General features: G+C 46.0%; 1 long non-coding RNA gene across 1 annotated transcript; it reads right to left on the bottom strand.

The window, feature by feature from the left end:
* Positions 1–36628: 36628 nt before the first annotated feature.
* Positions 36629–37559, bottom strand: LOC136482720 (uncharacterized). Its single transcript, XR_010765175.1, has 2 exons — positions 37284–37559; positions 36629–37030 (listed from the first exon to the last, which is right to left on the bottom strand). It is a non-coding gene; the product is annotated as an uncharacterized lncRNA (long non-coding RNA).
* Positions 37560–72089: the final 34530 nt, after the last annotated feature.

Below are 72089 nucleotides of genomic sequence, written 5' to 3'. Positions count from 1 at the left end.
GCACCGACATGACCTCCCGTTGAACTTAAACCCCTACCCGCTGGCCTGCCTTATGCTTTCTTGAATGGCAACAAAGAAGCTCTAGTAATCATAAGTGACAAGCTTACTGATGAGGAAATTGCCAAACTCATCGCCATCTAAGAAAAACAAAGGTCAGTTTTCAGGTATTCACTCCAAGATCTTGAGGAGATAAGTCCAATGCTTTGCACCCATCGTATCCCAATTGACCCTGCATGCAGACCATCACACGAACCCCAACGTAGGCTCAATAATACAATGCGGGAAGGCATGAAGAAGGAAGTCCTAAAACTTCTTCATGCCTAGATTACCTATCATGTGCCTCATAGCGACTAGGTCTGCCCTGTCCAAGTGGTGCCCAAGAAAGGGGGTGTGACGGTCATAGGGAACAACAAGAACAAACTAATCCCACAACAAACCGTAACAGGGTGGAGGGTGTGTATAGATTACCAAAAACTCAACGCGACAACAATGAAAGATCACTTCCCACTGCCCTTCATCGATGAGATGTTAGAGCGGTTGGCGAAGCACTCTTTCTTTTGTTTTCTCGATGGGTATTCGGGGTATCACCAAATTATTATCCACCCCGACGATCAAAGCAAGACTACATTCACATGCCCATATGGAACATATGCATATAGATGAAAGTCTTTTGGGTTGTGTAATGCACCGGCCTCTTTCCAAAAGTGCATGATGTCAATTTTTTCAGACATGATAGAAGAAATTGTGTAGGTTTTTATGGATGATTTTTCAGTGTATGGAAAAACCTTTGACCATTGTCTAGAGAATTTAGACAAAGTCTTGTAGTGATGTCAGGAAAAAGATTTAGTACTAAATTGAGGAAAATGCCAATTCATGGTTTGAGAGGGAATCGTTCTTGGACACTTAGTGTTTGAGAGGGGGATTGAGCTTGATAAAGCAAAAATTGAAGTCATAGAACAGCTAACACCCCCTGTGAACGTAAAAGGAATCCGCTGCTTTTTAGGACATGCAGGTTTTTACAAACATTTTATTAAAGACTTTTCACAAATCTCTAGACCATTGACGATCCTACTAGCTAAGGATGTACCATTTGAGTTCACTGATGTGTGCTTAAACGCTTTCCATCCACTCAAGAAAGCACTCATCTCAGCACCAATCATCTAACCACTCAATTGGTTGCTGCCATTTGAAATAATGTGTGATGCTAGTGATTATGCCGTTGGAGCGGTCCTTGGACAAACCAAAGATAAAAAGCATCATGCAATTGCCTATGCTAGCAAAACACTGATAGGAGCACAACTTAATTATGCTACAACTAAAAAAGAGCTTCATGCAGTTGTTTTTGCTATTGATAAATTCAGATCTTAATTAGTGGGAGCAAAAATAATTGTTTACACCGATCATGCTGCACTTAAATACCTGCTCACTAAGAAAGTTGCAAATCCACGCCTCATAAGATGGATTCACTTGCTCCAAGAATTTGACCAAGAAATAAAAGATAAAACTGGAAGAGAGAATACTGTTACAGATCATCTATCACGTATGCCAGTCACTGACATACAAGAACTTCCAATTAATGACTTCCTACGCGACGACATGCTGCTGAGGGTGATGGATTCAAACTCATGGTACGCGAGCATTATGAATTTCATAGTTTCAGGGTACGTACCACTAGGCGAGAACAAGAAGAAGCTACAAGCTGAAAGCAGACATCACCTTTGGGACGACTCGTACCTCTATAGGATATGTTCCGATGGCTTGCTGAGAAGGTGCGTGCCGATAGTGGAGGGGGTACAAATCATCGAAAAGTGCCATGCAGCTCCGTATAGAGGCCACTACGGAGTATTCCGCACTCAAGCCCAAATTTGGCAATGCAGGTTCTTCTGGCCAATGATGTACGAAGACACCAAAGAATTCATCTGAAGGTGTCGGAAATGCCAGCTGCAATGTGCCATAACTTCTCGCAATGCAATGCCCCTCCACTACAACCTTCAAATATAAATATTTGATATGTGGGACATTGACTTCATGGGCCCATTTCAAAAGTCCCAAGATTGTCAGTATATCCTCATCGCCGTTGACTATGTGTCAAAGTGGGTGGAAGCATTGCCATGCAGAGTAGCCGACGCCAAGCACGCCCGAAGGATGTTCTATGAAGTGGTCTTCCCTCACTTTAGAACACCAAGAATGGTTATAAGCGATGGTGGATCTCACTTCATCGATAAAATCTTTAGAGCCTTCCTAAGGGAGCTTGGGGCCAAGCACAACGTCACCATCCAGTATCATCTGCAATCCAGTGGCCAAGCAGAGACTTTGAACAAGTAAATCAAAAATATCCTGCAAAAGACGGTCAACGAAATGGGGAAGGGGTGGAAGAACAAGCTTCCTTATGCACTCTGGGCATACAGGACAGCTTACAAAACCCCCAATGGGATGTCGTCGTTCCAACTCGTCTATGAAAAAAGCTGCCACTTACCGGTTGAGCTTGAGCACCGAGCTCACTGGGCAATAGAGAACTGGAACATGGACGTAAAACTAGCTGGCAAGAACCAAAAAAAATAAATCTCCAAGCTAGAAGAAGGGCATGAGAAAGCTTACCACAGTGCCAGACTTTACAAAGAAAGGACCAAGAAATGGCACGACCCCTGAATCCAATAAAAAGAATTCAAGGAGGGAGACAAGGTCCTACTATTCAACTCCCGAGTCAAGCTTTTCGGTAAAGTTAAGCTACATAGCAATTGGGAAGGACCATTCACTGTTGTCAACTCATGGCGCGATCACCATCTAGACAATGACGATAACACTTTTAAAGTTAATGGTCAAAGATTGAAAATTTTCCTAGAACATTCTCATAATATTAACCAAGAAATGGATGAAATAGACTTAATATCTTTTAACAAATTCATTGCAAGTCTTGAATAACCTCGTATGACCGAGTGCGTCATGATCATCTAGATTTTTGCACTGAAATGTCCTTCCCCCATGCAGTTGCTGAGCCTATATAAAAGCACCATGAGCCTTCCTTGATCCCACACCAAAGCATTCCTCCCCATCTCATAGCATTAGTCCTAAGCCATCCTAGTTGAGCCATGGCCAACCAAGCACTTGCTTTGTACACCGGCTCTAACTCCACCTTCAAATTAGAAGAGATTCCACAGCCCGTCAACCCAACACCCGAAAACACCTATGTGAGAGAAGAAGAAGCATTGTTACAATCGCTCCGCTTGCTGTCATGCCTCCACTCCTCAGCAGGGCGAGTGGAGGCACAAGTGTGCGGTCCACGGCTAGGACCAAGGCGCCACAAGCTGATATCCAGCCTAGGTAGGCGCCCCCCCTTCAAGGTCGGCCTTAGAGGCCAATAACCTCAAGCGCAAAACTCCAGAAAAGTGCTACAAAAAGCGTCCATGTAACGCCTTCAGGTAACACCGTTTATAGCTGTAGCTACACTATAGTGGGGTTTCAAAAAGCCGACGACGGGTGTGGGAAGGGGCTGATCGCAAACCAGGGAGAGGCAAAGGGCCGGCAACCCCCGTCCAAGAGTCTATCTTGAAAGAGATAGCCAGTTCATCATCGAAGCCCCTTAGATTTAAGAGGACCTACAAGCCTCCAATTTTAAAATCATGCGCTATCTTTGAGAAGGATGAAGAGCCTGCACTTCCTGAAGACCCCCAAATCACCTCAGCGAAAGACCAGATCAAAAACCTTCGCGAGGACGTTAGATTCCTCAGGGGCCAGTTAGATGATAGCAAGATTAAGGTCAAAGGCCTAGAGCACCAATTGGACATCTACATCTTTAGCTTTGGGCGTAGACTAGCCAAGGTGGCAAGAGATGCAGGGGTAGAGCATGCTCTTGATTAGGCGCATGTTTTATTTTTTCCTTAAGCGCATGTTCTATTTTTTAGTTCTTTCATTCCAATCATTTTTAATTTTCGATCATGTAATGCTCCTCATATTTGAAGATTGAATAAAAATTTTATTTAGAATTATTTGTCTACACTTGTCTTTTGGACTCTTTTTTGTCAAATGTAAAATAAAGACAGGTACAAGTGTGGGGGAGGCGCCGCAGTCACCTCAAATTCGCACAGATAAACAGCACACGCAAAAAATATGGTCTGTGCAATTCTCTCTCGCTCTATTTTCGTAATAAGAATTCTAACTAAACTCAAACATAATAAATTGATGCTCCATCTCCATATCTTCCTATGATTAAGGGTTTGTATACTTTTTATTCCCTGCTAATATTCCTAAAAACTTGTGAACACTTATAATAGGGAACCCATTTTATCTAAGTAATTAACGAATGAGCTATAGTAGCATGATATAACACTTACTCATTCCAGCAAAGCGCTTGGGAATTATTTAACAAAAATAAAATTCAAAATAGCATGTTTCTTGAATGACATACAAATACCAACCAAGGCCATATATGATCATAGATGATAAAAATCTTCCACATATTCCTCTTACTTTGTATTGAGTTTCGTCAAGTTTTGTGACCCCTGTTGAGAGATGTTTCGTGCTCCCAAGGTCAAAACTCATGTACACGCCACATAAAGCAGCTATTCCTACACCGAGAATACCCTAAAACATGTTTCCATCACCAGTAAATAAATACTCCATGTCCTAAAATATGATCTCCCTAGCATACTTCTAGAAAGAGACAAAAAGGCTATGCAAAAAGAATTGAGAAAAAAAATGGGACACATAAAGGTCCCAAAGTATTGAAAAAAGAGAAAAAAATATAGGGACACACGAAGGTCCCAAAAGCATTAAAAAATGATGAGCACATGAAGGCTCATAGAAAAAAAAAATATATATATGCTAGCCATGTCTACAAATAAAAAGCTAGGAAAGGAGATCATATCAAATAAAGGAGTGTAGTTCCACCAAAAATTCACACACTTGCACTATTTTGATATAAGAGTATGATGCTTCCCTCTAGTGAGATCCAGGATTTGACTTTACAACATATGCAAGGTAAGTGTGCCTCACAATATTCATCCCTACCTAAAGCTCCATATAAGCTATTTAGATGTAGGATGATCAAAAGAGAAGGCAAAATTGCCTTGGTAAGGAACCACTTACAAATGTGAGTGAGTTGAGTCAATCATTCAAGAAACAAAAACTACTTTTATGTTTTCGAAAATCATACAAAAACCCAAGTTTCTAAGCATGAATAGAGTAAGGAGATTTGAATCAAAGCTATTCCGTTTTTCAATTACCCAAGATATTTTGGTAGACACTTGGAAGTTCGCAAGCTATGGTGAAGCTTAGAATAACCTGTATACAGACTCCAAAATCTAGGGGATGAACCTACTTAGTCCTTAAACTTTACTTGAGGACGAGTATAGGGCTAAGTTTGGGTGACCTTGTTAGCGACGCTTAAACTCGTAATCCAACCGCCAACATATAAACAAAATGAACAAATGTAAACACCAAAACATAGAATTAGGGATTTTGACTTACACTTTCCACAATTTTTGGTACAAGCATGTTTTGCAGGTCACAAACCTAAATGCATGGAGAAATTCAATGAAAGGCACTTTCCGACGCTAATGTGCACAAAGGAGCAACAAAGGCGCCCATCAACTCAACTCAACCGGGGCAAAGCACCACTAGGGAGCGATCCAGCTCTAGCCCAAAGCCTGCCACGCGAAGGCGGTGGCCAACGGCTGTAGTCAAGGGGCTGTCGACCCTAGGCAGCGGGCAACCCCTCGTGGGCGCCTCCCTGCCTGTCCTTGCTCTAGCGGTGGCATGCCTCCATGCTGAGGCGGTGCAGCCCTATCCTCACGCCAAGACTAGCTTGAAGCACTGCCATCCTCCCTGTATAAATAGAGGGCTAGAGCTCCCATCTGGGGGACACATGAGCAAAGAAGAGAGGGAGAGCTTCATTTCTACTTAGCTTCAGCTAGAATAAGAGTGGGAGTGAGTGAGGAAAGAGTTGGAGAAGTGTCGGGCTATCGGCAACCACCCTTAGTGTACTCACTACACTTAGCGGAAGCATGTTGGAGCTAGCAACTCCTCCGCTTGTACCTCTGCGAGTGTCTTACTACTTGGAGTAAGAAGTTTGTGTTTAACTTTGGTGTCGATTTCTTAAGAAAGCTACCTTTGTTCATTATAAACTTGTGGGTTCGTCGTCCATCCTTGTGGCGGGTACTCTAGTAGAAGGGCCCTGATAGAGACAGATAACCGTTGCATGCACTCTAGATTAATAGTCGATAGCATAGACGTGGTGTCTAGGCTAGAAGCTATCTTCGTTTGCCTCGTTAACCATGGTTGAGGGGTGGGCGGCAGGTGGTGACAACCCTGTCCGTCCCTCGTATTCCCCCACATCCGGGTTCAATGTAGTGCTATAGGCCAGAGGTACCTGGCAGACCAGGTATAAGCCGGTGCCCAAAACAAGTGTATAGTGTCAAAGTTATCTTTGCTTAGGATATCTACCCTTAGAAAAACCTCACAACCCAAGGTACCTCTCACTTGTTTTCTTTAGGTGAACTAGTTAAGAGACTCACATCTGTTAATTTGGGAAAATACGATACATTGAATACTTCCGGTTGAAGTGCTACAACGGTGTATCCGTGCGCTTGCGGATTCCTCTAGTTTCGCTAAGAAACACCAATAGTCGTGTGGCCTCTGCCTCCAGCCCCCATGCCCGCGCTAGGCAGCCACGATTTGATCTCTGCTTGTCTCTTTTTTCCCCAAAAAACATGGTGAGTTACCGCGGAAAGAAAAAAACCTCTCATGAATGCACGACTTCCACTACTGCCTCTCCACCCCTTCTTCCCTAGCGCTCCTCTCCTGGTGTTTGGCCTGCACCTTAGCTGGGGGCGTAGCTGGCCAGGCCTCCGCCATGGCCGGGCCCATGGTTGGGGCGTAGCCCGATAGGCTACGGTCACAGCTAGCCCTACGTGTATCTTCCACCTCGACAAACGGTGGCCTCTACCCTTGTGGCATAGGGTACGACCCTAACTGGAAACCCTAAACCTAGCCTGCGCCACCGCGGCGGCAGTGGTGGTTTTGGATATGGAGTCCAGCTACAGCGACGAGGCGTCGACGTGCGCATAAGCCTACTTCACCACAAGCTCATCGAGGGTCATGTCCTCTGCTACGGTGGGGGCGAGCATGTGGCGCCTGCATGCCTTGCCAAGAAGTGGTGTGGGCTGAGGTCACCCAGCTTGCAATAAAGGGGTGTCACCTTATATAGGAGGACAGGCTGCTTATCTGGTACACAACCTCAGACCTCACAATCTCATGGTGGCCTTCACTTCTAACAATCTATAGTGTAGATATAAATATAAGTGTTGTTTTCCACTCTGACGGACCAGGATCCTAAGGGTTCCATGTAGAGTCAACTACCTGCCTGGTTTTGGCCCGGCCCATGGTTTTCTTGAGGACATGAGACAAGGTGGCGTGTACTCCAAGACATGATGGACTAACCTAGTCGGATTACATGGAAAGTTAGCTTTTGTAATAGAGTTAGAATTCTTCTGCTACAATCAACTACGACTAGATCTATGTGCCCTCCCTGTGGACTATATAAAGAGAGGCAGGAACACACCCCCTTGTACAACACATCATACAATTAATACAATCCAACATAAGGCATCACGGCAAACTGGACGTCAGGTATTATGCTATCCTTGCGGCCAGAACCACTATAAATCGTTGTCTTTGCGTTTACCATCGAGTTCTACACCCTTCAATCATTGTCCCGGGTAACCCCATGACGTGTTGCCGGTCGTCAAGCACATATACACTGATATTTTTTTTCGAGACCCAGTTACAGACGTAGACGCTCATATACATGAGCGCACACTCACTCCTATGAACGCATGCACGCACGCCCTACCTCTATATACACCTCCGAAGAACTGAGTTGGACCGGCAAACCTCGAGATTGACGAAGTCACCACAGACGCCTCGCTGTCGATGGGCACGTCGCCTACCACTAAATCCTAGAATAAATCTAGGAAAATATGAGTACCCGTGTCATGGTGGGACTTGATCCCGGATCGGCAGGTTCCACCACAAAGAACCCAACCAGCTCAGTTCGCATTTTCCACTCACACTTGGTTCAAGATATTCATCAAACATCATAAGATTGCGTTCAATAAAAAACAAATAATGCACTCAGCCTTTCTCATTGCTTTTCTCTCTTTTTTCCGTTCCCAATTTAGGTACTATTAATTCATTTGGGTCAGTTGTCGTTGAGGCAAAGTACTGACTTTATGGAACTCTTAACTCTTACAAATTATGTCTTCAGACTGCCAGAAAGTTTTGCTCACTTTTGTAGAGATTTACTTACTAGTTACTTTTACATGATATTATCTTGGGGAAATGTGACTCAGACAGCTTCAACATTGGAGATCCTCGTGGGTTTGCTCCAAATATTTCCATGAAAGTGAGAAACTAATTTACTATTTTCTGATATCACACATTTCTTGTGTTCTCAATTGGGGACCTATATATGAATTTCAATATGCCATATCTATTTCCTTGTTTGGATCCACCCCAACTAACATTTAGCTATCTAATTGCTAGAGCTAAAATTTAACCAACTAAAGATTAGCTAGCTAAACTTTAGCTACGTGTGTTTGAATCCTTTAGCTAATTAAAAACCTTGACATACTACCCCTCATTAATTCCATTGTTTAGCTAGCTAAACTTTAGCTGGGGGTGTTTGGATCCTCTAGGTAAACTTTAGCTGGGGTAGTTCGGTCATTGAGGCCTTGTAGCTGGTTTTAGCTGGGACGAAACAACTAAAGGGATTGTGTACATTTTAGCCTCTACCTAAAGTTTAGCTGGGTTTAGCTATGGGCTGTTTGGATCCACCATAGCTAAATTTAGCTAGCTAAAGTTTAGCTGTCGAATCGAAACAGGGCCTATGATGGTTATTTATTGATGTTCAGCATATCTGAAGGCCTAGATCTTGTTATTGGCAATTGATGTTGCTCCTACTAATTTTTGTGCAGGTAAGTAGAAAAGCAATGCATTGCCTATGCATTGACTATGTAAATGTTCAAAAATAATTAATCTTGTCTTCCACTCAATTTATGTTTTTAGACTTTACTACATAACCGTTTACGACATCCTTTTTAAATCTACCGTAGAAAATTCACCCCACCAAATGGCTCTAATATGCACTATGGCATCTAAGCTGTGTATATTATGTAGCATATCACGTTTTCATGCCACCTGTAAAACATAGGATAATTGCATTGTTGACAAGTGTGGAAAACATATTCTTTTGCCACATGTGGTCCTAATTGTGCCAGCGAGACAAAACCACCATGGGGTACATAAACATTTTGGAGGTCAGGGAAGACCTGGTTTTGCAGGCAACCCATCGTGAACAGATATTATACCTGGTTTTGCCGGTCAAGGAATGAAGTAGGCATATACGACCAAATGTGAATGGTTTAGAAGTTCAAATAATCTAAAAAGCAGATGAATTTTAATTTAAAATCTACAAGTGATTTTGAGGTATAAGTCCAATTAAAATGGGTTCTTCATCATTTATTCTATCAACATTAAATTTGGATTGACTTTAGAAATACGATGTAGTCATCTTTTCAGTTTTTAAAAGAGGAGAAAATGAATGAAATTTTGAAGCATGGCAACATTAAAACCGAAGAAGCACATGTCCTATAGCTGCGGGTCAGGCTCACATGCGGGAGAATAGCGAGTGAGTTCCCAGCGGCAACTAAGTCTATATACGGGTTTGTGGGCTAGCCCACTTGCATCCCCATACTGGAGTCTCAATTTGTTAGGCTACAGCTAAAAAAGCGATGCCATATGTGCCGGAGATAATCATATTAGAGCATCTCCTAGAGATCATCTAATTTGTTTTGTAAAGCTAAATATGGCTATTATTAAAAAATAAACGTCTCCAACAGATTGGCTAAACTGCTCTTCAAATTTAGTCGCTCGCCATCCCGAAAATTTCGCTTGCGATATTTGGATAGCCAACATCGCTCGCCATCGCAGTTTCCCCGCGGTCGGCAGCTCCTTCCCGCATGTGGTGTCCTGCGTTCGGCGGCTCCTTCCCGCGTCCTGCACCTGCGGCTCCTTCCCACGTGTCACGCCCTTGCCGGCGGCGAACGCCGATGATAATGGGCGCGTCTACGATCTGGACGCCGCTCTCACAAAAGCAGGAAGGGAAGTCCCTCACGACTCGCTCAGTCAGATTCTCGTGGAACATCTGGCGTGCGGCCGCCTGCATGGATTACAAAAGGGAGTAATGCCGCTCTGCACATCTCACCGCATTCATCCACGAATTCTCGTTCAGTGTGCATTGAACCTTGTTATCTGTAATCTGCAATGTGCCGCCTCAATGGCAGCAACGAGGAGGTGGGTTGAGGAGGCATGTTGATGTGCTTGTGCCTGTGCCTTTGCTCGTGAGGTGGGTCATGAGCACCAAGGAATCTGACTGACCAGGAGGGCGTAGAGGAGGTAGATGCCTTGCGGAGGGAAGTGTAGCGCTTGCTCTGTTCAACGTGGACCTTCAGCACCAACAGGAAGCCAAGCTGGTGCACACTGAATTTAACAAAACTTTCCTTTATCACACATTAGTTCTATATATCATCGGACTTGGTCCACACTGAATGATTAACTCATTGCACACACAAATATGGTTCTTACATATATTTGATTCCTTCCATGTGGTTTCTACGGTTATTTGTCATGATAGGAGGCTTCCAGTGTACAAGATCAATGTATCACTTGCTGTGTCCATGAACTTTGTAAACGTCTTTGTGCTAGGGTTGTAGAACACAAGAAAAACTCGACGTTGATAGCTGACCTTGTTTTCCTCGCTCACCAGCAATAATACTCTGCCATCATCCAAGGCCCCCAATTGCTTAGTCAATCCCCACGTTCTGGGCATCTGTATGGTATACTCCTTGACCCAAACACTTTTGTTCAAATCAATCAAAAGCCATATGTTGGCATAGCTGTGGTCATCATTGCGTAGACAATGAACCACACCCAAGGTTCCTTTGAGCTCGGTAAGGGTAACTTGCCATGTTTCGGCTTTTGAGCTCGGTAAGGTTCCCAACTGCATAATGCTCGTTGAGGCCGAGGCGAGGCATGAAGTAGACGATGCCATTGACCGTTACCCTTTTTTTAGAGTGCCAGGTGGTAAGGAAAAGGGGGGCCGACCTTTGCCTCCATGTCAGTGGCTGTGCGCCGCCCTCCACGATCGTAGCAACCTTGCAGATCTGGGACGGTAAAGCATCTTCGAGGCAGATGACCTTGACGGAGCCAGACATAGCGGTGCGGCCAAAGCTTGGCGCGGCCAAGCGATTGTCCATGCCTTTTAGTCCATGCACGCCCGGCAGGCGGATCGATGTAGGCATTATTGGCACAGATGAGGTCGCTCCGCGTGGTGGCCTGCTGCAGCACTCCCAAGACATTAGTGCCGTCGTCCTTGCCCAGCACTCGCACCTCGAATACCCTGATGACGTTGCCTTCCATGTCCATCACCCGCACCTTCGGCGGCCACCAGGCCCCATAGAAGATGCCGACGAGGTATGGACTGGCGTGGGACCTCTGCACGGCGTCGAAGGCCGGGTCGGAGATGAGGGCGCGCCAGGCCTTGCACACGCACCGGAACCGGCAGAGGGCCTTCGCCGGCACCCAGGCGAGCACATCGAAGACGATGTCCTCCGGCAGAGACACGCCGCCGTCATGTTTCTTTTTCTGGGAATAACCGCCGTCATGTTTCTCGCCCTCACGAACCATCTGCGTGCTCAGGCAACAGTGGGAATTATTTTATTTTCCAAGATATATACTCCTATATATATGATTACAGTCCGGGGTTCAATCATGCAGCAAATGACGGAGAAACTACGGACCCAGCTAACAAAAATAACTGTTGTAATACAGGACGTGTAAAAGTACAGTTCTCGGAAAGTTAATTACCGCACCGTACATAGAAGCTTTTACATATTATATGTGTGTGCCCGTGCATTGCTACGGGATAGCTAACATTTTATACTAAAAGCACACGGATCGCACGATAAGATAGTAATACTACAAAATTAAATACCAACGTTAAAGTGACATTTAATCCAAAAAGCAAAATTTTTGAAATTAACACAATCACGTAGAGCACGGGCATCGCAGGCTCATAAAACCCTATTGTATAGACCTTTCCGTGATGTGGCTAAGATAATGTTTTATATCAGCAGGAACAAATCTCCGATATCAATTTCTTTCATGCACGAATAAGTTCCGCCGCATCTTCATACCATCCTATACACAGGTTAGAGTATATATGTAAATATTAGTCCCACCGCATGGGTAATACTACGTGTCTTAGAAAATCTCTCTCAAAACCTTAAAATAAAGTACGTTGTACTCACCGTATAAATATGTGTGGCTTTATCTAATCCACGCAGACATGTATCATAGAATAAGGTATCCACTTAAGTGTTTGTGTCAAGATTCAGCATCAGCAATATATAGAAATAGTTAAATCATAGATATTATTATTACAAGCGACGATGACTCTAAGTTAGTTGAGTGGCCGTGCGTTGCAACGGGACAAATAATACCACCAAATGTCTAGTAGCCAATCTAAAATCAAGATGTGACAAATCTATTTTGCATGTCCCAAATTTAACAGCCTGTCCCAAATTCATCGGACCTCCAAACAAAACATGTTGGTAATCAAACGAATTCGTTTCGGCAAGATCTACATAACCACAGTCTCTGATTGTCCATACGACTTATGGTTCAAAAAGTTATTTTTTTTTTCTTCTCTTTACTCTACTCAGCTAGCATATTATTTTTTTATAAATTCTAGGGTATTACAGCGCCAAATTAAGGAAAATCTGATTTAGGCATTCAGAAGTAATGCCAAAGATGATACAAGTTTTGTGCCTGATATAGTCCACATTAAACTACCAGATAGTACATAGAATCTCAGTCCAGATCAGGCAATATTTTTTTCTACCATCGGTCTACTTTATTTTCCTGAAGTTCATAGGAAACAAATTATTTCCATAGCCTGCAAATATTATACGTTAGGACTTCAATTTATTTTATCATTCATGTTATTTTCCAAACAAAAAAAAGATGTAGTAGATGCAAGTCATATTATGTAAACATATAGTCACAAACCATTTTCTATTAGAATATCACGGTTATCACCCCAACGCCAACATATCACCCCTACACTCTGATTGCTTTTTTCAATCTATAAATTGTATACTTATATTGAGCAAATTAATTCTATAACAGGATGTGCCATCAAAATGTCAGAATGGGATCTGTGGCAACTGATGCATAGGACAAAAAGAATACCTGGACAATTCCACAAGCAGGACATGAGGCAAACAGTCCTGGTGGAGGCATCTGGGAGGAAGAACAGACCATCTCCCCCCTTCACTGGGCATGAGGCAACTTTCAGAGTTTGAGATTTCAGAGGCCTTTGCATTGCTCCCTCAGTAATCCACCATTACACTTCAAGACCTCCATATGATCAATCCGCCTGTGCGCCGCTGATCAATACACTATAAAGGCAAATACAACAAAATTTCAAGTACAGTAATATACTGTGACAGCTGGTGGAGAGAATTTAAATTAGCTATTTTTAACGCTCTTCTAAAACAGCAACAAAGATGGTCAAATGACCCAAGGACCATCTATTGTATTCGACAACAAAACTTCTTCTGAACCACCCGTGTGCCTTCTGCCTTGAACCCGACCAGGAAGATGAACAGTACGGTTTCAACGGATCACGAACAGTAGGAAGGGAGGGAACACCTGGATTGAAACATAGGCGGTGCACGATCCGTTGATGTTGCCTCTCCACTATAGCGGCGAGGAGGAAGTCAAGCCCAGCAGCGTTGAGGACGAGGAAGCGGGTCAGCGCGGACAAGGCGACGGTGATGGGCGCGACGGCATGTGCGACAGGCAACGTCGAGGACGAGTGGCGAGGAGGTGAGGGCGGCGCGCAAGGGCAAGTGCGGGGGCACTGCGCATGAGGGTGAGGACGTGCGGTGTGCATAGGGAGGACGGTTGCTTAACTGGCAGTGCGAGATGATCGTCGCGTGATGTAATCCTTGCGTGATTCCTGAGCGCGCTGATGGCAAGATTGACCGAATCAATCAGTCAATCAAAATAGTAGTTTCTAGCCACATGTTCTCTTTCGCTAACAGTCGATTCGTGCCCGATGTGGTTCTAGATGTAGCTTGCCCATCCTATGCAATCCGATATTTTGGCCAGTTTCTTTGACCCAGCACCTAAGAGTTCATATGGCTACGTTAGTCCTATTATTCTAAGGTCAGTCAACATATAAACATCGGCAAAGGTAATAGTCATTGGGCCGTGACCAAAGCCGAAAGCATTCAAGGTATTGGACCAGAAGTAAGAAATGGCAATTACGAGTGAATCATTTCTCTCCATTCCAGAAAGTGAAAGGGTCAGCCATTGGCTTAAATCATTAACCTCCCAGTCTTCGTCCTTTTTGTCTAACACTATGAAACCAGTATCTCCATCCCTTAGGCATTTTGGGCCAATTCCTAAAGGAATTTTTGGTGTTCCAAGAAGACAGATCTACCAAGGACTTTCTAAAGGGAATTTGATTGGTTTCTTTATTGATAAAATCTAAAGGGTTAGCCTCTCCCATGGGTCCAAGGTAATAAGCATTTGGAACAACAGACGAATGGATCAGAATTTCATTTTCCATCCCCTGGAAAGCCAGATGAGATAAACTTAAGGAAGAGGAAAAAATACAGAGCAGTGGCTGATAGTTCAAGGGTGGAGATTTGGAGACGTACCTCAGGGATATAGTCATTGATCGCCATTTTAGTTGGAATAGATCTAAATCCAAAAAAGGTTGCAGAAGAATGACTTGACGAGCAGCTCGAGCAGAGGAAAAAACTGCTAGGGTTGGAGCTCTAGTAGCGGCGGCTTTGGTTGTTGAGGCTCGCTCGAAGAAGAAGGGAAAAGTAAATGGGCCGAATGAATCAAAAAAGATATTGTTGGGGTATTATATAAAATTCGGACCGAGAATACACGCATATATCTCATAATAAACGGTTGCGACATGGTGAACAGGTAAATAGAAATTTTAGAATAAAATCATTTTTATCCCAAAATTAGGGGGCATGTGTTTACACCAAAATTTAGGAAGAAGAACACGGGAACTCGAAGCTTCCAAGATTGTGTCATCAAGGAATCGATTACATAACAATCGATATTAGCTGATTTAGATGCGGAACTAAGATTGGCTCTATTCGGATGACATCAGCAGATAACGTCAATGAGCTACAGTTGGCGTCGGGAAGAATATGTCGGACTCTACAAAAAGGAAAAGATTAGGGTCCAAGTTATCTAAAGTTAGGAATGTTTTCTTTTATTCCAAAGATCGTAATGAGTCGTGTTTGAGTAGGATTCATGTTTAGGTTCCGGTATAAATGTTGGACCCCGGCTATTGTACGGGACATCCAATCAATCAATACCAATTACTTTTTTTGGCTTTAAGCCAACTCTTAGGAGTAGGAGTACTGTATATCTCGATGAGTTCTTCAACAAGCAGGGTTGTATCGATCCGGTAAACCTTCGGCTTGTCTATAAGTACCGTCATGGCTTATACTTATGTTTGTAAGGCTGCATCGGTCTGGCTGACCTCTTACGAGCTCTAGTTTAAGCTAGTTATCGATCCTTATCTAGTTCAAGTACGGCTGTATCGGTTAAGTTCGACCTCCACTGCTCGAATTAGATTAAGGTCAAGTTATCGGCTCTACCTAAGGGTGGCATCCTTCAGGTAGATTCATTAAGTTAACGATATTGCTGATGTTCTTGTTGTCATTAGTTTCAGCAATATCAACCTGCCCAATCGAGATCGATCTGAATCGGCCTCACATCCTTTTAGTCCATCGTTTATTTTGCTATATTATGTTAATTTTTACTTCATACGATGGATTATGTTTTACTGGTTGTTCTATTTTGATCTTGATCGTGCATAGTACGCGGTCAAGGCACGTCTGATCTTGAGTAGGTTTACTAGCTAGTTCAATCTGGTCTATAGCTCGCTATTATGGCTGTAACGATCCGGTCGATTCCCACTGTTAGCACTTTCGATCGGGGGATGTTAGCTGGTAGATTTGCTTTCGACCAGGCATGACCATGGCTGTTTGTTATGCCTGCATCAGCTAAATAGCCGATCACGCGTACTTTAACGCTTACGGTATGTCTTCATGATTCTGTTAAATGTGAATAGATATGTTTACTTTAAAGGTTTGATTTGTTGTCCTTATTATGGCTGCCATCGATCCGATCAAACCCCACTGTTAAGGATAACAGGTTAATTCTGATGAGTTTATAGATCTGTCCGTATTGAATAGTCGATTGTTCACATGATGTAATCTCTTTTATACCTGAATCGGCTATTTTAGCCGATTCGACTGCGCTTTCACAGATATGGCATGCTTTCATGAGCCTGTTGAAGTATGGTCGGTTCTATGGATTTTCTGGTTCTGAACTATCATCATCATCATAGCTGCATCGATCCGGTCGAACCTCACTGTTGACGGTAATAGGTTAGATCCAGACAGTTCGTAGATCAGTCTATATCAAACAGTCGATTGTTTGTGTGCCATATCCTTTTTCACCAGATTCATTGGCTCTACACCACGTATTGATCAAATCGAATTTAGCCAGTTATGCATCTTTCACGCATATATGTTAATAACTTAAGGAAAAGGATCATTAGAACTGGATGCATTGTATTCGTTACTATAAAATCAATCATGACCCGCAAGCGTTACGGTTCTTAACAACAGATTTCTTTCGTATCGACTGTTTAGTCGATTTTCCCGTCTGACTGATCCCGAAGCGGCACACTTAGAACTATCTGGACAAAACCAGCACATTCCACCCGAAATTACTGATAAACTTTCTCTCCTTGTCAATTGCAGGTCAAATTGATTGGCACGCCTTCGGGAATTCGCAGGATCTGCTGGTCCTGCGTCGAAGCCAAGTGGATCTACGGGCTTACTCCAAGCAGATCCTTCCAGCTTGCTGCGTGATAACATTTTTGTGTCGACACTTCCATACCGAGGAGTGCAGCAGGGTCAGTTTTGGGCGCAGCGGTGATGGCGGCAAGCTTGGCACATTGGCGCACAAAGAATGACACTAGTTCTGTTGCTTTTGTTATTTTTAAAATTGATTTCAAGATGCGAGCATTCTAAGACACCTGCCTCTAGTAATTCAGCATCACAGGTGGTCTCCATATATGTCTTCGAAAATCACGATTACAGAGACCTTCCGCTATAGAGCCGGGCACCTTACCCACCTCAGTTAATATTATATTCCTGCCTGTAAAAATCTGTTTTCCAGTAATGTGTGCCGTACTGGAAAGCATGCATGGCCCATTTCTACCTACCTGTAAAAAATATTTGGCTTGTAAAAAATGGATACGATGAGGCACGCATTTGGCCGATCATGGCAAGGCTCTCACTCCTACAATAACCAGAAAAAGTACACAAATCTACATAATAGTATGAAAGAGCCTAAATTTCATCCCATATTTTTGTCCACCTATATCTACCTACCCGAATAGTGGAGAGTTTCTTCTATCCTACTTTTTTTACTTGACCTATACTTATGACCCATACTCATGATATGAGTACGACCAACTTGCGTCTAGCAATGGTAGATATAGGGTCCTATTCCAATTTGTGTTGGATCGTGCCCTCCATATTTCATAGGTGATCCGGACTCATGACCTACTCATACAAGTTAGAACTGACATGTTTAGCGATAATATACACTCTGATTCCTGTACATATTGAGTTCAATTGCAACACACATGCACGTTTGTTAGTAAAGCTAATTGATGATCAGCCATTGCAATGAAACTTTTGCAAATATTTAGATTATTTCAACTGAACATTGAGATAGTTACTCCTTTATCACTCGCCTAGTTGTATCATCATTGAATGTGTAATTAACACTGAATGATTATTTCATTGCATTGAAACACAAGTTGTGTCTACATCATCTGCATTAGCCTTTAACTTGATGCATCTATGTACTTTGATGTTTGTCGGCACTTATTTGTCAAGACAAGAGGCTCCCAGTGTAAAAAGACCAATGTATGTCTAAATCCGATTGCGATCTCCACAATGTCTGTAAACGCCTTCGTGCTAGGGTTGTAGAATAGAAGGGCATCTCGAAAATCGTAGCTATTCTTATTTTGTCTTGTTTCTTTCTCCATCATCCTTACTAGCAATAACATTCTTCTATCACCCAAGACATCGCCCAATAGCTTTGTAGTCCATGTGTACTTTTTAGGCATCTGTATCGTACACTCTTTGACCCACACACTCTTGTCTGGATCAACTAAGAGCCATATGCTCACATCCTGGTCACTGTCCACGTGTGCGTCAACCATAGCTAAGGTTCCCTTGATCTCGACTAGAGCAATGCACCATATCTCCTCTGCCTTGTGGTACCTCATCAATGTGGGGCCAATAATCACCTCCGCCTTCCACTCTTCCCTCTCGAGGTCGAAAGTGGCTATGCGGTTCCAGCTCGGAGCTGTATCATCTTCACCATCGACGTCACCACCAATCTCGAGCTTGCAAGAGATGCAGTAGAGAAACCCATTGACTATGGCCTTCTGATCACAGCCTAGGCCGGTAACAAAAGGCGGTGCTGCCCTTCGCCTCCATGTCGGTGGCTCTGTGCTGCCACCGTCAATGATGGTGGCAACCTCGGTGAACATGTGGCCACCGCCGTCGTCATTCCACTGACAAAGGTTCCTGCAGGCGGATGAACTTGAAGGCGCCGGACGGCGCGGCACGTCCAAAGCTCGTGGAGTAGGTGCAGCCCCGGGGAGGTGGTGGATCGCTCCCGCTGAAGTCGACGGTGAACGCTCGTCCCGGCCGCCGGATCGATGACCATGCCACCATTGCCGCGATAAATGGTTTCCGTCAACGCAGATGAGGTCTGGCCGCGTGGGCAGCGGCGTGCTCCTCGTCATCTCTAACGCCCTGACCACGTTGCCGTCCATGTCCATCACCCGCACCTCCGGCGGCCAGGCTTTGTATAACACGCCGACGAGGTGCGGCCCGGCGCGAGATCTCTGCACGGCGACGAAGGCAGGGTTGGCGATGAGGGCGCACCAGCCCTTGCAGACGCACCGGAACCGGCACAGGGTCTTCGCCGGCAGCCTGGCTAGCACCTCGAAGACGACGTCCTCTGGCAGCAACACGCCGCCGTCATGCTTTGTTCGTTTTGCTTCCATTATCGTTCGGGTTTGTTCCTCGCCATAGATGGAATTATTTTCCGAGATATATGAACACAGCCCGGCCGGGTCAGTTGAGTTGGAGTAGAATACGGAGTCCGATCTGTTTCAAATTCCAACGATGCAACAAAGGACGGAAAACGACGGACCCAGCTAACAAAAAATCTGTTGTAATAATAGAGAACGTGCAAATTAGTAGTACAACTCTTGGAAAATTAATTACCAGGCCACGGATATATATCACCAGAATCACCAAGACCCATGCAGCGAATACTAGTCTCTACCTCTAAATAAACCATCAGTTACAATTATTGTAGATCCACCCCGCAATTTGCCTGCTCCGCAGAGATAACCTTTACTCCATCAAGACCAACAAATGCACCCAGAAATGCAACATCACTAATACAGAATGTTCATCACCACCGGGTCCAGACCCCTCATCACCGCCGGTTTTGGCCCTTGGCGGTGAAAGTTGTTGGTCATACCGCCGGTTGTGAACAGGCGATGATGATAATCTGTCACCACCGATTCGGCCGGCAAAGATTAGGATTTCCATGAATTCCAAAATCGGGTCAAAAAATAGGTCCAAAATTTGATTTAATCCCGTGATATCACAAGTCACACGATTTTTCATATGAATAGCGCGCGGTGGTGGATTTCGAACCTGAGACCTCTGTCCTTGCGCGTAGCTGTTCAAACCACTCCACACCTCAGTCACTTGTGTCTATATGGCATATTCATTCTCCTAGTATTCACTACTCATAATTTTGAAATGAATTTTTAAGACCCTAAACGACTTCGGTTGATAAAGTCATCAACTACAAAGTTGTTGTTTTGATCGACATCTACAACTTTGATGTTGGTCGTTTCGCCATACGAGGTCATTTGAACAATCTGAATTTAAAAGTGTGGGAACTTCAGCCATACTTGGGACCTCAAATTATTTCAAATGAAAAAACTCATCAACTATAAAGTTGTAGTTCTCATCGCGATCTACAACTTTGGTTTTGGTCGATTTTCCATCCAAGGTAGTTTGAAAATTTTAAATTTCAAAATTTTAGAATTTCAGATACAAATTTGAGACTATAAATGGTTTCAACTAAAAAAGTCATTAACTACAAAATTGTAGATCACATCGAAATCTACAACTTTGCTTCTGATCTTTTTTTCATCTGAGACAGTATGTACAATTCGAGAAAGTTGAATTTTAAAATACGAGAACTTCAAACGGAATTATGGGACCGTAAATGATTTCAAATGAAAAAGTCATCAACTACAAAATTGTAGATCACATCGACTTACACAAATTGGATATAAAGTTTGTTTTCACCCGACTTTGTTTGAAAAATTTATGAATTTTATTGTGCTGCAAGCATAAGTCTAGCTGTTGGTGAAAGTGATTTTTACCACCGGTTCGGAACACAAAGCGGCGGTCAAAAATGCGTCGCCATCACCACCGGATGCTACCACAAACCAGCAGTAGTGATTGGTTATCATCGCCGGTTCGTGTTACTAGCCCGCGGTGATAATCGCTCCTATCTTCACCAACGTTTTGTAACATGAAGCGATGGTGAAAATAATTTCACTAACGGTTCATAATACGAACCGACAGTGATGATTATCACTGCCGGTTGTTAACAAACCAGCAGTGAAAGTGGTGGTGGTGATTATCAATTATGTCATTTTCTCTCCTTACTCTACCAAATTCAATGGCTAAAATTCAATGTATTTGCACCTCACGTCCCGCAGTCGTTGTTGGCGATGCTTAAACTCGTAATCCTACCACCAACATATAAACAAAATGAACAAATATAAACACCAAAACGTAGAATTAGGGATATTAACTTACACTTTCTAGAAGTTTTGGTACAAGCATTTTTTTGCATATCACAAACCTAAATGCATGGAGAAATTCATAGAAAGGCGCTTTCCGAAGCTGATTTGCGCAAAGGAACAACAAAGGCCCCCATCAACTCATCTGAACCGGGGCAAAGCACCACCAGGGAGTGATCCAGGTCCAGCCCAAAGCCTGACACGTGAAGGCGGTGGCCAACGGCTGCAATCAAGGGGCGGCCGACCCTAGGGGGCGGGGCCCCCTGTGGGCGCCTCCCTGCCTCTCCTTGCTCTGGCAGTGGCATGCCTCCATGCTAAGGCGGTGCAGCCCTGTCCTCGCGCCAAGAATAGCTTGAAGTACCGCCATCCTCCCTGTATAAATAGAGGGGTAGAGCTCCCCTTTAGACGACACATGAAGAGAGCAAAGAAGAGAAGGGAGAGCTTCATTTCTACTTAGCTTCAGCTAGAATAAGAATGGGAGTGAGTGAGGAAAGAGTTGGAGAAGTGCCGGGGCTGTCAGCAACCTCTCTTAGTGTACTCGCTACACTTAGCGGAACTATGTCGGAGCTAGCAACTCCTCCGCTTGTACCTCTGTGAGCGTCTTACTACTTGGAGTAAGAAGTTCATGTTTAACTTTGGTGTCGATTTCTTAAGAAGCTACCTTTGTTCATTATAAACATGTGGGTTCGTTGTCCGTCCTTGTGGCGAGTACTCTAGTAGAAGGGCCCTGATAAAGATGGATAACCCTTGCATGCACGCTAGAGTAATAGTCGATAGCGTAGATGTGGTGTCTAGGCTAGAAGCTATCTTCATTGGACTCGTTCCCCACGGTTGAGGGGTAGGCGGCAGGTGGTGATAGCCATGTTCGTCCCTCGTATTCCCCTACGTCCGGGTTCAACATAGAGCTACAGGCCGGAGGTACTTGACAGACCAGGTATAAGCCGGTGCCCAAAACAAGTCTATAGTATCAAAGTTATCGTCGTTTAGGATATCTAACCTTACAAAAAACTCACTACCTAAGCTACCTCTCACTTATTTTCTTTAGGTGAACTAGTTAAGAGACTCACACATCCGTTCCTTTTGGAAAATACGATACCCTGAATACTTCCGGGTGAAGTGCTACAACGGAGTATCTGTGCGCTTGTGAATTCCTCTACTTTCGCTAAGGAACACCAACAATAATTTCTAGCGCCGTTGCTGGGGAACGGTTGTCGTTTTTGTCTTCAAACCTAGTCCACCTGTGTATCTTTTATTTTGCCTTTCTTTTCCTTTTTATTCTTTTCCAATGGAGCACCAAACAATTCATCAACTTTTTGCCCCCAAGGGCGAGTTCTTAGAGCCACCACAATCCTCGAAGCCAATCACAACTTCTAGCTATGAAATCTGCCCTAGCTTTATAGCCATGGTTTGGGAACAAACCTTCTCGGGGATCGATTATGAAAATCCTTACCATCACCTTAGGGAATTTGAGCAACTCTATGCTTGCCTGACCATTTCAGGCATGTCACAAGACATATTTCGGTGTAAGTTGTTTCCTTTCTCACTTGATGAGAGGGCGAAACAATGGTACACCCATAACGTAGGGAAGGTAGCTGGCGATTGGGAAGAACTAAGGAATAGATTTTGTCTCGTATTCTTCCCTATATCTCTAATTGCTACCCTACGACAAGAGATCCTCAATTTCCAACAAAAGGAGAAGGAAACCATAGGTGCAGCCTGGGACCGATTTTCAATCCTAACACATTCCAGCCCAGACATGTCTATACCCAACCATGTGTTATTACAACATTTTTGGTTAGGGCTTAGCATGGAGTCTGCCCTACAACTTGACATAACTACCGGAGGTTCATTCACGCACAAAACCATTGAGGAAGGAGAAGCCCTCTTAGACCGAATTCTAGAGAACACTCCTCCCTAAGAACCCCTCCGTGGGGAACCTGTGTTAAGTCATGAGGAAGTCTCTTCGTCTAAGGCCGGACATACACCTTCCACCTTTCGAGGATGTCCTTTTCCAAGATTTTGGAAATACTTCAAATTATTCTTGTCAGAAGAGGCCACCAGTCCCTATCACCCCTTTGGACCCAGTAGACAAAGAATTCCTTAAAGAGTCCATTAGGGAGTTGACCGCCATTATGAGCAAAGAATGGGTAGAAGAAGTGGAGTTTTTGTCTAAAGCAATTCAGATTCACACCCCCTCTCTATTCATTCAATGCAACATTCATGACAACATGGTGGGTGTGCGCTATAATCCAACTGTTGGGGCAAACATAATGTCTACATCTTTCGCATCCGCTTACTTCTGTAATGAACCTCTTGTTCCAATAAACAATTCACTTAGGATTGCTCCACATTCTAATTTGAAAGGACTTGGGCTCCTACATAATATAACAATATATCATGGTAAAATCAAAATGGTTCTTGATTTCCATATATTCGACACCAAAGATTTTGACATCATGATAGGTCACCCCCTAGAAAAACTTTATACTGAACCACCCAAAATAGGGGAGTTGGATGTTAAGCTAGGGAGAGACACTTTCGCAATTCCTATCACTCGAGCTAAAAACTCCGTGGCAGACACTCTCCCCTACCATGAACTGCCCAAGGAAGTCATGTCGGTATCACCATTCGAATCTCCTGAGTCGTCCTGAGAAAAAGATGCTAATCTCTTTATAGAAGAAGAGGACGACCTAGGCGAAACCATTGTCCTTCCTCAAGAGGAAGCACCGACATGACCTCCCGTTGAACTTAAACCCCTACCCGCTGGCCTGCCTTATGCTTTCTTGAATGGCAACAAAGAAGCTCCGGTAATCATAAGTGACAAGCTTACTGATGAGGAGATGGCCAAACTCATCGCCATCTAAGAAAAACAAAGGTCAGTTTTCAAGTATTCACTCCAAGATCTTGAGGAGATAAGTCCAATGCTTTGCACCCATCGTATCCCAATTGACCCTACATGCAGACCATCACGCGAACACCAACGTAGGCTCAATAATACAATGCGGGGAGGCATGAAGAAGGAAGTCCTAAAACTTCTTCACGCCCGGATTATCTATCATGTGCCTCATAGCGACTAGGTCAGCCCCATCCAAGTGGTGCCCAAGAAAGGGGGTGTGACGGTCGTAGGGAACAACAAGAACAAACTAATCCCACAACAAACCATCACAGGGTGGAGGGTGTGTATAGATTACCAAAAACTCAACGCGACAACAATGAAAGATCACTTCCCACTGCCCTTCATCGATGAGATGTTAGAGCAGTTGGCGAAGCACTCTTTCTTTTGTTTTCTAGATGGGTATTCGGGGTATCACCAAATTATTATCCACCCCGACAATCAAAGCAAGACTACATTCACATGCCCATATGGAACATATGCATATAGACGAAAGTCTTTTGGGTTGTGTAATGCACCGGCCTCTTTCCAAAGGTGCATGATGTCAATTTTTTCAGACATGATAGAAGAAATTGTGTAGGTTTTTATGGATGATTTTTCAGTGTATGGAAAAACCTTTGACCATTGTCTAGAGAATTTAGACAAAGTCTTGTAGTGATGTCAGGAAAAAGATTTAGTACTAAATTGAGGAAAATGCCAATTCATGGTTTGAGAGGGAATCGTTCTTGGACACTTAGTGTTTGAGAGGGGGATTGAGCTTGATAAAGCAAAAATTGAAGTCATAGAACAGCTAACACCCCCTGTGAACGTAAAAGGAATCCGCAGCTTTTTAGGACATGCAGGTTTTTACAAACATTTTATTAAAGACTTTTCACAAATCTCTAGACCATTGACGAACCTACTAGCTAAGGATGTACCATTTGAGTTCACTGATGAGTGCTTAAACGCTTTCCATCCACTCAAGAAAGCACTCATCTCAGCACCAATCATCTAACCACTCAATTGGTTGCTGCCATTTGAAATAATGTGTGATGCTAGTGATTATGCCGTTGGTGCGGTCCTTGGACAAACCAAAGATAAAAAGCATCATGCAATTGCCTATGCTAGCAAAACACTGATAGGAGCACAACTTAATTATGCTACAACTAAAAAGAGCTTCATGCAGTTGTTTTTGCTATTGATAAATTCAGATCTTAATTAGTGGGAGCAAAAATAATTGTTTACACTGATCATGCTGCACTTAAATACCTGCTCACTAAGAAAGTTGCAAATCCACGCCTCATAAGATGGATTCACTTGCTCCAAGAATTTGACCAAGAAATAAAAGATAAAACTGGAAGAGAGAATACTGTTACAGATCATCTATCGCGTATGCCAGTCACTGACATACAGGAACTTCCAATTAATGACTTCCTACGCGACGACATGCTGCTGAGGGTGACGATATGTTCCGATGGCTTGCTGAGAAGGTGCGTGCCGACAGTGGAGGGGGTACAAATCATCGAAAAGTGCCATGCAGCTCCGTATAGAGGCCACTACGGAGTATTCCGCACTCAAGCCCAAATTTGGCAATGCAGGTTCTTCTAGCCAATGATGTACGAAGACACCAAAGAATTCATCTGAAGGTGTCGGAAATGCCAGCTGCAATGTGCCATAACTTCTCGCAATGCAATGCCCCTCCACTACAACCTTCAAATAGAAATATTTGATATGTGGGACATTGACTTCATGGGCCCATTTCAAAAGTCCCAAGATTGCCAGTATATCCTCATCGCCGTTGACTGTGTCAAAGTGGGTGGAAGCATTGCCATGCAGAGTAGCCGACGCCAAGCACGCCCGAAGGATGTTCTATGAAGTGGTCTTCCCTCACTTTAGAACACCAAAAATGGTTATAAGCGATGGTGAATCTCACTTCATCGATAAAATCTTCAGAGCCTTCCTAAGGGAGCTTGGGGCCAAGCACAACGTCACCACCTAGTATCATCTGCAATCCAGTGGCCAAGCAGAGACTTCGAACAAGTAAATCAAAAATATCCTGCAAAAGACGGTCAACGAAATGGGGAAGGGGTGGAAGAACAAGCTTCCTGATGCACTCTGGGCATACAGGACAGCTTACAAAACCCCCAATGGGATGTCGTAGTTCCAACTCGTCTATGAAAAAGCTGCCACTTACCAGTTGAGCTTGAGCACCGAGCTCACTGGCAATAGAGAACTAGAACATGGACGTAAAACTAGCTGGCAAGAACCGACAAAAATAAATCTCCGAGCTAGAAGAAGGGCATGAGAAAGCTTACCACAGTGCCAGACTTTACAAAGAAAGGACCAAGAAATGGCACGACCCCTGAATCCAATAAAAAGAATTCAAGGAGGGAGACAAGGTCCTGCTATTCAACTCCCGAGTCAAGCTTTTCGGTAAAGTTAAGCTACATAGCAATTGGGAAGGACCATTCACTGTTGTCAACTCATGGCGCGATCACCATCTAGACAATGACGATAACACTTTTAAAGTTAATGGTCAAAGATTGAAAATTTTCCTAGAACATTCTCATAATATTAACCAAGAAATGGATGAAATAGACTTAATATCTTTTAACAAATTCATTGCAAGTCTTGGATAACCTCGTATGACCGAGTGCGTCATGATCATCTAGATTTTTGCACTGAAATATCCTTCCCCCGCGCAGTTGCTGAGCCTATATAAAAGCACCATGAGCTTTCCTTGATCCCACACCAAAGCATTCCTCCCCATCTCATAGCATTAGTCCTAAGCCATCCTAGTTGAGCCATGGCCAACCAAGCACTTGCTTTGTACACCGGCTCTAACTCCACCTTCAAATTAGAAGAGATTCCGCAGCCTGTCAACCCAACACCTGAAAACACCTATGTGAGAGAAGAAGAAGCGTTGTTACGATCGCTCCGCTTGCTGTCATGCCTCCACTCCTCAGCAGGGCGAGTGGAGGCACAAGTGTGCGGTCCACGGCTAGGACCAAGGCGCCACAAGCTGACATCCAGCCTAGGCAGGCGCCCCCTTCAAGGTCGGCCTTAGAGGCCAATAACCTCAAGCGCAAAACTCCAGAAAGTGCTACAAAAAGCGTCCATGTAACGCCTTCAGGTAACACCGTTTATAGCTGTAGCTACACTATAGTGGGGGTTCAAAAAGCCGACAACGGGTGTGGGAAGGGGCTGATCGCAAACCAGGGAGAGGCAAAGGGCCGGCAACCCCCGTCCAAGAGTCTATCTCGAAAGAGATAGCCAGTTCATCATCGAAGCCCCTTAGATTTAATAGGACCTACAAGCCTCCGATTTTAAAATCATGTGCTATCTTTGAGAAGGACAAAGAGCCTGCACTTCCTGAAGACCCCCAAATCACCTCACCGAAAGACCAGATCAAAAACCTTCGCGAGGACGTTAGATTCCTCAGGGGCCAGTTAGATGATAGCAAGATTATGGTCAAAGGCCTAGAGCACCAATTGGACATCTACATCTTTAGCTTTGGGCGTAGACTAGCCAAGGTGGCAAGAGATGCAGGGGTAGAGCACGCTCTTGATTAGGCGCATGTTTTATTTTTTCCTTAAGCGCATGTTCTATTTTTTAGTTCTTTCATTCCAATCATTTTTAATTTTCGATCATGTAATGCTCCTCTTATTTGAAGATTGAATAAAAATTTCATTTAGAATTATTTGTCTACACTTGTCTTTTGGACTCTTTTTTGTCAAATGTAAAATAAAGTCAGGTACAAGTGTGGGGGAGGCGCCGCAGTCACCTCAAATTCGCACAGATAAACAGCACACGCAAAAAATATGGTCTGTGCAATTCTCTCTCGCTCTATTTTAGTAATAAGAATTCTAACTAAACTCAAACATAATAAAGTGATGCTCCATCTCCATATCTTCCTATGATTAAGGGTTTGTATACTTTTTATTCCCTGCTAATATTCCTAAAAACTTGTGAACACTTATAATAGGGAACCCATTTTATCTAAGTAATTGACGAATGAGCTATAGTAGCATGATATAACACTTACTCATTACAGCAAAGCGCTTGGGAATTATTTAACAAAAATAAAATTCAAAATAGCATGTTTCTTGAATGACATACAAATACCAACCAAGGCCATATATGTTCATAGATGATAAAAATCTTCCACATATTCCTCTTACTTTGTATTGAGTTTCGTCAAGTTTTGTGACCCCTGATGAGAGATGTTTCGTGCTCCCAAGGTCAAAACGCATGTACACGCCACATAAAGCAGCTATTCCTACACCGAGAATACGCTAAAACATGTTTCCATCACCAGTAAATAAATACTCCATGCCCTAAAATATGATCTCCCTAGCATACTTCTAGAAAGAGACAAAAAGGCTATGCAAAAAGAATTGAGAAAAAAAATGGGACACATAAAGGTCCCAAAGTATTGAAAAAAAGAGAAAAAAAATATAGGGACACATGAAGGTCCCAAAAGCATTAAAAATGATGAGCACATGAAGGCTCATAGAAATATATATATATGCTAGCCATGTCTACAAATAAAAAGCTAGGAAAGGAGATCATATCAAATAAAGGAGTGTAGTTCCACCAAAAATTCACACACTTGCACTATTTTGATATAAGAGTATGACGCTTCCCTCTAGTGAGATCCAGGATTTGACTTTACAACATATGCAAGGTAAGTGTGCCTCACAATATTCATCCCTACCTAAAGCTCCATATAAGCTATTTAGAAGTAGGATGATCAAAAGAGAAGGCAAAATTGCCTTGGTAAGGAACCACTTACAAATGTGAGTGAGTTGAGCGAATCATTCAAGAAATAAAAACTACTTTTATGTTTTCGAAAATCATACAAAAACCCAAGTTTCTAAGCATGAATAGAGTAAGGAGATTTGAATCCAAGGTATTCCGTTTTTCAATTACCCAAGATATTTTGGTAGACACTTGGAAGTTCGCAAGTTATGGTGAAGCTTCGAATAACCTGTATACAGACTCCAAAATCCAGGGGATGAACCTACTTAGTCCTTAAACTTTACTTGAGGACTCGTAATCCAACCGCCAACATATAAACAAAATGAACAAATGTAAACACCAAAACATAGAATTAGGGATTTTGACTTACACTTTCCATAAGTTTTGGTACAAGCATGTTTTGCAGGTCACAAACCTAAATGCATGGAGAAATTCAATGAAAGGCACTTTCCGACGCTAATTTGCACAAAGGAGCAACAAAGGCGCCCATCAACTCAACTCAACCGGGGCAAAGCACCACTAGGGAGCGATCCAGCTCTAGCCCAAAGCCTGCCACGCGAAGGCGGTGGCCAACGGCTGTAGTCAAGGGGCTGCCGACCCTAGGGAGCGGGCAACCCCTTGTGGGCGCCTCCCTGCCTGTCCTTGCTCTAGCGGTGGCATGCCTCCATGCTGAGGCGGTGCAGCCCTATCCTCACGCCAAGACTAGCTTGAAGCACTGCCATCCTCCCTGTATAAATAGAGGGGTAGAGCTCCCATCTAGAGGACACATGAGCAAAGAAGAGAGGGAGAGCTTCTTTCCTACTTAGCTTCAGCTAGAATAAGAGTGGGAGTGAGTGAGGAAAGAGTTGGAGAAGTGTCGGGCTACCGGCAACCACCCTTAGTGTACTCGCTACACTTAGCGGAAGCATGTCGGAGCTAGCAACTCCTTCGCTTGTACCTCTGCGAGTGTCTTACTACTTGGAGTAAGAAGTTCATGTTTAACTTTGGTGTCGATTTCTTAAGAAAGCTACCTTTGTTCATTATAAACTTGTGGGTTCGTCGTCCATCCTTGTGGCGGGTACTCTAGTAGAAGGGCCCTGATAGAGACGGATAATCGTTGCATGAACTCTAGATTAATAGTCGATAGCGTAGACGTGGTGTCTAGGCTAGAAGCTATCTTCGTTTGCCTCATTAACCATGGTTGAGGGGTGGGCGGCAGGTGGTGACAACCCTGTCCGTCCCTCGTATTCCCCCACATCCGGGTTCAATGTAGTGCTATAGGCCAGAGGTACCTGGTAGACCAGGTATAAGCCGGTGCCCAAAACAAGTGTATAGTGTCAAAGTTATCTTCGCTTAGGATATCTACCCTTAGAAAAACCTCACAACCCAAGGTACCTCTCACTTGTTTTCTTTAGGTGAACTAGTTAAGAGACTCACATCTGTTAATTTGGGAAAATACGATACATTGAATACTTCCGGTTGAAGTGCTACAACGGTGTATCCGTGCGCTTGCAGATTCCTCTGCTTTCGCTAAGAAACACCAACAGTCGTGTGGCCTCTGCCTCCAGCCCCCATGCCCGCGCTAGGCAGCCACGGTTTGATCTCTGCTTGTCTCTTTTTCCCCAAAAAACATGGTGAGTAACCGCGGAAAGAAAAAAAACCTCGCATGAATGCACGACTTCCACTACTGCGTCTCCACCCCTTCTTCCCTAGCGCTCCTCTCCCGGTGTTTGGCCTGCACCTTAGCTGGGGGCGTAGCTGGCTAGGCCTCCGCCATGGCCGGGCCCATGGTTGGGGCGTAGCCCGACAGGCTACGGTCACAGCTAGCCCTACGTGTATCTTCCACCTCGACAAACAGTGGCCTCTACCCTTGTGGCATAGGGTGCGACCCTAACTGGAAACCCTAAACCTAGCCCGCGCCACCGCGACGACAGTGGCGGTTTCGGATATGGAGTCCAGCTAAAGCGACGAGGCCTCGACGTGCGCATAAGTCTACTTCACCACAAGCTCATCGAGGGTCATGTCCTCTGCTTCGGTGGGGGCGAGCATGTGGCGCCTACATGCCTTGCCAAGAAGTGGTGTGGGCTGAGGTCACCCAGCTTGCAGTAAAGGGGTGTCACCTTATACAGGAGGACAGGCTGCTTATCCGGTACACAACCTCAGACCTCACAATCTCATGGTGGCCTTCACTTCTAACAATCTATAGTGTAGATATAAATATAAGTGTTGTTTTCCACTCTGACGGACCAAGATTCTAAGGGTTCCATGTAGAGTCAACTACCTGCCTGGTTTTGGCCCGGCCCATGGTCTGCTTGAGGACATGAGACAAGGTGGCGTGTACTCCAAGACATGATGGACTAACCTAGTCGGATTACATGGAAAGTTAGCTTTTGTAATAGAGTTAGAATTCTTCTGCTATAATCGACTACGACTAGATCTATGTGCCCTCCCTGTGGACTATATAAAGAGAGGCAGGAACACACCCCCTTGTACAACACATCATACAATACAATCCAACATAAGGCATCACGGCAAACTGGACGTTAGGTATTATGCTATCCTTGCGGCCAGAACCACTATAAATCGTTGTCTTTGCGTTTACCATCGAGTTCTACACCCTTCAATCATTGTCTCGGGTAACCCCATGACGTGTTGCCGGTCGTCAAGCACATATACACTGATATTTTTTTTCGAGACCCAGTTACAGACGCAGACGCTCATATACATGAGCGCACACTCACTCCTATGAATGCATGCATGCACGCCCTACCTCTATGAACACCTCTGAAGAACTGAGTTGGACCGGCAAACCTCGAGATTGACGAAGTCACCACAGACGCCTCGCTGTCGATGGGCACGTCGCCTACCACTAAATCCTAGAATAAATCTAGGAAAATATGAGTACCCGTGTCATGGTGGGGACTTGATCCCGGATCGGCAGGTTCCACCACAAAGAACCCAACCAGCTCAGTTCGCATTTTCCACTCACACTTGGTTCTTGATATTCATCAAACATCATAAGATTGTGTTCAATAAAAAACAAATAATGCACTCAGCCGTTCTGATTGCTTCTCTCTCTTTTTTCCGTTCCCAATTTAGGTACTATTAATTCATTTGGGTCAGTTGTCGTTGAGGCAAAGTACTGACTTTATGGAACTCTTAACTCTTACAAATTATGCCTTCAGTCTGCCAGAAAGTTTTGCTCACTTTTGTAGAGATTTACTTACTAGTTACTTTTACATGATATTATCTTGGGGAAATGTGACTCAGACAGCTGCAACATTGGAGATCCTCGTGGGTTTGCTCCAAATATTTCCATGAAAGTGAGAAACTAATTTACTATTTTCTGATATCACACATTTCTTGTGTTCTCAATTGGGGACCTATATATGAATTTCAATATGCCATATCTATTTCCTTGTTTGGATCCACCCCAACTAACATTTAGCTATCTAATTGCTAGAGCTAAAATTTAACCAACTAAAGATTAGCTAGCTAAATTTTAGCTACGTGTGTTTGAATCCTTTAGCTAATTAAAAACCTTGACATACTACCCCTCATTAATTCCATTATTGTTTAGCTAGCTAAACTTTAGCTGGGGGTGTTTGGATCCTCTAGGTAAACTTTAGCTGGGGTAGTTCGGTCATTGAGGCCTTGTAGCTGGTTTTAGCTGGGACGAAACAACTAAAGGGATTGTGTACATTTTAGCCTCTACCTAAAGTTTAGCTGGGTTTAACTATGGGCTGTTTGGATCCACCATAGCTAAATTTAGCTAGCTAAAGTTTAGTTGTCGAATCGAAACAGGGCCTATGATGGTTATTTATTGATGTTCAACATATCTGAAGGCCTAGATCTTGTTATTGGCAATTGATGTTGCTCCTACTCATTTTTGTGTAGGTAAGTAGAAAAGCAATGCATTGCCTATGCATTGACTATGTAAATGTTCAAAAATAATTAATCTTGTCTTCCACTCAATTTATGTTTTTAGACTTTACTACATAACCGTTTATGACATCCTTTTTAAATCTACCGTAGAAAATTCACCCCACCAAATGGCTCTAATATGCACTATGGCATCTAAGCTGTGTATATTATGTAGCATATCACGTTTTCATGCCACCTGTAAAACATAGGATAATTGCATTGTTGACAAGTGTGGAAAACATATTCTTTTGCCACATGTGGTCCTAATTGTGCCAGCGAGACAAAACCACCATGGGGTACATAAACATTTTGGAGGTCAGGGAAGACCTGGTTTTGCAGGCAACCCATCGTGAACAGATAGAATACCTGGTTTTGCCGGTCAGGGAATGAAGTAGGCATATACGACCAAATGTGAATGGTTTAGAAGTTCCAATAATCTAAAAAGCAGATGAATTTTAATTTAAAATCTACAAGTGATTTTGAGGTATAAGTCCAATTAAAATGAGTTCTTCATCATTTATTCTATCAACATTAAATTTGGATTGACTTTAGAAATACGATGTAGTCATCTTTTCAGTTTTTAAAAGAGGAGAAAATGAATGAAATTTTGAAGCATGGCAACATTAAAACCGAAGAAGCACATGTCCTATAGCTGCGGGTCAGGCTCACATGCGGGAGAATAGCGAGTGAGTTCCCAGCGGCAACTAAGTCTATATACGGGTTTGTGGGCTAGCCCACTTGCATCCCCATACTGGAGTCTCAATTTGTTAGGCTACAGCTAAAAAAGCGATGCCATATGTGCCGGAGATAATCATATTAGAGCATCTCCTAGAGATCATCTAATTTGTTTTGTAAAGCTAAATATGGCTATTATTAAAAAAAACGTCTCCAACAGATTGGCTAAACTGCTCTTCAAATTTAGTCGCTCGCCATCCCGAAAATTTCGCTTGCGATATTTGGATAGCCAGCATCGCTCGCCATCGCAGTTTCCCCGCGGTCGGCAGCTCCTTCCCGCGTGTGGTGTCCTGCGTTCGGCGGCTCCTTCCCACGTGTCACGCCCTTGCCGGCGGCGAACGCCGATGATAATGAGCGCGTCTACGATCTGGACGCCGCTCTCACAAAAGCAGGAAGGGAAGTCCCTCACGACTCGCTCGGTCAGATTCTCGTGGAACATCTGGCGTGCGGCCGCCTGCATGGATTACAAAAGGGAGTAATGCCGCTCTACACATCTCACCGCATTCATCCACGAATTCTCGTTCAGTGTGCATTGAACCTTGTTATCTGTAATCTGCAATGTGCCGCCTCAATGGCAGCAACGAGGAGGTGGGTTGAGGAGGCATGTTGATGTGCTTGTGCCTGTGCCTTTGCTCGTGAGGTGGGTCATGAGCACCAAGGAATCTGACTGACCAGGAGGAGAGCGTAGAGGAGGTAGATGCCTTGCGGAGGGAAGTGCAGCGCCTGCTATGTTCAACGTGGACCTTCAGCACCAACAGGAAGCCGAGCTGGTGCACACTGAATTTAACAAAACTTTCCTTTATCACACATTAGTTCTATATATCATCGGACTTGGTCCACACTGAATGATTAACTCATTGCACACACAAATATGGTTCTTACATATATTTGATTCCTTCCATGTGGTTTCTACGGTTATTTGTCATGATAGGAGGCTTCCAGTGTACAAGACCAATGTATCACTTGCTGTGTCCATGTACTTTGTAAACGTCTTTGTGCTAGGGTTGTAGAACACAAGAAAAACTCGACGTTGATAGCTGACCTTGTTTTCCTCGCTCACCAGCAATAATACTCTGCCATCATCCAAGGCCCCCAATTGCTTAGTCAATCCCCACGTTCTGGGCATCTGTATGGTATACTCCTTGACCCAAACACTTTTGTTCAAATCAATCAAAAGCCATATGTTGGCATAGCTGTGGTCATCATTGCGTAGACAATGAACCACACCCAAGGTTCCTTTGAGCTTGGTAAGGGTAACTTGCCATGTTTCGGCTTTGACCCCGAATGTCGGGCCATTGATTATCTTCCACTCTTCGCCCTCGAGGTCGAAGGCTGCTATGCGGTTGGAGCCTGAATTCCCAACTGCATAATGCTCGTTGAGGCCGAGGCGAGGCATGAAGTAGACGATGCCATTGACCTTTGCCCTTTTTTTTAGAGTGCCAGGTGGTAAGGAAAGGGGGGGCCGACCTTTGCCTCCATGTCAGTGGCTGTGCGCCGCCCTCCACGATCGTAGCAACCTTGCAGATCTGGGACGGTAAAGCATCTTCGAGGCGATTGTCCATGCCGATAGTCCACGCACGCCCGGCAGCCGGATCGATGTAGGCATTATTGGCACAGATGAGGTCGATCCGCGTGGTGGCCTGCTGCAGCACTCCCAAGACATTAGTGCCGTCGTGCTTGTCCAGCACTCGCACCTCGAACACCCTGATGACGTTGCCTTCCATGTCCATCACCCGCACCTTCGTCGGCCACCAGGCCCCATAGAAAACGCCGACGACGTATGGACTGGCGTGGGACCTCTGCACGGCGACGAAGGCCGGGTCGGAGATGAGGGCGCGCCAGGCCTTGCACACGCACCGGAACCGGCAGAGGGCCTTCGCCGGCACCAAGGCGACCACATCGAAGACGATGTCCTCCGGCAGAGACACGCCGCCGTCATGTTTCTTTTTCTGGGAATAACCGCCGTCATGTTTCTCGCCCTCACGAACCATCTGCGTGCTCAGGCAGCAGTGGGAATTATTTTATTTTCCAAGATATATACTCCTATATATATGATTACAGTCCGCACCGTACATAGAAGCTTTTAGATATTATATGTTCGTGCCCGTGCGTTGCTACGGGATAGCTAACATTTTATACTAGAAACACACGGATCGCACGATAAGATAATAATACTATAAAATTAAATACCAATGTTAAAGTGACATTTAATCCAAAAAGCAAAATTTGTGAAATTAACACAATCACGTAGAGCACGGCATCGTAGGCTCACAAAACCCTATTGTATAGACATTTATATGATGTGGCTAAGATAATGTTTTTTATATTGGCAGGAACAAATCTCTGATATTCATTTCTTTCATGCATCAATAAATGCACGAATAAGTTCCGCCGTATCTCCATACCATCCTATACACAGGTTAGAGTATATATGTAAATATTAGTCCCACCGTATGGGTAATACTGCGTGTCTTAAAAAATCTCTCTGAAAACCTTAAAATAAAGTATGTTGTGCTCACCGTATAAATATGTGTGACTTTATCTATTCCACGCAGACATATATTGTAGAATAGGTTATCCACTTAAGTGTTTGTGTCAAGATCCAGCATCAGCAATATATAGAAATAGTTAAATCATAGATATTATTATTACAAGCGACGATGACTCTAAGTTAGTTGAGTGACCGTGCGTTGCAATGGGACAAATAATACCACCAAACGTCTAGTAGCCAATCTAAAATCAAGATGTCACAAATCTATTTTGCATGTCCCAAATTTAACAGCTTGTCCCAAATTCATCGGACCTCCAAACAAAACATGTTGGTAATCAAACGGATTCGTTTCGGCAAGATCTACAGAACCACGGTCTCTGATTGTCCATACGACTTATGGTTCAAAAAGTTATTTTTTTCTTCTCTTTACTCTACTCAGCCAGCATATTATTTTTTTATAAATTCTAGGGTATTACAACGCCAAATTAAGAAAAATCTGATTTAGGCATTCAGAAGTAATGCCAAGATGATACAAGTTTTGTGCCTGATATAGTCCACATTAAACTACCGGATAGTACATAGAATCTCAGTCCAGATCAGGCAATATTTTTTTCTACCATCGGTCTACTTCATTTTCCAGGAGTTCATAGGAAACAAATTATTTCCATAGCCTGCAAATATTATACGTTAGGACTTCAATTTATTTCATCGTTCATGTTATTTTCCAAACAAAAAAAGATGTAGTAGATGCAAGTCATATTATGTAAACATATAGTCACAAACCATTTTCTATTAGAATATCACGGTTATCATGCCAACGCCAAAATATCACCCCTACACTCGATTGCTTTTTTTAATCTATAAATTGTATACTTATATTGAGCAAATTAATTCTATAACAGGATGTGCCATCAAAATGTCAGAATGGGATCCGTGGCAACTGATGCATAGGACAAAAAGAATACGTGGACAATTCCACAAGCAGTACATGAGGCAAACAGGCCTGGTGGAGGCATCTAGGAGGAAGAACGGACCATCTCCCCCCTTCACTGGGCATGAGGCACCTTTCAGAGTTTGAGATTTCAGAGGCCTTTGCATTGCTCCCTCAGTAATCCACCATTACACTTCAAGACCTCCATATGATCAATCCGCCTGTGCGCTGCTGATCAATACACTATAAAGGCAAATACAACAAAATTTCAAGTACAGTAATATACTATGACAGCTGGTGGAGAGAATTTAAATTAGCTATTTTTAACGCTCTTCTAAAACAGCAACAAAGATGGTCAAATGACCCAAGGACCATCTATTGTATTCGACAACGAAACTTCTTCTGAACCACCCGTGTGCCTTCTGCCTTGAACCCGACCAGGAAGATGAACAGTATGGTTTCAACAGATCACGAATAGTAGGAAGGGAGGGAAAACCTGGATTGAAACATAGGCGGTGCACGATCTGTTGATGTTGCCTCTCCACTATAGCGGCGAGGAGGAAGTCAAGCCCGGCGGCGTTGAGGACGAGGAAGCGGGTCGGCGCGGACAAGGCGACGGCGTGTGCGACAGGCAACGTCGAGGACGAGTGACGAGGAGGTGAGGGCGGTGCGCAAGGGCAAGTGCGAGGGCACTGCGCATGAGGGTGAGGACATGCGGTGTGCATAGGGAGGACGGTTGCTTAACTGGCAGTGCGAGATGATCGTCGCGTGATGTAATCCTTGCGTGATTCCTGAGGGCGCTGATGGCAGGATTGACCGGATAAATCAATCAATCAAAATAGTAGTTTCCTTCTTGATCTTGCATGCACACCATTGGCTCACAGGCATGCAAGGCAATGAACTTCGGTTCTTTTGCATGAGATCTTGCCCGTGATTGTCGCGTGGCGGAGGGAGACTGGATCGCAAGGAGGCAGACCGACGAGGCAAGGCTGCGGGAACACAGCTGGCAAGACTATGGGCCCACGTTGGAATGTCGCACCAAAAAGTATCCATGCTTTGTTCTTTTTAGTTGTGGGAGATAGAGAATCATGCCCATGCGTTGCAACGGGAGGTAAATTTTTTAACGTCAATACAAAGATCCTGTTTGGAACCGAGGTGGGTGACCGCGCGGTAGGGATGAAAACGGTACGGATATTTTCCGACCGTATTCGAAACCGAATCCGTTTAGAGGGGTTGAGATGTCCGTATCCGAGTCCGGATATCCAACATCCGATACCGTATCCGTATCCGAATACTCAAATCGCATATTTATGATGTCGATATCCAATCGTATCCTATCCGACATAGTTGACACTATCCGTATTCGAATCCAAATCCGGACAGAAATATAAAAACAAATGTAATATCGGTGATATCCGTCCGTATCCGATCCGTTTTCATCCCTACCGCGTGGTGTGGTGGACGAGCCGCGGTGTGAAGAATATCGAGGTTGCAGTTCATACCTGCGGTGGATGAGAGAGTGGCGGCGGTCAGAAGAATCGAGGCGACCGCAGGACGTTTGGCAGGCTTTTGTTCCATGGTTGCGGTAGACGATAGAGAATCTAATTTTAATCAGTTCCAAACAGGGCTAAAGAGAAGCGCTAGTTCAGCATAGCAATCGCCATTGAAGCTTCATATTGCATTCAAGTACAAACATGCACGTTATGGGACTTGGAACATACATTCAAGAACAAACTTCATATTACATCTATCTTAATAGCTGAGCATATAGCTTAAATGCAATAAATAGAAAATGCCATATGCTCACCACTTTTACAAGAATGCAACTAACACTAGTACACAGGACATTACTGGCGGTTCTGAACCTATTTTCACTGGTGTTTTTACAAATTGCCAGTGTAAAAGACCAATAAAAATCACGAACTTCACAGGGGTCTTCTAGATAACTGCCACTTTAAATATTTACACCACTAAAACTCGATTTACACCGGCTATTATCATAAGAGAACTGCCACTTTAAATGATTTTCTAAAATTGCAAATCGGGCTAAAAAATAACAAAAAAACTTTTTATCCAAGGAGGCAACGGCACAGTTCCTAGCATTTTCTACCATTTTCAAATTTTCACGAGAAATCTATGCATATGCGATCCCCAGGATTCAAACTCAGCATCTCAAGCCTCGCGCATTACAACCCTTACCACTGCACCCAAAGTCACTTGTGACTAACCTCAGAAATATTCCCATAGTATTCACTCCGGCAGATTTTGAAATGGAGATTTAAAGCCCGAAACAGATTCAAATGAAAAAAGAGATCTACAACTTTGCTTTTGATCGTTTTCCCATCCAATGTCATGTGAGAAATTAAAAAAAATTATTGATCTTAAAACAAAATTTCTGTGCCCTAAATGATTTTAAATGAAAAAGTTATCAACCACAAAGTTGTAGATCCTTCCTAATCCTACAACTTTTGTTCAAACCATTTGTCCATCCGATATCATTTGAAAAACTCAAAAAATTAATTTCAAATTATTTGTAGTGTCGCTAGGCTATTTGTAGTGACACTAGGTTAAGAAAAGCGTCAGTATAAATGTATTTTACTGGCAGTAGATAGCGTGTTTGGTTTGCGTGGTGGATCCGTGCAGAATCATCCGGACCTGTGTCCGAGCCTGGACATAATGTTTGGTTTGCCGCATGGAGTTAAGTCGTCCGTCACCAGATGATTCCCTGTGCTAGTACAAATGCATGGTCGACCGCTTCCCTCAAAAACCATCGGATGACTATGTCCGTCGTCCATCCGAGAGAGCTGGTTCCCTAATCCAAACAACGTCAAGTCTGTGTCCGATCCTAGCAAGAGAGGATCCATGCCGGACGTACTGATTCTGGAATGGACTGACTCCTGAACCAATGACGCTGTTAATAGACAGTAAAAATAAATTTACACTGGTGGTTCATGGCTCGGACCCACAGTTTTATTTTTAGTGGAGCCTATACATTATGAACCACCAGTAGAAAACTAACAACCATCCGCGAAAATCAATTGTGTACTATAATCAAGTGGCAGTGAAACAAAATCACAAAAAAAAGTGGCAGTGAAGTGTTATTTGGAGAGAACACCATGTAATTTATTTATTTTTCTCCAAGTGAAAACAAAGTATTTAATATAAACCTGTCACTGCAATGGACATTTTGCAAAAAATCAGAGTCTTTAATTTGAACCAAAAATTCCTTTATCACTCGTTAGTTCTCTATATCATCGGACTTGGTCCACACTGAATCATTATTTCATTGCACACACAAATATTGTCTTCTATCTCATCTGCATTAATTAGCACTACTACGGTACTTTGATTTCTTCCGGGTGGTTTTCCACAGTTATTTGTCAACATAGGAGGCTCCCAGTGTGCAAGAGCAATATATCGCCGAACACAAATTCTATGTCCTTGAACTTTGTAAACGAAATTGTGCTAGGGTTGTAGAATACAAGGACATGTGTCGATGACTGCGGGGGTATGACCCCGGATACCCATGGCAGACCACATGGGTTGTGCCCCCAGGGGCGGTCCAACCCACAAGACGAAGCCTTGCGAGGCATGACTCTGCTCGGCGCCTCCCACAAGACACTGGGAAGATATCCTGAAGATACTACGAGATCTATTAGGATACGTATGATCCCAAGATTCCTGTAATGTGTTATTACTTTCCGGTTATCTTTCAGATCTAACCAATTTGTAACCCTGCCCCCGGACTATATAAGGCGGACAGGGAACCCCTCCAAACTCACGCAATATCATACGATAGCTAATACAAACCAACAGACCATAGGAGTAGGGTATTACGTCATACTGACGACCTGAACCTGTCTAACTCATGTGTGTCTCTGTTGCTTTCTTGTTCTTGATCACACGCTTCTCTGCCGATCAATATACCTTCGTGGGATACCCCTCGGAGGACTGCCGACGATATTCTGTCGACAGTTGGCGCACTAGGTAGGGGATTGCGTGTTGTTTCCTTGTCGAACAAGATGGCTTTTTCTGCAGGCACTTCGTCCCTCCCATAGCTCGGCCAGATCTTCACGGTCAGATCGATCTCGTGGATCATCAACGCTGACGGAGTCGGAGAGCTCCTCGAGCCGGTGCAGATCGATTCTGCGCCGATCACCCTTGCACCTGGGACTATAGATCCGATCTCAGAACCACCTCCGAGGTCGCCTTCATCAACAATTCGCCGCCCGCTTCCTCGCTACCAGAGGAGGCAGATCAATAACGACGATCTAATCGCATCGATCGATCAGGTTGGTCAGAAGCTCGCCGATTGCCTCTCCATCGCTGAATCGGCTTTGGACACTCTAGTCCAGCGCCGACCACCCTCCGATCCGAATCTACCAGAGGCTGCTCGGAAAACTCCAGGAGTTGCGGCTCTACCCTTCGGGCTCACCAACATTGCTGCCACCTTCCAAGATGCCCTAAGGGGCAAATTCGCCGACCAGGTGGGAGACGTCCGTCCTCTCGCCGACCAGATTGCCGACCAGCCTCCACCAGCTGTCAACATGCTAGATGTCGGCCGGCGGCCCTAGACCATCCCGGATGAAAATCCAGACAGGTCTCAGGGCTCTACGGAGACCCTCGCTGAAACTTTCACTGAGCAACTTCCTCTCCCTCCTTTCTGGGGTGGCGTGATCTTCAACGTCAGCATCGACAGTCCCCCTCGAAACAGTGAGACCGAGGAGGAACACGCCGCTCTCGAGAACTAGAATGCTGACCGCGCAAAACACCGAGCAAACGAGATTACCCTTGTGATAGCCGCGCAACAGCTTGACTCGCAAGGAAGGCCACTCTAGCGCAACCTTGGCGATGATTTTCTCTGCGTTGATGGCCACGACGTCTACAAGACTCCAAGCGATAACCTGGTCGTGGCTGCCAATGAGCTTGTCCGGCTCCCGCAGACACTAGAGGTCGCCAAGGTTGTCGCAATGCTTAAAGCGGCGCATTACTAGGTCAATGAGATCCTCCAGGATCAGAGACCTTCTTACTCAACCTCGATTCGCCGATCAGTCGCCACAAGATCCGATCGCCGCCCAAGTCGCTTCACCGACCAGCGCCACGATGACAGGCAACCCCTCCTAGGGCGGAGCTAGGGGCAACCGCATTGAACATCACCGCAAACCCGACCAGGAGGTCGACCAGGACGTCCAAGTGCACCTCAACAATCTTTGAGATGCACGACGACGTATCGACGAATGCCGCTTCAGTCACCATGAAGAAGAAGTACACCGCCGCCATGAGTACGAGCAAGAGTACGGTAACCCGAACTCAGCTCTCGAGCCACTCACCGACGGCAATGCTGCAGACGATGGGGCCAACAACCCTGAGGGGCCCCCAGCATTAACAAGGGCGCTCCAAACACTTTAGTGGCCCTGTGGTTTCAAAATCACTAGGGTTGATCCCTACGAAGGAAGGATGAACCCAACACAGTGGCTATAGGCTTATGGCACTGCTGTCCGCACCGTCCGAGGAGACACCAGTGTCATGGCAAACTATCTTCTTGTCATGCTTAGGCCAGCCACCATGAGCTAGTTTACCAGCCTTGCCCCAGACTCCATTGGATCCTAGAAAGAGCTGAAAAAAGTCATCACCGATAATTAAATGGCTACCTATACTCGGCCGGGCACCAAGGATGATCTGAACTGCATCAACCAGAAGCCGTCCGAGCTCCTCCGCAGCTACATCTGACGCTTTTCCAAGATGAGGAACTCTATCCCCAACATCATGGAAGCTGAGGTCATCACCGCCTTCATTCGAGGACTCCACCACCGTGAGCTTCGCTCCAAGTTCAACCGCAAGCCGCCTACCGGGATTGGTGAGATGATTACAACCCCCAACCAGTACGCTGATGCTGAGGAAGCCAAGGTGCGCTTCAATGAGGATGCGAGCACTCATCACCCAACATGCCGCTACGACGACCGCCCCGATGACCGACGCCACAACGACGGCCGCTACGACGGCTGCAGTTACATCATGACAGCGGCCATGATCGACCTGAAGGACCCAAGTCTGGCCAAAATCGCTGCCGTCGGCCTAGATCACATCGTCGCCACCGTCAATGAACCTCAGGCCAAGCGCAACTACGATGAGCAATACAAGAAGATCCTCAACGACCCATGCCCTCTCCATAAGAACGCCAAACATAAGATGAAGAACTACCTCGGCTTGGCTAAGGAGTTCCAGGACAAAAAGTTGGACGACAACACCAATGACGGAGCCGGAGACCGCGACCACATGGGGGCAATAACAATGCCTTCTAGGACCACGATAAGGTGGTCACCACCATCTTCGGGGACATCGCCTCCACCGAGAGCAGGAAGAGAATGGAAGCTCACTGCATGGTGGGTGCTCGCCGTCACTATGGAAGATGCCGCCGCCAACCCACTACGCCAGATTTGCGCATCACTGCTGGCCTCATAACTGCCAGATTTGTGAGAACCGACAGTGATATACCTTCACTATCGGTTATGAGCTTGAAAATGAAAAAATGATTGGTGCTGGGCTAAAACCGGCAGTGAAGGACCACATCACTGCCGGTTTTTGGCTTGAACCGGCAGTGTTTTGGCGGGCACTCATCACTGCCGGTTTAAGCCAAGAACCGACAGTGATTGGGCACTATCACTGTCGATTCTAGCCAGGAACCGACTGGTGATAAGCCTACAACACAAAAGGCTGCAGCCGTCCTCTCCTTCCTCCTCTCTTTCATCCCAAGAACAGAGGCGCGCATTTGGACCCTTCCCTCCATTGTTGTGGCTGCTCTTCACCATGAAGCTAGTGCTTGGATTTTGAAGAATGGCTTGATCTTTTTGCTTTAAGGTTAGTAACAAACATCCACTCTTTTGATTTTGTTGCTTAATTAGCTTCGTTTTGATGGCTACATTGCTTGATTCTCATTCTAGTTCTTTCTCCATTCTAGAGAGCACTTTTCCAATTGGACATTTGTGCAAGGCTCAAATTGTGGTGAATCCATCATCCAAAAGGTTGGTGTCTATGAACACATTTAAATTCCTAGCTAATTATTCCATGGTGGTCAAGATCATCATTGTTAGTATGTGATGCTATAATTAGTTCTTAGAAGTAGAGTAGAATAGTTGTTCTTCAATATTGTGCAATAATTGTTTTTTACTACGATTTTCAATTTATAGGGTCAGGGCTACCAATTTCAATTTTTCAATAATTAGTGTACAATAATGTTTTCCAAAAATGGTACTTTCGAACTACAATTGTTGTTCATGAGGCTTGATTTCTTATTAATTCTTTGTAATTACTGTCTCAGTATTTTTTGTGTAAAGATGGATCGAGAGTGGATGCATCTGTCCCGAACGGATCAGCGGTACATGCATGGTATCAGCCAGTTTATCACCGATGCCAAAGCCCATGCTAGGAATGGGAACCCTGTCTTCTACCCATGCAAAGATTGCAAGAATCATAGGAACTTTCGTCAATTTGAGTCTATACGATCGCACTTGATTAACAGGGGGTTCATGCCAAACTATATGATATGGACTATGCATGGCGAGGTTGGTGTGAATGTTCTGCAGGAAAACGATGATGATGTAGACATGCCTGACGTAGCCATCCACGATGCTGACGAGGAACCCGGTGTCAACACGGAACCTATGGCCACAGTTAATAGTGTGTTTAGGAACACGCTAGCTGACGACACCGAGGATAACAATGGCATTTCTCAGCTGCTACATAATGTAGAGGCCGGATGTCTTAGTGAAAGACAACTGAGAAAGCTAGAGAAAATGAGACAAGATGGCAAAACACCATTATATAGGAATTGTCCAATGAGCAAACTAGAAGCCGATATCATGCTGTTAGAGTTCAAATCGACAAACGGATTGGGCGATAAAGGCTTCGATCAGTTGTTAGGTATAATAAGGAAAATGCTCCCAGAAAAAAATGAGTTGCCAGAAAAGACATACTTGGCCAAGCAAATGATCTGCCCCATCGGCCTCGAGGTTGAAAAAATCCACGCGTGTTCCAATGATTGCATATTGTACCATGGAGAAAAATACAAAGACTTGGACGAGTGCCCCAAGTGTGAAGCTCCACGGTACAAGGAAGGGCCAGTCAGATGAGAGTACCAAGACTAGAGGAGGTCCTGTAAAGGTAGTTTGGTATTTCCCTATAGCTCCCTGGGTGCATAGGCTGTTTGCATGTGCAAAGTCAGCAAAGCTGTTGCGCTGGCATGGCGAAGAGCATAAGAAAGATTCAATGATGAGGCACCCCGCCGATGGGCATAACTGGAGGACTGTCAATACTATGTTCTATAAGGACATCGGTGGAGAGGTAAGGCACCTTTGGTTTGCTTTGAGCACAGATGGGATGAATCCTTTTGACCAGGTTAGAAGCAATCATAGCACCTGGCCAGTGACGCTCTGTATATACAACCTTCCACCTTGGGTCTGTATGAAGCGGTCGTACATCCGAATGCCACTACTAATCCAAGGACCAAGACAACCTAGGAATGACATCGATGTGTTTCTGGAACCAGTGCTCGATGAACTAGTGCAGATGTTTGAAAAGGGTGTGCCGGATGTTTGGGACGATGTGGGGGGTACGACCCTAGATACCCATGACAGACCACATGGGCTGCGCCCCCAGGGGTGGCCCAGCCCACAAGATGAAGCCTTGTGGGGCATGACTCTGCTCGGCGCCTCCCGTAAGACACCAGGAAGATATTCCTGAAGATACTATGAGATCTGTTAGGATATGTATGATCCTAAGATTCCTGTAATCAGTTATTACTTTCTGGTTATCTCTCAGATCTAACCGACTTGTAACCCTGCTCCCCGGACTATATAAGGCGGGCAGGGACCCCCTCCAAATTCATGCAATATCATACGATAGCTAATACAAACTAACAGACCACAGGAGTAGGGTATTACGTCATACTGACGGCCTAAACCTCTCCAACTTGTGTGTCTTTGTTGCCTTCTTGTTCTTGATCTCATGCCCCCCTACCGATCAATCTATCTTCGTGGGATACCCCTCGGAGGACAGCCAACGATATTCTGTCGACAGTTGGTGCGCCAGGTAGGGGTGTGCGCTTGATCCCATGGCGAGCCAGATGGACCTCAAATCAACAACATGTTCTCATCATCAATCTCGTGGAGATCCATGCCGGTCCACGACGATGATTCATCGCTGGCTACACCAGCCCTCACGACAGCAGATCCGATCTTGGAATCACCTCCGAGGTTGTCTTCACCGACAACTCACCGCCCCTCGCCGTCAACGCCAACTAGATAACACCATACGTCACCGACCAGACGCTCCATCCAAAGCTAAGTCACGCTTTAATATTCTTCTAAATATTCTCCGATCTTCGTATATCGCCATAATGTTTCTTCGAACTGTTTTCTCCATGTTTGCTCTCCAAACGATTTTCCGAACCCTCGAATAGTCACGTTGATGCTCGGATGCCTCCAGAGACGGCCCTGTCTCCGGCTCCTCCCTACATGTGCTACGGGCTCCGCGCTCTACATTATGGGTGGTCGGCAGCAGCTCCTTGGTCATGCCTATTCCTCCTACACGTGCACGAGCTCCGCGCTCCTGCGTTATGGTTAACGGGCTAGCTAGGGCTGGAGACTCAACTACACACTAACTGTTCGGGCAGTTTATATTAAACATAAATATATTTTCATGCCAACTGATCGCCGAACTGCATACGCCGTTTCATCACCATTGCTGATGTTTCTCCAGAATTTATTTATTTGTGCGTCATGTACTACCCGTTCTATATATTTGTATTGCAAGATCATCATCCAGGTGATCAGATCACCTGGTGCTAGGACTTCTCCACCGATCAACTGGTCAGACCGCTTGGTTCATGGACTCCATCACCGACCAGTTGATCAGACTGTTCACCGGTCGTTTCTACTCAATGCTCACTTTGCCACCGACCAGTTGACCAGTCTGTTCGCCGCTCGTGCTTCATCGCCAGCTACGCCGGTTACTCCTCAACTGCTCAGATTCTTCGAGCTCGAGGACTAAGTGGGCACACTTCACCGCACGAACCTCACGCCAAGCGTAACTACGATGAACAGTACAAAAGATCCTCGACGGCCTGTGCCCTCTTCCCAAGAACCCCAAACACAAGATGAAGGACTGTATTGGTTTGTCTAAGGAGTTCTAGGACAAGAGGATCGACGACGACGCCAACAATGGAGCTAGAGGTCGCCGACCACCTGGGGGCAACAACAATGCCTTTCAGGACCATGACAAGGTGGTCGCCACCATATTCGGGCCTCACCTCCACTAAGAGCAGAAGAGAGCGGAAGCTCACCGCACGACAGGTGCTCTCCGTCACTACGGAAGACGCCACCGCTAACCCCATCTATCGCCCATGGTCCGAGGTCCCCATTACCTTCAGCAGGGCCGACCAGTGGGCAGATATTCCCTACACAGGGCATTTTCCCCTCGTCCTCAACGCAACCATATAGAAGGTGCTCTTCAGAAAAGTGCTCATTGACGGTGGGAGCGCTCTAAATCTCCTCTTTACCGGAGCCCTAAAAGAGCTAGGCCTCGGTTTGTTAGATCTCACACCTTCTGACTCCACCTTTTGGGGTGTGGTGCCAGGCAGGGCCTCCAAACCGCTTGGAGAGATTACCCTACCAGTTCAGTTCGGCATGGCAAGCAACTACCGCGTCGAACATATCAACTTCTATGTCACCGACTTCGACACCGCCTACCATGCCATACTTGGTTGGCCAGCTTTGGCCAAGTTCATGGTTGTGCCGCACTATGGCTATCTGGTGCTGAAGATGCCTTCGCCTACTGGACCCTTGGCCCTGCGGGCCAACCTCACCATCGCCTATGCATGCGAGACAGAGAGTCTCGCCCTCGCCGTAGCTACCGACCTCTCCATCCAGATGGCTAGCGTGGTCACTGAAGCCAAGACGGCGCCTGCCAAAGACATGGAGATCCTAGAGCTAGAGCCTCCCTGATGAGGACATCACTTCAGAGATACCCGCTGATCCTCCAACCATCATGCAAGGTCCAATGACTCGGGCTCGAAAAGCGACAACTCAATTTAGAGGTGAGCTCATTCTTAAGCGATACTTTTCATACTTTTGAGAATAGACTACTACCTAATGATGTTATCTTGCTTAGGAACATTGGAGAGGGTCATGAAGGACTTAGAGGAAGTGGTGGAGGTGATGATGACCAGCAAGGACGTCCAACACAAGCCGGAGGCCTAGTCCAACAAGAATTTGAGTCTACCTCGGCCTCCAAGACCAGTCTGCCTTAAACTGGTCGTCCAGGACGCATCCGGACTCCATTTGATAATTTGATCCACATATGGATGGAAAGCTAATTTGATAAGAGGAAGCCAATCCAAGTGGTTTCATGTCAAAAGCTATTCGGAATCAACGGGAATCGTCGAAACAAGTCAGCGTCTAGAATCTGCCAGGGTGCTGCGACACCGTCTTTTAGTCCGTTGGAACATGTATCGAGTTTGGGCCCATTAGGGGTGCGTCCAGGGGTCTTGCACGACCCTAGAGTCTTCATAAATAGCCGCCGCCCCTTCATTAGGGTTTGGGTTTTGCTTAGATTAATCTGTCAAGAACAGTTTCACCGTTCATCGGTTTGTGAGACCCCAACTTCGTGAGTTTAATCATTCATCTGCAATGTGGTTGCGTTTTTTCTTGTTCTTGCTTGTGTTCTTCATTGCGTAGGCAGGGATTAGCCTTCTTGGCGAGGTCAACCTGGTCTATGACTCGGTTGATAACCAGAGGAGCTATGGTGCTAAGATTGCAGGGTTCGATCTTTCGATCTGAAGCCGGATCGGTGTGTCATTCTCCGCCACAACGATAGTTACCATCACCTGATGGAAGATCGGGATCCCCATCTCCATTAAGTGGTAATCAGAGCTAAGGTATACCGTTAGGTTCACATTTATTCCCTAGTTTGAGTGTTTCGCATTCGTCCCATAGTCCAGTGCCATACTCGTTTTTCCTGTCCTAGAACCTTCCGCGCCATAGCCTTTGCATATTTCAGTTTCAGAGTCCGTCGTGTCAAGTTTGTGTCCTGGTCGAGGTCTTGTTGCTGGTTAGGTCATGTTAGAGTCTAGTTCGTGTGTTTTCCCCATCGTTTCCATCAAATCTTTGTTGTTGTGACCAGTTTTGGGCACATTGTTCCTGTTTTGTCATCTAATTCGGAGCCAATTCCTAAAACTGGTCTAGTTTTCGCATACGAACTCCGATTTCGATGTTCCATATATCAAAATCGATCAGAAAAATATTTCGGATCCGTCCATCCTTGCTTTGCTGGGGTTCAGAAATTTTATATTGGTCAAAAAGTGGTCACAAGATCCTCTTTTCGTGGTCACAAGGTTTTTGTTGATTTTGAGCAAGTTTTCTAAAAATTCCACAGGCCACGTCTTACACTTGTTTCAGCTCATATTTTCTATGGTTACTTATTTTGTGCTCCTAAGTAAAGGAAAAATATCAAAAAAATAAAATAAAAAAGTCAAAATTTCCCAAAAAAACAACAACAGCCCAAAAAATAGAAAAAAAGAGGGGCAAAAGAGGAACAATTTTTAGAGGAGCACATAGAATAGACCAAAGTGAGTTGTGTTTGCGTATGCTGTCTGGTTCCTTATTTGTGTTGATGTTTCCATCCACCATACTTGTTTTTCATACACCTGTCACCTTGCTATCCACCATACTTTTGTCTCACACCTGGTACTTGGAACACTTTAGACCAGCAACGAGAACAAGTACTTTGGACTATAATTCAGCATTACTTTCTGTTACTGACTTGTGTGCCAGATATACATATTACTCTTTGTGTGCTTTCCAAGCTCCATAAACTCTTCAGATCAGTACAGACAAAGGGCCTTGCAATCTCGGTACCACTGCCTCACAGGTATCACGAACCAACCGCTGGTTGTACCGCCCACTGCTTGTGTTGGTAAGAACTTTGTAAGAGCTTGGTAAGACGCTTCCACTTGTTGTGAAAAGTGACACCACTGCAACCACATAGTCATTTGGTAGGGATAACTTTCACCTGTTTGTTCTTGTTTTTGTGTTTTCAATGGCAGGAGGTGAACAGACTGGAGATAACAATCCTAAAGGTTTCAACGAGTGTGTCAGTCAAGAGCAACTACAAGCTGTTGTAGAGGATGCCCAAAAAAGGATGAATGAGGCCGTCAGGAAGGCCATCACTGACGCACTCATTGAGCTCAACATTGGCAATAGCATGGAAAGATTGGACAAGCGAATTTCCACGCTAACTGACAAGGTTACTGAGTTGGAAACCTTTGTGGCGGGCAACAACGACGTCTCCGGCAGCAACACCGATGGTCAAGACACGGTGTATGATGCCAATGGGAACATAGATCGAGCAACTTTCTGACAAGACAGATTACGACAACGTCTTCGCCGCAACATGACAGGTATGGGTGGTGTCCACCACCACCACCATCAAGGTAATAATCACTGTGTACCCGATGATCCTTATGCTAAAATTAAGTTCACAATACCATCTTTTTCGGGTCATCATGATGCTGAGGGATATCTAGATTGGGAGATGACGCTAGAACAAAAGTTTAGTGCCCACCTTGTACCTGAGCAGCATAGAGTTAGACAAGCTACTAGTGAGTTTAAGGATTTTGCCATTATTTGGTGGAATGGGCTAGCTACACAGAATGCTTTACCTGGTACGTGGGAAGAACTTAAGGTAGCTATGCGTGATCATTTTGTTCCTCCTTCTTATCATAGAGACTTGTGTAAGAAATTGATGCGTTTAGAAGGAGATAAATCTGTACAGGATTACTATGGTGAGCTCCAAAAGGGATTGATGCGCTGTAGTGTTGTGGAGGGAAATGAAGATGCCATTTGTCGTTTTTATTTGGGTTTGAGGCGTGAGATTCAGGACATTGTTGATTATAAAGAATTTAACACTGTCAACCAGTTGTTTCAGTTTGCTATGCTTGCAGAAAAGGAATTGCAGGGGCGTGAACAGCAGGGCAAGAGCAAGGTCAGCACCAGAACATACACGCCACACTCGGCACCATCTTTGGGGCTGACCAAGCCAACCACTTTTCGGGCGCCTCCACCAGCGAGCAAGCGACCAGCAACCTCTGGAGTTTCCGCTACACCTAAGGCACCTCCCGCAAGACCTTCAGATTTAGGTAACAATTCTTCGCAGGTGCCTACCAAGAGTTCCTCATTCGTTGCATCGACGGGATGCACTTCGGGTATTCAGTGCCACCGCTACCATGGCATTGGCCAAGTGCAGAAGGACTGCCCAAGTCAGCGGGCATATATTGCTACAGAAGATGGTTACATCAGCACCTCTAACATTGAGGATGAAGAAGACCAAGAAGCAGATGAGGAGGATGGCGAAGTCCTTGGTGACGAGGCAACGGCGTCCTATAGGAGCATCATTGTACAGCGGGTGCTCAGCTCACAAGTCCAGCAACCTGAGAAGCTACAACGCCATAACTTGTTCCAGATTTTCTTCGTCATCAGCAATCGTCGAGCACGTGTCATTATTGATGGAGGTAGCTGCAACAATTTGGTGAGTTCTGATTTGGTCAAGAAGCTTGGCTTGACCACACGCCCACATCCACGTCCATACCATATTCAGTGGCTAAATGATTCTGGTAAAGCAAAGGTAACACAAACTTGCAGAGTTTCATTTTCCATTGGTTCTTATGCTGATTCTGTTGATAGTGATATGGTACCTATGCAAGCTTGTTCGCTCTTATTGGGCCGTCCTTGGGAACATGATAATGATGCTACACACCATAGTAGAAGTAATAAATACACTTTTCTGCATAAAGGAAAGAAAATTACTTTGGTACCTTTGACCCCTACTCAAATTGTACAAGCTAATAGAGAACGCACTGCTAGTTTGAATGATGTTCAATCTGAAAATCAGCAAGTTGCTAATTCTATTTTCTCACCTAAAAAGGATAAGTCTACATCTATTTCTAAGGTTGAGGGGATTAAATTGAAGGGTGGTGTTATGCTTGCAACAAAATGTGACTTTGCTGAAATTTCTGATGATGATATTTGCTATGCTTTGGTATGCAAACGAGCTATGTTTTTGCTTGATGATATTGTTAGCTCGGTACCTCCTGCTGTCACTAACCTTTTGCAGGAGTATGAGGACATTTTTCTAGCTGAGATACCCCCGGGGCTGCCACCTATGAGAGGGATAGAGCATCAAATCGATTTGATTCTGGGAGCGACCTTGCCCAACCGAGCTGCCTATCGAACCAATCCTGAGGAAACTAAGGAAACTCAGCTGCAAGTCCAAAATCTTTTGGACCGCAGGTATGTACATGAAAGCCTTAGTCCTTGTGCTATTCCTGTACTTTTAGTTCCTAAGAAAGATGGAACTTGGCGTATGTGTGTTGATTGTAGAGTCATCAATAATATTACTATTCAGTATCGTCATCTTATTCCTAGGCTAGATGACATGCTTGATGAGTTGTGTGGTTCTATAATTTTCACTAAGATTTACTTGCGAAGTGGCTACCACAAGATTAGAATGAAACTTGGAGATGAATGGAAAACTGCGTTTAAAACCAAATTCGGGTTGTATGAGTGGTTAGTTATGCCTTTTGGTTTGACAAATGCACCTAGCAGTTTCATGCGCTTAATGAATGAGGTTTTAAGAGTTTTTATTGGTCATTTTGTGGTAGTTTACTTTGATGATATATTGATTTACAGTAAGTCTTTTGATGAACATATGGATCACTTACGTGTTGTTTTTAATGCTTTACGTGATGCACGTTTATTTGGTAACCTTGAGAAGTGCATCTTTTGCACAGATCGAGTTTCTTTTCTTGGCTATGTTGTAACTCCACAGGGAATTGAGGTGGACGAGATGAAAATTAAAGCCATAAAGAGCTGGCCGGTTCCCCAAACCGTCACACAGGTGAGGAGTTTTCTTGGTCTTGCAGGATTCTACCGCCGCTTCGTCAAAGATTTCAGCACCTTTGCTGCCCCGTTGCATGAGTTGACGAAGAAAGGAGTGGTGTTCCATTGGGGAAAGGCACATGAGGAGTCCTTTGACACTTTGAAGGACAAGCTTACACATGCACCATTGCTGCAACTTCCAAACTTTGGTAAGACTTTTGAGCTAGAATGTGATGCTAGTGGAGTTGGCATTGGAGATATTTTGATGCAAGATGGTAAACCGATTGCTTACTTTAGTGAAAAATTGCATGGCCCTATTCTTAATTATTCCACGTATGATAAGGAATTGTATGCACTTGTTCGTTCTTTAGAGATGCGGCGTCATTATTTGTTGCCTAAAGAATTTGTTATTCATTCTAATCATGAATCGCTTAAGTATCTTCGTTCTCAAAATAATCTGAATCGTAGGCATGCTAAATGGGTTGAAATTATTGAATCTTTTCCTTATATTATCAAACATAAGAAAGGGAAGGATAATGTGATTGCTGATGCTTTGTCTAGAAGATATACATTGTTGTCCCAACTTGATTGCCGGATTTTTGGTCTTCAATCCATTAAAGAACAATATGCGCTTGATCCTGATTTTAAGGATGTGTTGCTTAATTGTAGAGAGGGACGCACATGGAATAAGTTTATGATCAGCGATGGGTTTTTGTTTAAAGCTAACCGCCTATGCATTCCAGTTGGTTCCGTTCGTCTTTTATTGTTGCAGGAGGCACATGGAGGCGGATTGATGGGACATTTTGGTGCCAAGAAGACTGTGTTGTCCACACACTTTTTTTGGCAGGCGAGATGTAGAGCGATACGTGGCTCGGTGTGCCACATGTCAAAAAGCTAAGTCGCGGTTGAACCCACATGGTTTGTATATGCCTCTTCCTGTTCCTTCTACTCCTTGGGCAGATATATCTATGGATTTTGTGTTGGGATTGCCAAGGACTAAGAGGGGGAGGGATAGTATTTTTGTGGTGGTTGATCGTTTTTCTAAGATGGCACATTTTATTCCTTGTCATAAGAGCGACGATGTTGTTCATATTGCTGACCTTTTCTTTCAAGAAATTGTTCGCTTGCGTGGTATGCCTTCTACTATTGTTTCAGATCGCGATGCAAAATTCTTGAGTCATTTTTGGCGCACATTGTGGAATAAATTGGGGACCAAGCTGCTGTTTTCTACAACATGTCATCCCCAAACTGATGGGCAAACTGAGGTTGTGAATCGAACATTGTCCACCATGTTGAGAGCCATTTTGAAGCGCAATTTGAAGATGTGGGAAGAGTGTTTGCCACATGTGGAGTTTGCATATAACAGGGCAGAACATTCCACCACCAAGATAAGTCCTTTTCAGGTAGTGTATGGTTTTAACCCCCGTGCTCCTATTGATCTTTTGCCTTTACCTACCACTGAGAGAATACATAGTGATGCTAGAGAGCGTGCTGATTTTATTCTTAAGTTGCATGAAATAACTAAAGCAAATATTGAAAGAATGAATGAAAAGTATAGAATTGCTGGTAGTAAAGGTAGAAGGTAGTAAAGGTAGAAAAGAGATTAAACTTGAACCGGGTGAATATTGAAAGAATGAATGAAAAGTATAGAATTGCTGGTAGTAAAGGTAGAAAAGAGATTAAACTTGAACCGAGTGATTTGGTTTGGTTACATTTGAGAAAAGATAGATTCCTTGAGCTGCGTAAGTCTAAATTAATGCCAAGAGCAGCTGGTCCTTATAAGATCATTGAGAAAATAAATGATAATGCCTACAAACTTGAATTGCCACCCGAGTTCGGGGTTAGTCCCACCTTTAACATTGTAGATTTGAAACCTTATTTGGGAGAAGAAGATGAGCTTGAGTCGAGGACGACTCCAATTCAAGAGGGGGCAGGATGATGAGGACATCACTTCAGAGGTACCCGCTGATCCTCCAACCGTCATGCATGGTCCAATGACCCGGGCTCGAAAGCAACAACTCAATTTAGAGGTGAGCTCGTTCTTAAGCGATACTTTTCATACTTTTGAGAATAGACTACTACCTAATGATGTTATCTTGCTTAGGAACATTGGACAGGGTCATGAAGGACTTAGAGGAAGTGGTGGAGGTGATGATGACCAGCAAGGACGTCCAACACAAGCCAGAGGCCTAGTCCAACAAGAATTCGAGTCTGCCTCGGCCTCCAAGACCAGTCTGCCTTAAACTGGTCGCCCAAGACGCATTCGGACTCCATTTTCGATGATCAACATATGGATGGAAAGCTAATTTGATAAGGAAGCCAATCCAAGTGGTTCCATGTCAAAAACTATTCGAAATCAACAGGAATCGTTGAAACAAGTCAGCGTCCAGAATCTGCCAGGGTGCTGCGACACCGTCTTTTGGTCCGTTGGACCATGTATCGAGTTTGGGCCCATTAGGGGCGTGTCCAGGGGTCTTACATGACCCTAGAGTCTTCATAAACAGCCGCTGCCCCTCCATTAGGTTTCGGGTTTTGCTTAGATTAATCTGTCAAGAACAGTTTTGCCGTTCATCGGTTTGTGAGACCCCAACTTTGTTAGTTTAATCATTCATCTGCAATTTGGTTGCGTTTTTTCTTGTTCTTGCTTGTGTTCTTCATTGCGCAGGCAGGGATTAGCCTTCTTGGTGAGGTCGACCTGGTCCATGACTCGGTTGATAACCAGAGGAGCTGTGGTGCTAAGATTGCAGGGTTCGATCTTTCGATCTGAAGCCGGATCGATGTGTCATTCTCCGCCACAACGATAGTTACCATCACCTGACTGGAAGATCGAGATCCCCGTCTGCATTACTCCCCGCGCCTCCGCCAAGTCAAAGGAAGTCAAGGAGGTCGGCCTCAGCCTTGACGATTCCTCCAAGACCGTGAAGATTGGGGCTCACCTTGACCCCAAATAGGAAAGCGCACTCGTCTCCTTCCTACGTGCCAACACCGACATGCTTGCTTAGAAACCTGCAGACATGCCGGGGGTACCACAGGAGAAGATCGAGCACTCCTTGAATGTCTCGCCGACCACCAAACCGATCAAGTAGAAACTCCGCCGATTCACGGCAGACAAGAAGGAGGCTATTAGGGTAGAAATAAAACGGCTCTTAGCTGCCGGATTCATAAAAGAAGTGTATTATCCTGATTGGTTAGCAAACCCTGTTCTCATTCAAAAAAAGAATAAAGAATGGAGAATGTGTGTTGATTATACTGATCTTAACAAACACTACCCTAAAGACCCCTTCGGCCTGCCTCGGATAGACGAGGTTGTAGACTCCACCACCAGCTCCGAACTGCTCTCCTTCCTTGACTGTTACTCCAGCTATCACCAGATTTCCCTGAAGGAAGAAGATCAGATCAAGACATCGTTCATCACGCCCTTCGGTGCTTACTACTACACAACCATGTCCTTCGGACTCAAGAACGTCGGAGCAACCTATCAAAGGGCCATCTAGACGTGCCTCGACCAATAGATCGGCCGCAACGTTGAAGTCTACATCAATGATGTGGTCGTCAAGACCAAGGCCACTAACAATCTTATCGTCAACCTTAAGGAAACTTTCGCCAACTTGAACAAGTACCGATGGAAGTTGAACCCTTCAAAGTGCATCTTTGGAGTTCCATCCGGTATACTGCTGGGCTACATTGTCAGTGCTCGAGGCATCAAACCTAACCTTGACAAGGTCCCTGCCATCACCAACATGAAACAGCCAACATGTGTCAAGGATATACAGAAGCTTACAGGCTGCATGGCTGCCTTAAGCCGCTTTATATCACGCCTTAGCGAAAAAGGGCTACCTTTCTTCAAGCTCCTCAAGGCCTCCGAGCGCTTCTCCTGGTCGAAGGAGGCGGACATAGCTTTTGAGCAACTCAAGTTGTTCTTAACAAAGCCTCCGATCATGACAGTGCCACGACCAGATGAAACTCTAGTGATCTACATCGCCACCACTTCCCACGTCGTCGGCACAGCTATTGTCGTTGAACGCGAGGAAGCCGGGCACACCTACAAGGTGCAACGTCCAGTGTACTTCATAAGCGAGGTACTTAATAAGCCCAAAACTCGTTATCCTCAAGTACAAAAGTTGTTATATGCAATTCTGATTATGTCGCGCAAGCTCCGACACTACTTCAAATACTACAAGATCGCCGTGGTCACTGAGTTCCCTCTGGGGGATATTCTCTGCAACAAGGAGGCCAACGGCTGCATCATCAAGTGGGCCATTGAGCTTCGTACTTACTCCATCGAATTTAGAAGCAGGCCTACCATCAAGTCACAGGCGCTCGCTAATTTCATCGCTGAGTGGACAGAGATCCAAGAGCCTATTGCTGCCACTTGCCCTGAGCATTGGGTGATGAACTTCGACGGCGCCCTTAAGATCAACGGTGCTAGAGTGGGCATTCTGTTCATTATGCCGACCAAGGTTAAGCTCCGATATGTTCTCCGGATACACTTTCCGGCCTCCAACAACGCCATCGAATATGAAGCATGTCTCCATGGACTCCGTATAGCCATCGAGCTCAGCGTCAAATGCCTCATGGTGTACGGGGATTCTGCACTGGTCATTAACCAGCTTAACAAAGATTGGTCTTGCTCTAGTGAGAAGATGGACGCATATTGCGCCGAAATCAGGAAGCTTGAAGGAAAAATCTGTGGCATCGAGTACCATCATGTGGTACGCGACCAAAATCAGCTTGCCGATCACTTATCCAAGTTGGGCTCTTCTCGCACCGCGATCCCACCAGGGGTCTTCATTCAGGATCTCCTGGTGCCATCCATAAAAGAATATAAGGAAGTTCAAAAAGCCCCCCCCCCCCCCCCGCCGAGCAGCTGGTACTTACAGTACCTTCGCCGGCCGCCGATTGGAGGGAGCAATTCATCAAGTACCTCACCAGTGCCGAGGTACCCGCCGACAAGACTGAAACCGAATGCCTAATTTGTCGAAGCAAGCATTACATGCTGGTGGACGGCAACTTGATGAGGAAAAGTGCCAAGGAAGGGATACTGCAGAAATGAATCACCCAAGAGGAGGGAGTAAAGCCACTTCTCGAAATTCACTCTGGTTCCTGCGGCAACTATGCGGCCTCGAGAACACTGGTCGGCAAGGCTTTCTGAGCTGGCTTCTATTAGCCCACAGCCATCACTGACGTAGAAGACCTCGTCCGACGTTGTGAAGGATGCCAATTCTTTGGTAAGCAAATACACGTGCTGGCGCACGAGCTGCAAACCATCCTAGCTTCCTGGCCCTTCGCATGCTGGGGACTGGACATTATTGGGCCTTTCAAACCAGCACCAAGTGGTTTCTGATACGTATATGTCGCCATCGACAAGTTCTCCAAGTGGATAGAATATAAACCGCTCGTCTCAGCTACTGCAAAGAAAGCAGTCGAGCTCTTCGAAGATATCATCCACAGATTTGGTCTCCCGAACAGCATCATCACTAACCTTGGAACTACATTTATTGGCCATCACTTCTAGGACTTCTATGAAGACCGTTGCATCTCCGTCAAATATGTCTCCGTTGCCCATCCAAGAGCCAACGGCTAGGTCGAACGGGTGAATGGCATGATCCTTGATGCCCTCAAAAAGCAACTATATCAGAAAGAAGAAAAGCACCCGAGCAGATGGCTCAAGGAGCTTCCATCTGTAGTCTAGGGACTGCGTACTCAAGCTAGTCGTGGTACCGGCATGACTCCATACTTCTTGGTCTACGGATCAGAAGCCATACTACCAGCGGACATTGCCTTCCGAGCACCTAGGGTGGAAAACTATGATGAAGAGCAGGCCGCAGCTGTTCGGTCAGAGGACGTCGATAGGGCCGAGGAAGAACGCCTAATCACCTATGTCCGCACAGCTAAATATCTGGAAGGCTTGTGGAGGTACTACAACCGAAACGTCAAAAGTCGTTCATTTGCTGTCGGCGATCTCGTTCTCCGCAGAAAACAAAAAACTGAAGGGATGCACAAGCTCTCTTCCCTTTGGGAAGAGCCTTATGTCATCAAAGAGGTTACCTGACCAAGGTCTTATCGCCTAAGTGACTTAGAAGGAGTCGATGTTCCCAACTCGTGGCACATCGAACACCTTATACATTTCTATCCTTGAAATGTTCCAGATATGTACTTGTCGATGTGGTACCCACGGGATACACCGCAAGGAAGAGAGGAGATCTAGTTTGATTAGGATTCCTCCCATACAATCCTAGTAGTAATACTACCCTGTAATCCTACTAGGACTCTACATTGTAAACCGACTAGGACTCTGGCCTCCTGACTATATAAAGGAGGGCAGGGCTCCTTAGAAGAACACGACACAATGCATCACAACATAGGGACTCCGAACAATCAATCCAACGCAAAGGCTAATGCCGACTGGACGTACGGCTATTATTCGATCACGATCAAGGGTTCGAACCAGGATAAATCAACAGTCTCTTGCGTTTACCGTCGAGTTCTACATACGCTGAAGCCCGAACATACTGCCCCGGGTACCCCCGTGGTAGGCTATCGGTGGTGAAACATCGACAGTACTCTCCACTTTTATATTGAATAAAGTTTTGGTCTCCATAACTTGTCTCCATTTTGTCTCTATTGTGGTTTAACATCCACTCGTGCTCACCGAGCTCTATGCTACTTCATAACGAACTCCAATACATTATCGCCATAACTGCGCCGACCACGTTCCTCCAAATCTCCAAAATCACCGAACACGATTTCTCCAAAATCGCCGAACACGTTTTCTCCAAAATCGCCAAACATGTCTCCTCTAAATCGCCAATGAATTTCGCCACGTTTTTTCTCCAAATCGCCAAACACTTTTCTCCAAATCTCCAAGATATTTCGTCGATCGGCGAGCAACATACTTTCTTTTCTGATCTCTTTGGAGAAGACCCAGTCTCCGATCTCTCCCTACACGTGCTACAGGCTCCGTGCTCTGTGTTATGGGTGGTCGGTTGTGGTTCCTTAGTCACACCTTTTTGTCCTACACGTCTACGGGCTCCGCGCTCGACAATATGGATTATGGGTTAGCCAAGGCCAAGAGTTCAGCATAGAATAAATTGCTCGGACGCCGTTTATATTACCTATATTTCCAAGTTATCTTGATAACCACCATGCAACACATGTCCCATTCTTTTCTCTATGGAGAAGACCCAGTTTTTTATCTCTCCCTACACGTGCTACGGGCTCCGTGTCCTATGTTATGGGTGATCGGCTGCGGTTCCTTGGTCACGCCTGTTCCTCTTACACGTGCACGGGCTCCGCGCTCGACGCCATGGACTACGGGCTAGCCGAGGCCTTATGGGTCAATAGCGAACCAACTGCTCGGACTCTACTTACATTACGTGTTTGAAACTATGAAGATTTTTTCACCGAAATACAATCTAACCGCATACACATGCACCTTATAATATTTATCGTATACATAAGTGTTTTTATGCCTTCACGCGTTCTAACTACACTGTCTAGAAATTACAGATGATATTCGCCAGGTGGATCATTGTGCCCCGCCATCGCCGTCCATTTTGCCGAACAGGTCTATATCGCTTGCCAACTTTTTCGCTTCTTCCTCCACCTCATCCTCGAGCTACTGGGTCTCTGCTTCACTCAGTCCTTCGGTGAACTTGCCCCCTATCGCCTGAAGGTCAGTGGCTGGATAGTGGGTCCGAACCACAGCAAGGGCGTGGGTAGCGGCGGTCATAACGATGTCACGGTTGAAGCCCTTGAAGCTCTCCCATGCCGTCTTGCACCTTTCGATGACGATGTCTGGGCGCGGCAGCCTACCATCGGGCTAAGGAGCCACTTCTGGTTCAACACAGTCGAGCACTGGTCTAATTCCGATATCCACAGTGTCAAACTTGGCCCTTTGGGTTCAGGCGTCCTGCTCTAGCACATCGTATTGTGCCTTGACCCTATGACGATAGTCTGCAAGAATTACAAAGTTCCATCAAGTGAGAAAGTTACTTCAGCGGTAACCCCGACTAGGGAATACTCACCTAGGGAATACTCACCGTTCAGCTCCTCGGCTAGCTTGCTCGCTCGCCCTGTCCCCTTCACCTTCTCCTCTCGGAGTTGCTCGAGGGCCTAGCGCAGCTGGCCGAGCTCTACATCTTATTCTACAAGTACAATAGTCAGCGCCAAAAGTAAGCGTATCCAACTATGCAGAGCACTTTCGTCGATCACACATACCTTTCTTCTGCTCGGAGACTATCTGCAATTGTTCCAAATACTCAGAAGCATCCTTTAGTTGTGTCGAGGCAGTGGCCAGCTACTCGGACTTGCTCCGCAGTTGTTCTTTTGTAGTCGCCAGCTGTTCAGATAGGACTCCCTTCTGGTGTTCCAGGTCCTGCACGTTGGATTCAACGAGGTCTCGCTCGCGCCGGGCCCTCTGAGTGTGTTTCTCCGAGAGGTTTATCGCCTCTTTGAGTTTTTGGTTCTCCTCGGTGAGGGGCTCCATCCTCTTTATTAACTAATGCCACTGCTCGGTAGTCCGATTTATTCCCTGAAATTCACAAGGATAATAATGGTATTCGATCTCAACCGTTAAAAACGAATGCTCCGAATTCAGTACTAACCTTGATTTGTTTTATTACTCCAGCGAGGGTGGATTTCAGCCTCCTTATCTCCTTGGGGGTGTCCTCTTCCTCCACAACTACCACCTCGTCACTACGCCTACGGAGGATTCGGACGGATTGGGTTTGAGGTTCAGCCCGAACGATCTCCTCCACCTCGTCCTCTTCTTCCACAGCAGCGGGAGAAACCATTGGGGGCTCTATGACTCGACAAAGGGTCCGACCACGCCTCATGACGCCTCCGGGGGTACCTTTAGCTCTGAGGGGGCCATCGGTTCGGTTGACCCAAACTCTGGTGCTTCGTTGGCAATTCTAGCTTCAGCTCCTGAAGGCCCGGCAGCAACCACCATCGATTCAGGTATTGTCACCGACTCGTTCCCCATCGACACCGACCTCTCGCCATGTCCAAGTCCACCTGCAGCAGTGGTTGAGTCTTCCGCTGGCTGTCGAGCACCCAAGGACCCCAACATGGGAGCTAACGGTGTTACCTCCACTCCAAGATCAGCCCGAGGTTGCTCGAACGAGTTCGGATCCTCTGTCTGCCTTGCACTGCATCAGATCATTTGGTCAAGTGGCAAAAAAGCTAAGACAAACAGCAAAGTGACTCCAACATGAGGATACTAACTGTTTGGTCCGCCGGTGCAATTTTTTGAATCGGCAATGCCTGCCCAAGCCCCCAGGCACGGCTACGGGGTCGACCCCCTTATCCTAGGGTAAAGGTCTCGCCTCCTCCACAGTCGGCCTTTGCTCTGCCTGCTGCTCGAGGACTCACGTCACCTGCCCAGTAGAAACCCCTGTCGCCTGATGCTCGGGGACTTCTTCGCTTCCCCTTGGTTGCTCCTCCATGTGTGTACTGCTTGGAGGTGCTTGGGTGCTCGGAGGAGGAGCAATTGAATCTTCGTCGTCATCAGACCACTCGAGCACCGCGGTCCTTCACGGTCGAGTGGTCTGGTCGCCACCAAGCGAGATGCCGCCCCGTTTGAGGGGAGCGGCAGCCGCCATTTTTCTCTTCTTCTAGGCTGGCTCATCTGCCGCTGCCCTCTTTCCCCAAACTTTCTCCATCACCTGGGGCAAAGTCTTTGTCCAACCAGCGTCGGTTCCTCCGGATTCTGATGAGGTGCTAGCCGCATCTTCTTCAGACCGAGCTGATCGCTGGGCATCTACTCCCCTGGGCCAATCCCTCCTCGGGATGTCGGAGAAATACACCGCTCTTTCCTACGAGTGGATCTTTGCACAAGTGAATCAGTTCACTGTTCGTCAATACTTCAAGATTAAAAGTATTAGGAATAAAAATCAAGATGATTACTTCTAGGGGCGGATATGTGCAACTGTAGGCCCTCGTTTGCTTTGGCCATGCGAACGAAATATTGGGAGCAAATAGCTCTGCGGCCCGCTCTAGGACATCCTTCTTTGTCAATCGTTCCGTCCTCTCCCAGGTCCCATCTTCATCACCTCTGAAATCATAGCCTGGGTGGGCCCTCTCCTTGCAGGGCTGGACGCGACGCACTATGAAGCTTGTTGCCACCAGTTCGCCTCTAATTTCCACGCCTTTAATCAGGTCGAGGAGCTCTATCACTTGTTCCATTTTAGCACTGTTCGGTTTCTCCGACCAGCTCCTCTGGTTCTCGGGATATGGTGGATGTCACAGTGGATTGCAGGGTGGCTCTATTTCATGTAGAACCATTTGGAATTCCACCCTTTCAGAGAAGTGTTCAACGGTACGTTGATATACTCGTTGGCCATTCCATCTCAAAGCTACAAGTAGACATCGCCGACCACCCTGGAGCCACTTCTGCCTTTCTTCTTCAACCAGAATAGGTGTCTGAAGAGGTTGAAATGCGGCAGAAGCCCCAGAAACGACTCACAGAAATGGATAAAGATTGAGATGTGCAATATGGTATTTGGGTGGAGATTGCACAAACTGACCACCCAAAGCTCCATCAAATCCCTAAGGAATGGGTGAACAGGAAATCCCAACCCACGCCAGAAATAATCTTCAAAGACTACAACATCACCGGTGTTAGGCATTGGGAAGGGCTCACCACGGGCTGGCCGCCATCCGGCGGTTACGTGGTTAGGGAGAACGCCGGCTTCCACCAATCTGTTCAACTCCGCTTCTCCTGTACACAATGGCACCCACTCTTCGTCATGACGTGCTTTGGTTCCCGCTTTCTTTGGGCTCGTCTTCTTCAATTTGGCGTTTCCCTTCTTCGGCACCATCCCTCGGAATCGATTAGGGTTTGGCGGCGGAGGCTACTGTGGATGCGAATCTAGAAATGCGAGAGCTTTGGAAGGCGAAGTGGCAAAGGTGGGAGCGCGGGGTGCGGCGCTGCTGTTATAAAAGCATTTTCCCCACCTCTTCGTAGTCGAGGGTTTTTGGGAAACCATTCCCGTGAATTGCGTCTCTCCAAATCCACCACTACAGCAAGGTGGGCCATAACGTTGGCTTTTGTGCAACCGCAGCCCACGTTGCCCATTTATCGATGCCGTCAGTTGCTACTCGCCGAATAATCGTCGACTTCTCCACCATTTATTGAGGCTCGGTAACCGACACTGTACAACCATTACTCCAGTTTCTTCTGCACGGTTTGATTTCTCCGATATCTCCGCTGGCAGCTCGGCAACTGGCTACCTGCTCAGCTGGTTTTCTGCTTTCTGACCCTGGCACCACGTGACTACGTCACCTACTGTTAGGCTTGAGGACTAAGTGGGCACACTTCACCTTGCGGTGAATGTGCTTTGTCTCTTTTTGGGTCACGCACGGGGACTGACTGCCTGTTTGGCTAGTTTTCTACGTTTCTTCTACTTTCTGACCCTGACACCACATGACTACATCATCTACTGTTAGGCTCGGGGACTAAGTGGGCACACTTCACCTCGCGATGAATGTGTGGGATTTTTTCTTGAATAATACATGACTATAGAAGAAGATTGACTCCTACTACCATGGTCGGACTCTAAGTGGGCACACTTGGTCCACTGCGAAGGAATTTTTGATTCAGAACTTGGGCTCCTTACACCCTTATGGCAAGCCATACTTGGGTCACACTGCTCGGTGACAGGTCACGCTGCTCGACGATGGTTCACACTGTTCGGCAACGGTTCACGCTGCTTGGCAATGGTTCACACTGTTCGGCGACGGTTCACGCTGCTCAGCGATGATTTACGCTGCTCAGCAACTCATCACGGTGGTTGGACCATGAGTTTGACTGCTCGGCTTTATTCGCACCTACTCAGATGAGCTCAAGACGATGTTGCACAACGGGTACAAGGCGCTCGGGGACTAGCTGTGGGGGGTACGACCCCGGATACCCACGACAGACCATATGGGCTGCGCCCCCAGGGGTGGCCTAGCCCACAAGACGAAGCCTTGTGGGGCATGACTCTACTCCATGCCTCCCACAAGACACCAAGAAGATATCCTGAAGATACTATGAGATCTGTTAGGATATGTATGATCCCAAGATTCCTGTAATCAGTTATTACTTTCTGGTTATCTCTTAGATCTAACAGACTTGTAACCCGGCTCCTCGAACTATATAAGGCGGGCAGGGACCCCCTCCAAATTCACGCAATATCATACGATAGCTAATACAAACCAACAGACCACAGGAGTAGGGTACTACGTCATACTAACGGCCTGAACCTATCTAACTCATGTGTCTCTGTTGCCTTCTTGTTCTTGATCTCACGCTCCCCTGCCGATCAATCTACCTTCATGGGATACCCCTCAGAGGACTGCCGACGATATTCTATCGACAGACGAGTACAAAAAGGAACATGTCATGATCGAGGGAGTACTTATCGCTACAATCACCGACCTGTCAGGTCGAGGTTCGTTGTCCGGAGAGAAGACAAAAGGCTATACTGGATGTGTCGAGTGCTTGGACGACACCGATGCGGTAAATCTGCCAAATAACTCCAAGATAGTATATATGGGACATCGTAGGTTCCTACCTAAGGATCACCCTTACTATAGGAACAGAAAAGATTTCAACGGTACTATTGAGAAACGCTTAGCTCCAAAATATCGAGACAGGCCTGCGATACTTCGAGAACTCAACAAACTGGAGGTTGTCCTTGGGAAGGGGGACAATGCAGTAGCAGCGCCTGATGGGAGCGTTTGGAACAAAAAATCAGTTTTCTGGAAACTACCTTACTGGCCATTTCTGAGTGTACGCCACTATCTTGATCCCATGCACATCACTAAAAATGTGTGCGCTAACACTCTTAACACCTTGATGGACAACGGGGGGACATCAAAGGATTCACTAGCCACACGCCTAGACATGCAACACTTGGGAATCAGTAAGGAGTTGCGTCCTGTGGAGCTAGAGAATGGCCAGTTTGAACTTCCAGTTGCGTCATGGACATTGAAGATGGAAGAAAAGCGTGCACTTATTTCTTTCTTCAATGAACTCAAAGTTCTGATGGGCTACTGTGCGAACCCAAAGAGGCTAGTGAACATGAGAGAACTCAAGTTCAACTATGGCCCTATGAAGGCCCATGACTGTCATGTCATTATGACTCAATTGCTCCCTATTGCCCTGCGTGGTATCCTCCCCTAAAGGTCCACGCCCCAATCATAAAGCTTTGCTCGTTCTTCAATGCGATCTCAAAAAAGGTCATTGATGTGTCCACGCTAGAGCAACTGCAGCGGGACATAGCCAAAACTCTCGTTAGGCTTGAGATGCATTTCCCGCTGACTTACTTTGATATCTCATTGCATCTGCTCATTCATGTTGTTGACCAAATTAGAGCCCTTGGCCCAATGTACCTACATCAGATGTTCCCTTTCGAAAGATTGATGAAAGTTTTCAGGAGGTATGTTAGGAACAGATTTAGGCCAGAAGGAGGCATGGTTGAAGGATGGTCAACGGAGGAGGCCATTGAGTTCTGCACATATTATCTAGACATCAAAAGGGTCGAAGTTCCAAAATCTCATCACGAGGGAAGACTACATGGCAAAGGAACGATCGGGGAGAAATCTGTTATAGTAGATGACCCTATTTCTTTCAGACAGGCATAGTTCGCTGTTCTCCAGCAAGCCAAGGGTGTGATGCCATACATTGACGAGCACAGGCAATCACTGCAAACTCTGTATCCGAGCAAGTCATAGGCTTGGCTGGATAAAAACATAAGGAGGAATTTGTCAGCTGGTTGTGACGTCGCATGCTGGGAATAAAGTTGGGTAATCAACTGGATGCCTTAGCCAAGGGACCTTCGAATACATATCTTAAGTACCAAGGGTATGAGATCAATGGATTCACATTTTACACAAAAAAGCAAGATGGAAAGAGCACATACCAAAATTGTGGTGTTTGTCTTGATGCTCACGACGAAAACGGCAACGTGCAGGTGACATACTATGGTTTCATAGAGGAGATATGGGAGCTAGCCTATGGTCCATTGAAGGCAGCACTTTTTCACTGCCAATGGGTCCGGCTCAACGAAATCAACACTGACAGTGAAGGGTTCACTACCATTGATCTCACTAAGACCGCATATAGAGACGACCCCTTCGTCCTTGCAAGAGATGTTATGCAAGTCTTCTATGCAAGGGACAACAAGACAAAAGGAAGGCTAAAAGTAGTCCTAGAATGGAAAAGGAAGATTGTCAGCAGTCCGAGTTATACCCTGCAATTGCACAATGATAATGATGAACTCCAATCTGCAACGTCAAAGACAAGCACTCATGATGCAGTACTGACCTCGATTTGTTTCATCACCCCGCCGAGGGCAAACTTCAGTCTCCTCATCTCCCTGGTGGTGTCCTCCTCCTCGACAACCACCAACTCATCACCGTGCTTGCAGAGGATTCGAATAGATTGAGGTCGAGGTTCATCACGCTCGATCTCTTCCACCTCATCCTCCTCCGATGTAGCTGGAGGCACCACCTAGGGGCTCGGTGGTAGGATAGCATGTCCGATCACACCCTCCGATGCCTCAGGCAGCGTCGACTGGTCCGTTGGCACCGTAGGCCCCTCCGCGCCGAACGTCGACACAGCATCAGCAGCTCTAGCCTCTGCCCCTGAAGATCTGGCGTTGTCCGCCGTCACCTCTGGCTCCGTCGCCGACCCATCAGCCAACCTCTCGCCGCCGCCAAGTCTGCCAGTAGCTATGGTTGACTCCTCCGCAGGCCGCCGAGCAACTGGGACTCTGGCATGGGGTCTACTGGCACCTTTTCTTCTCCGAGACCAGCCTTCGATTGCTCGGCAGTCTGGATGGGCAAGGCCGGATCCTCCGCAAGCTTTGCACTGCATTAGATCTTCTCGTCAGTCACCAAAAAAGTTAAGAAATGATAGGAAAGTAACTCCAAGGCGAGGACACTTACGGTTTGGTCTGCCAGTACAATTTCTTGAACCGGTGACGCCTGCCCGAGCACTCGGGCACAGCCGTCGGGTCAACTTCTGTGCTCCAGGGTGGAGGTGCCGCCTCCTCCACCGTCAGCCTTTGTTCTGCCTGTCGCTCTGGGACTTCCTCCGCCTGCTGCGCGGAGGCCCCCATCACCGGCTGCGCAGGGACTCTCCTCGCCCGCTGCTCGAGGACTTCTTTGCCTCCCTTCTATTGTTCTTCTACGCGCGTGTTGCACAGAGGAGCTTTAGTGCTCGGTGGAGCAGCCACCGGAATTTCGTCGTCATCCGACCACTCAAACACCGCAGTCCTTCATGTTCGAGTGGTCTAGTCACCACCAAGTGAGATGTCGCCCGGTTTGAGGGGAGCGGCGGCCGCTGTCTTTCTCTTCTTGTGGGCCAGCTCGTCTGCCGCTGCCCTCTTCCCCTGGATTTTCTCCGACACCGAGGATGGACTCTCCGATGAGATGTTGACAGTTTGCTCCTCTAGATGTGGCGGTGGTCGGGCGTCTACTCCCTTCAGCCATTCGCTCCTTGACATGCTCAAGAAGTACACCGCCCTATCCTGCGAGTGGATCTTCACATGAGTGAATCAGTCCAATGCTCGAAAATGACAAAAAGTAAAAAGTATCAGGAACATACAACTGAGATATTTACCTGAGGAGGCAGATTCTTGCAGTTAAAGGGCTTTGTATACCCAGACATATTGAATGAGGCAAATGGAGCGAATAGCTCTGCAACCCGCTCTTCCACAACGTCCCTCAACAGCATCTCCGGCCTCTCCTGGGTACCGTCGGTCTCTCCCTTGAATTCAAAGGCAGGGTGGGCTCTCTCCTTACAGGGCTAAACACGGCGCACTATAAAGCTCGCCACCACCAATCCGCCATTGGTCTTCACACCCTTTATTAAGTTAAAGAGCCCTCTCACTTGCTCCATGTCAGCGCTGCTTGGGATCTCCGACCAGCTCTTCTGGCTCTCCGGGATATGGTCGGTGTCGCAGCGGATGGCTGGGTGGCTCTGCCTCATGTAGAACTACCTAGCGTTCCACCCCTTCAGTGACGTGTTCAGCGGCACAGTATGGTACTCCCCCGCCATGCCATCGCGCAGCTAAAGGTACAGTTCACCGACCACTTTGGAACCTCCGCCGCCTCTCTTCTTCAGCCAGAACAGGTGACGGAAGAGGTTGAAGTGGGGAAGGATTCTGAGATATGCCTCATAGAAATGGATGAAGATAGAGATGTGTAAAATGGTATTTGGGTGGAGATTGCACAGGCTAACCACCCAAAGCTTCAACAAATCCCTCAGGAATGGATGAACATGAAATCCCAACCCACGCCAGAAATAATCCTCAAATACCACCACTTCATCGGTATGAGGCGTTGGGAAGGGCTCACCGAGGGCCGGCCGCTAGCCGGCAGTAGCGCGGTCCGGAAGAACGCCAGCTTCCACCAATCTGTTGAACTCCACTTCTCCCATTCGCGATGGCACCCACTCTTCGTCATGCCGGGCTTCGGCGCTCGCCTTCTTGGAGCTCGTCTTCTTCGATTTGGCAGCACCCTTCTTCAGCACCATCTCTCAGATCTGATTAGGGTTTGGCAACAGAAGCAAGTGTGGATGCGAATCTAGAAATGTGAGGGCTGAGGAGGAAGACGAAGTGGCAAAGTGGCAAAGGTGGGAACACAGGATGCGGTGGCGCAGTTATAAAGCACTTTCCCCACCCTTTCGCATTCGAGGGTTTTTGGGGAACCGTTCCCGTGATTTACGCCACCCCGAATTCTCCGCAAATGAAGGTGGGCCGTTACTTGGGCCTTCACGCAACCTCAGCCTGTATTACTGATTTATCTCCGCAATTTGTTATGGCTTGCCGAATATTCGCCGACCTCTCCGCCAACCGTTACGGCTCAGTAATTGCTACTGTACAGCCATTACTCCGGTGATTTCTCTGCGATTCTGTTTTCTACAAGTTGACTGCTGTTTCTAACCCTGTCACCACATTACCATGTCACCTACCGTCAGGCTCGGAGGCTAAGTGGGCACACTTCACCTTGCGGTGAATGTGCTCTTTGGGGCTACACCCAGGGACTAGCTGCCTGCTCGACTGGTCTTCTACTATTCTTCTACTTTGGACCCTGGCACCACATGACTACGTCATCTACTATCAGGCTCAGGGACTAAGTGGGCACATTTCACCTCACGATGAATGTGTTTGCTTTATTCTGGAAGACTCCGCGCCCCTTGAAGTTGAAGAAAATTATCTCCTATTCTAGTGGTAGGACTCTAAGTGGGCACATTTGGTTCACTGCGAAGAAATTTTAGATTTTGAACTTGAGCTCCTTATACCCTTATGGCAAGCCGTACTTGGGTTATGCTGCTCAGCAATTGCTCACAACTGCTCGGCAACTCATTATGGTGTTCGGACCATGAGTTTGACTGCTCGGCTTCATTTGCACCTGCTCGGACAAGCTTAAGACGATGTTGCATAACGGATACAAGGCGCTCAGGGACTAGCTGTGGGGGTATGGCCCCGGAAACCCACGGCTGACCACATGGGCTGCGCCCCCAGGGGCGGCCCAGCCTACAAGACGAAGCCTTGCGGGGCACGACTCTACTCGGCGCCTCCCGCAAGACACCGGGAAGATATCCTTAAGATACTATGAACTCTGTTAGGATACATATGATCCCAAGATTTCTATAATGTGTTATTACTTTTCGATTATCTCTCAGATCTAACCGATTTGTAACCCTGCCCCCCGGGCTATATAAGGCGGGCAGGGACCCCCTTCAAACTCACGCAATATCATACGATAGCTAATACAAACCAACAGACCACAGGAGTAGGGTATTATGTCATACTGACGGCCTGAACCTGTCTAACTCAAACCACAGGAGTAGGGTATTATGTCATACTGACGACCTGAACCTATCTAACTCGTGTGTCTCTGTTGCCTTCTTGTTCTTAATCACACGCTTCTCTACCGATCAATTTAACTCCGTAGAATACCCCTCTGAGGACTGCCGACGATATTGTGTTGACAATGACGGTAGCTTATCTCGAACTCGCTCACCAGCAATAATACTCTGCCATCATCCAAGGCCCACAATTGCTTAGGCAATCCCCACGTTTTGGGCATCTGTATGGTATACTCGGATCCTTTTCCCATACACTTTTGCTAAAATCGATCAAGAGCCATATGATGACATAGTAGTAGTCACAATTACGTATACATTGAGGTCGAAGGCAGCTATGCGTCCCGAGCCCGAATCCGAACATGCATCAGGCATGAAGTAGACAATGCCGTTGACAGTTGCCCATTTTTCATGCTTCCAGCTGATAGCAAAAGGCGGTGCCGAGCTTTGCCTCCATGTGAGCGGCTCTGCGCCGCCGTGCATGATCGTGGCGACATAGCAGCAGATCTGGCAGCACGCTAAAGTTTGGTCAAGGCAGATGACCTTGAATGCGCTAGACAGAGCGGCGCGGCCAAAGCTGGAGAACTCCAGGGGAGTGTCCGTGCCGACGGCTAATGCACGCCCGGCCGTCAGATCGATGATCATGGCATTTGTATGGTGTACTCCTTGACCCATACACCCTTGTTAATATCAATCAAGAGCCATATGATGGCACAGTAGTTTTCATCATTGGGCTCGTGCAGAAATTGAGTCAAACCCAAGGTTCGCCCGTGGCACGGCCAAAGCTCGACACGGTACCGGGAGCGTATGTGTCGACCGTGCATGCACACCCGGCAGCCGGATCGATGATCATGGCAGTGGCACTGGCACCTATACGTTCTCTGTACACAATGACGTTGAGCCGCGTGGTAGTGTCCTGCTGAAGCACGCCGAAGACGTTGCCGTCGTCCTCGCCAAGCACCCGTACCTCCAACACCCTGACGACCGTTGCCGTCCATGTCCATCACCCGCGCCTCGGGCGGCCATCTACAGGATCCAAAGAACACGCCGATGAGGTGGCGCGGGATCTCTGTGCGGCGATGAAGGTTGGGTCGGAGATGAGGGCGCTGGGCGCCCCACCCCTTGCACAGCACAGGGGCTTCGCCGGCAGCCAGGCTAGCACCTCGAAGACGATGTCCTCCAGTAGCGACAGGCCATCGTTGTGCTTGCTTTGTTCCCCTTCCATGTCTGTTGCTCGGCCAGTCCGCCAGAGTTGGAATTACTTTATTTCCCGAGATATATATACTCCTATATATATGAACGGCAGTCCGGAGTCAGGTGAGTTCGAGTAGAACACGGAGTCCGGTACCAATTATCCATCCACCAATGACCACATGCATACTTTGGAACCATGAAGTATAGATGTAAGAGCCCGCCCTAGGGGGTGGCGGCTTGGGTTGGAGAGGAAGCTATGGGCGGCAGCGTAGGGAGAGGGCCGCGCTAGGACAGGAGACAGGGAGAGAGTCGGCAC

This window comes from Miscanthus floridulus, chromosome 9, assembly GCF_019320115.1.
Source record: "Miscanthus floridulus cultivar M001 chromosome 9, ASM1932011v1, whole genome shotgun sequence".
NCBI classification, from domain to species: Eukaryota; Viridiplantae; Streptophyta; class Magnoliopsida; order Poales; family Poaceae; genus Miscanthus; species Miscanthus floridulus.
Note: the sequence above shows the minus strand (reverse complement) of the source record. Positions and strands in the feature narration are given on the sequence as shown.